The sequence below is a fragment of the Diceros bicornis genome, chromosome 17 (assembly GCF_020826845.1).
Source record: "Diceros bicornis minor isolate mBicDic1 chromosome 17, mDicBic1.mat.cur, whole genome shotgun sequence".
In the NCBI taxonomy this organism is placed as follows: domain Eukaryota; kingdom Metazoa; phylum Chordata; class Mammalia; order Perissodactyla; family Rhinocerotidae; genus Diceros; species Diceros bicornis.
In genome coordinates this window covers 54,185,045-54,257,133 of record NC_080756.1, presented here as the reverse complement: position 1 = coordinate 54,257,133, position 72,089 = coordinate 54,185,045, and the positions used below count along the sequence as shown (strand labels likewise).

General features: G+C 36.4%; 1 protein-coding gene across 5 annotated transcripts; it reads right to left on the bottom strand.

The window, feature by feature from the left end:
- Positions 1–18,925: 18,925 nt before the first annotated feature.
- CD163 (CD163 molecule) lies at positions 18,926–53,692 on the bottom strand. 5 transcript variants are annotated; one of them, XR_009222596.1, is made up of 17 exons: positions 53,626–53,692; positions 43,297–43,383; positions 41,993–42,313; positions 38,983–39,303; positions 36,283–36,603; positions 35,292–35,612; positions 29,148–29,462; positions 28,735–29,049; positions 28,258–28,350; positions 27,862–28,176; positions 26,412–26,732; positions 25,381–25,689; positions 24,992–25,021; positions 24,677–24,784; positions 23,338–23,433; positions 22,454–22,515; positions 18,926–19,677 (listed from the first exon to the last, which is right to left on the bottom strand). XR_009222596.1 is itself a non-coding variant. In XM_058558883.1 (16 exons), exons 1-16 carry the CDS (start codon positions 53,681–53,683, stop codon positions 19,664–19,666), a joined length of 3,345 nt encoding a protein of 1,114 aa, XP_058414866.1. In that variant the 5' UTR covers positions 53,684–53,692; the 3' UTR covers positions 18,928–19,663. The 5 variants fall into 5 exon arrangements, 4 of the variants coding, with proteins under 4 accessions (XP_058414866.1, XP_058414864.1, XP_058414865.1 ...); XM_058558883.1 differs by lacking the exon at positions 22,454–22,515 and having other exon boundaries at positions 18,928–19,677; XM_058558881.1 differs by lacking the exons at positions 18,926–19,677; positions 22,454–22,515 and adding an exon at positions 22,524–22,597.
- Positions 53,693–72,089: the final 18,397 nt, after the last annotated feature.

Below are 72,089 nucleotides of genomic sequence, written 5' to 3'. Positions count from 1 at the left end.
AAATTATGACTATGGACTAGTATTTAGATTATATTTAAAAAATACATATATTTATAAAAATATACAAACTGAGCAAATGACTTGAACAGACACCTCACAGAAGGAAACAAAAGACCATTAATACGTGAAAAGATTTGAAACTCTTTAATATTTTGGAAACTGAAAACTAAGATGAGATGACATGGTATAGATTTATACTCTCTAGATTGGCAAAATAAAGAACTCTAAATATTTAAATGTTAGAGAGGATGTGGATCATTGCTGGTGAAATTCATCCGACTTGGAAAGGTTGAAGACATGGGCATCCTAGCATCTGGTAATTTCATTCCTACCTGCAGACCTTAGATAAACTCCTACAAATACACACCAGAGACATGTAGTACAAGAATATTTATACAAGCACATTTGTAATAGTAATAAACAATCCAAATGACTATTGACAGGATGACAGATAAATTCATTGGGAATTTTTATTTATACAAGAGAATATATTTTACATGATTGAAAACTAAATTAACTATAGGTATCGTAACAACAGTGATGAAGCTTAGAAATATAATATAGAAAGATAAAAGTAATCCCAGAACACTAAATGTAGTTTGTTACTTTATAAAGCTTAAAAACAAGCAAAACTAAACAACATATTAGTAAGCAAGGTAATAAGAAATGCACAATTCAGGATAGAAGTAGCCTCTGGAGGTGGTGGCTGATAGAGGGCAGAGAGGAGGAAAACAGGTAGAAAAAAGCAGTTGCTAAAGATCCAGTTTCCTGCTTGAATAGTGGGTTTTTGTGCATTTGGTACATTATGGTTAATAAATTGTATATATGTTATGGACATTTTTGTCTAATCAAATATTATATTAAGCAGAAAGGAATTTAGAGCATGTTAAAAAGCAAATAAATTAGTGGAAAATATTTGCAACATACATGACAAGAGGCATTACTATTTCCATAATATTTTAATGTTAAATAGATATATTAAAACTACATGAAAAAACTAAGCATTTATCTAAAATAAATAAGCATTTGAATACCATGAGTCAATCTCAAAAGCACTTAAAATGCTAATTTAAAACAATAGAGTACATTCAGGCTATAACTTTTGCATTAATTAAAGTCATAGAAAATATCAAAAATATATAAAAATTATAATTTCTGTATCAGATATATGGAATATAATATATTTGCAAGATTATTAAAATAATTAAAATATAAAACCTAATCAATTAACTTCAATAATTACTCGTAGGGTCTTATTTAAATCTATTTGAGTACTTCCAGGTGATGGAAACATATGGTCAATAAAACTTTATATCATAAGTGAATATGTGATATAATAAAAATGTTAAAGAACTATACAGGTACTAACCTGTAGTATAGTATAATACTAATTTCCTTTCAAATATTATATATTTATATAAAAATATACCACAAATTGGTATTTCAAATTCTGAGGTGTGTTTTTCTCTGGGTGTTAATATTACATATGTTTTATTTTGTTTAATTCTCCTGGATTTCTGTATTTTGCAAATTTTTATTAACTTTTTCTAATTGCAAAAGTACACTGTGTTTATACATCCATATTTTTTCAGTGAGACTTCTAAAATTATTTCATATGTTCTATTGACTTCAAAATAGTTATTTGGGTAGTGACTAGGGGAAAGGTGGCATGAGGGAGTGTAAGCCCAAAAGCAGTCATCCCCTAGAACTTACTAAAACAGCTGGTGAGAAGGCAGGAATTCAGGAGCAGGATGTAAATTGCCACAGTGGTTAAAAGATTCTGATGAAAGTAGCATCTTTCAAAATCTGTGGAAACAAAATATAGCAAGACGGAATCACATGCCTCTCTGAGAAATGTTAGATGGCTTCAGTGATTTAAACTCATAACAGAGTAGAAGCAGTCAAAGAATTATTCTTCCAACTGTCAAGAAAATGGCACAAAAACTTCTCTTATCCCAGGAAAATGTTGAGGATTAGATTCTGTTTTTGATAGAAAGCCACCAAATGGTTTGCATCAGAATATTTTAGCATGTGATGTTAAAAGTTTGCGTTCTGTGTCCAAATCTATTTTGAGGCTTTTTGGGATGGTTTAATTAGTATTTTGGGCTTGTTATTTTTCTTCTCAACTCTTTGGTCTACCTTCCCCCCAGATTTATCACCATATTTTTCCTCCTGACTTTGTCACCCCACTTTGTTCATTCATTTACTCATTTATTGAGTATGAGGTATGTACCAGATTCGATACCTTGTTACGGGAATAAAGGGATGAATAAGTACTCTTCCTGGCATTCTATTAAGTGGCTTCTGACTGGAATATACAAACAAACCAACATTTGTACTTCACTCTAATGATCACTGCTGATTGATGTCATGATTATTTACCAGAACTACCCACTTTTCTTGCATCTCACTATTTTTTGAAATTTAATAGCTGCCGTTTCTTTCTTCCTTCCTCCCTCCCTTCCTCCTTCCTTTCTCCCTCCTTCCTCCCTCTCCCTCCCTCTTTCCTCCCTCCTTCCATTGTTCCTTCCTTCCTTTCTTCGTTCCTTCCTTCCTTCCTCTCTCTCTGTCTCTCCCTCCTCTTTCTCTCTCTCTTTCTTTCTACAACTTTTTTGACAGGAATAAATTCAGGGGATCTAATGTACAGCATGGTGATTATTTAATAATACTGCACTAAGTACTTGAAAGTTGCTAAGAGAGTAGATCTTAAACATTATCACCACAAAAAAGAAATATTAATTATGTGACAGATTGGAGGTGTTAGCTAATGTTATGGTGGTAATCATTTTGCCATATATGATTGTATCAAATCAACACATTGTACACCTTAAACTTACACAATGTTATACGTCAATTATGTCTCAAAAAAGCATCTCACTATTTTATCTACAGACTCTTGTCATCTTCCTCACTTCTCTCTCCCTTTCCTATTTGTTCTCAGTTCTGCAACTAGTAAAGTGTATGTTAACGTGTGGGAAAAGAATGAATTGCAATAGGCAAAAGCGACATACAACTAAAGAGATCAAGAATTTATTCTGAGAGTAATTTGGAGACTTTAAAGAATTTAATCAGGATATGATAGATAAAATTAACATTTTAGAAAGTTTATTTTAAAAGTGGATGGGAGGATTAATTCATAGGGATTTACAGGGGTAGATGTAAATTTACAAGGGTAATATAAAACATGAGAGAATGTTTTAAAATAATATTTATTATCATGTTTACTTGAAGGATATAGAAAATCTGTAATTGTTGGAGAATTATTTTAAATAGTATTTTTATTAGTACTTATAAGAAGATGAAGTAAGAGTTAAACTGAATATACTTAATTTCAGATAATAAAAATGAAAACTCTAGGAGAGCACACAGAGGAGGACCAGTAGGAGAAAGGCCCAACCAGCTTCGGCTATGCAGGAGAAAGGATGAGAAGCACTCCGAGTGCTGAGCCCTAAACTGGAGTGGGACTGCTTTGGTGCACATCTTATTTTTCCAGATGATGCTTTGAGACTGAAACTGATCCCAAAGACTTCTCTAAGAACAAGTAACCCCAAACTGGATTCCTACAACAATCAATAATAACCAGCGAGAAGATATAATAATAATAACTATCATCAATCACATCCATCAGTGTCAGAAAAAGTACCCAAACCATTAGAAAACTCTCCCTATAGAACCAAAGATGGAGAAATAAAAGATGTGGAATGTACATCTAGTGCCCCAATATCCTTATTTTCCATCATTTTCCAAAATGATTATTAAGTTGGTCTTTCTTTTTCCTCTTGTTTTTTAGTTCCTAATTATAGGAATATTTAGTTCTGTCAAACCTCCTGGGTAAGTTTATCTTAGGAGGTCATTTTGCCTTGCCAATTTCCTCCAGAAAACTCCGAGTGGCCATCTGTAGAAGTGGTTAGAACATAAGTCAAGATGTAAGGAGGCTAGTTAGTAAGATCTGATACCAACACATGTAAAAACTGAAGAGAACCTGAACAAATAGAGTAGGAATGAACACTAGAGAAGAGAAACAATTATTAAAGTATCGTTGCCAGATCTTGTGGTCCTCTGTATAGCTAATGCCATCTTGCCAAATTCACAACTTTCATCTTCCTTGTTCATTTTTTTATTAGATACATGGCATACAGCATGTTAAACAAAATAATCCTTTAAGTAACACACACGAGTTATGAAGAACTGTAGTTCACTAAGTTGAACTTTGCTAGATATGAGCTAGCCATGGCTCGTAAACTATAGTAAGTCTGAAAAAGGAGTCTTTTGAAAAAAGAATCAGACAGTCTGCTGATTTTCTAGAAATTTGCTTCTTTTCAATCATAAGCAAAATAGTCAAAAAATATTAAATTGACTCGTGGTGATGGTGCACTGAGATGTGGCACAGAGACTGTGCCAACAGCAGTGTTGCATTTTCAGAACCTTAACACTATTTAAGCCTAGTCAGTCTCAGATACCGCAAAAAACCTTCTCCAGCCCCTTAATGCTTTGCCATTCTTTATTTCCACTAAATGTCTATGGAGTGTAAATTTAAAGGTTATCACTAATTTCAAATGTGCTCTGAAATATTTCTTAGCCATATTTTCCTTTCTCCATCCTTACTCTTTAAAGTCCATTAAAGACTTGTTCTTTGTCTTCTCATCATAATTTCTTTTTTATTTCTCTTCCTTACTAAAATTTAAGCAGGTAGATTTATATTTATAGCAGAAAGATCACGGGTTTTGACTAAGCTGGTCCTGGGTTTAAATTACGTTTTAGAATTTACTATGTGACCTTACATATATTAGTTAGTCTTTGTAAATATTTATTTTCTATCTAGCAAGGGGGACAATAATACCTACATCATAGATTACATGTGAGAATTAAATTGAAATGATATGAAGCATTTATTATAGTACCTGGCATTTGGTAACGATAAATATGTTTCTCATTTATACCTTTTTTGCATTTTCACAGCTTCATATCCTTGTATGACTTCTAATCTTCAGCCTTTATTATACACTTTCATTGACTTTATTAATAATTTTCCCTTTTCTTCTATTTCAGTTCTGCCTCCAATATTACTGCAACTCTAAGCTTCACAAAACTTCCAATATTTTTTATATTTCTCATTTTCTCTCTATTTTTGTTCTTACTGTATAATATTTATACCTCTCTGTTGACACGCATACTCCTACCATATCCACCCTCTCCCAAATGGCAGAGCAAAATAAAAGCAAACCCTTACCAATATGCCAAGAGTTTTGAGGAAGCATCATTACGAGACTATTTCTTCCTGAGTCTTAAGAAATAATTCCTGGATCCTCTTATGTATGGCTTCAGAGGTGTACTCATGATGTGAAAACAGATCTGTTCATTGAAAATAAGACCATAAAATTGGGTTACTGATACTTGAAAAGAGAAGTCATTATAAAAGCTGAGGTTTGTTTTTCCTTGTTACTTCCGTATCGTGTTAGGATATGGGACAACAAGGAAGTTAAAGAATCTGCCTGAAAACCCCCTCAGAAAAAGGAGAACCATAAACTCTCACCCCAAACTTTTAAAAAGATTCATATTTTCTGTTAAAAGATTTATATGGAATTTACTTAAAATATAAAATGTGTCACCAGGTTTGTCTACTTTAGCATACATATAACAACAGTCTATGTTAAAGGGCTCAGAGGGAAAATACATTACTCACAGCTGGATTTCCTGTGCAAGTTTTGCTGATGTCAACATGAGCGCAGATAAACACATATTTGAAAATATTATATAATCTATGAAGATGTTTAAAATGAAGTCCTGGGAAAACTAGTTCTATAATGTTAATGATAATATGAGAGAAAATACAGTTTAGTCATCAAATGAGTTTGGAAAATACCAATTTAAATGATTTAAAACATTTGATGGAAAACCAGAAATGGCTTCTCAGCTCACAGTTACTCTTCTATGTTCTAATGGGCCTCTAAGTCCTACCTTCCTTCTTTAGAAAAATTTCTTTGTCTCCTCCATGTTTGATATGTTAATAATTAGAGTTCACGTCTTCTTAACAGCCTATGTCCCCCTGATTACAGTACAGGTCCAAGAAAAAGCCAACAAGCCTATCAGAGTGCTTGTCAAGATTTTTCATACAATACTTCCATATGGAGTAGTGTTATTAATAAAAATGAAGCTAACATACAGAAATTAAAATCATGTAAGAAAATAAAGACTTTAGACAAATAACTTAGCCCTTATAAATGTCCATTGCTAAATTCAAAAACTTTATCATTCCTTGTCCCTTCCTTGTCAACCTAGATTTATGGCAGACCACATAACAAAGGTTAAATAAAATTACGCTGCAATTAACACCAAACATATTATTAAGAAATCTAATTAAATCTCAGGGCTTGCCAGGTATGAGCTAGCTGTGCCTGTGACATAGTCTCTTTCTTTCTTCTCACAGCAGAGGTAAATGCTTAAAGTTAGAAGCAGTCAGAAGAAAAACAGGGAGAACTTTTTCTAGGAAATCTTGAGATGAAACAAGTCATTGGAGAAACATAATTTACTATCCAGGACAAAGTCATATGATCAAGAGAATGGAGGATGCACGGGGAGGGTACTGAATCTTGGTCTGATACTTTGTTTCTCAACCACAACTTCTTGAAATTTTCAAAATACAGGGCAACTGGAAACATTTTCACTTCTTTCACATTTTATGCTGACACAATCCAGAGCAAACAGTTGCTGGTAAATGCTTGAACTTTGAACTCACAGAAGTGAGAACTAAAAACATAAAACAATGAAAACCTGATTGTTGCTATTCTTTAACAGAACCTGGCAGAACCTATTGCTATTCTTTGACCTGCCTCCACAACAAATTTGCTTCTGTTTTGGGCTTCTTCCATTTCCAGTCTCCAAAGTTATATACCTCAGACATTTGGTAGCAGATTCTAATCTAAATGTTTGAATTTCTTTCTTAGTTTTAGAATGGACAGGTACAATGAATGTGATAACCTTCTCTTCTGGGTGGTAGCTGGATATTCTCCTTCAAGATCTCTCATAAGGCTGTAATCAAGTTGTCTACTGGGTTTGTGGTTTCACTTGAAGACTTGACTGAAAGAGGATCTGCTTCCATAGTCAGAGTTATGGACTGAATTGTGTCCTCCCAAAATTTATAGGTTGAAACTCTAACCCCCAGTGTAACTGTATTTGGAGATAGGGCGTTTAGGGAGGTAATCAAGGTTAAATGAGGTTATAAGGGTGTGGCTCTGATCCAATAAAATTGGTGTCCTTATAAGAAGAGGAAGAGACACAAGAAAGCTCTCTATATTTTCACACACAGAGGAATAGCCATGTGAGGACACAGTGAGAAGATGGCTATCTGCAAGCCAGGAAGAGAGTTCTCATTCTACACCAATGTTCCCAGCACCTTGATCATGGACTTCTAGTTTTCTGAACTGTGAGAAAATAAATTTCAGTTGCTTAAATTACTCAATTTGTGGTATTTTGTTACAGAAGCCCAAGAATAATAACAGTCACTAATGAGGTTGTTGGCAGGATTCAGTTCCTCATGGGATGTTGTACTGAGGGACTCAGTTTCTTGCTAAGATAGATGGAGGCTGCATTCAATTCCCTGTCATATGGACCTCTCCACAGGGCAGAAAGAGTGTGAGGTCCTACAGCAAGAAAGAGAGTACTAGAAAGGTAGAATCACAGTCATTTATAACCTAATCTTGGAAGAGACATCTCAGCACTTTTGCCATATTCTATTAATTTGAAGAAAGCCACTAGGTCTAGCCCACATACAAGGGGAGGGGATTATGCAAGGCACGCATACTTGAAAATGTAATTGGGAACCATTTTGGAAGGAACCTACAACTGAGTGAAAGAAAATAGAGCGGGACATCCAAAAGCTATAGGACAATATACAACATTATAACATACTCATAACTGGAATACCAGGAGGAAAATGGTAACAGAATGGGGCAGAAGAAATATTTGAAGAAATTATGGTTGAGAATTAATGACAGACACCAAACTACAGGTTCAATATACTTAAAGAACATCAAGCAAGAAAAAATACACATACACATACACACACATACTCTACCTAGGTATGATATATTCACCTGAAAGAGACAGAGAGACAAAGAGAAAGTCGAAGTCAGCCAGAGGAAAAAAGACACAATACATAAGGGGGAAGAAAAATAATAACTACAGTAGACTTCTTGTGGAAATCGTGCATGCATGAAGACAACAACATCTATTAAGAGCTGAAAGAAAATAACCTGTCAACCCAGAATACTATGCACAGTGAAAATATATTTCAAAGTTAAAGGAGAATTAAAAAAAATTCTTCAAACAAAATTTGATAGAATTTATTACCAGCAGACCTACATTAGGCTTAATGACTTACTTCCAAAAAATAAAGTATAGAAAGAGGAGAATAATAACTACAGTGAAGAAATACCTCAATCAAATGATCAAGAGTTACATGCCCAGTGATGACATATGTATGTCATGTATTATCTGATATTTCATGATGAGCAGAGTACTTTACTTCTGTGATATTCTTCCCCAAACCCTACTACCCCAGTGTATTCATGAGAAAAACATCAGACAAACCCAAAATGAGGGACATTCTAATAACACCTGACCAATACTCCTCAGAACTGTCAAGGTCATGAGAAACAAGGAAAGACCAAGAAATTGTCATAGACCAGAGGAGACTAAGGAGATAGGACAACCAAAAGCAATGTGATATCCTGGATGAGATCTTGGAATATAAAAGAGAAATTATTCCATTGTGTACTACTCAGCCATAAGAAACATGAAATCCAGCCGTTTGTCACAACATGGATGGACATTGAGGGTATTATGCAAAGTGAAATAAGTCAGAGGAAGAGGGTCAAATACCATATGATCTCACTCATTAAGTAGTAGATAATAACAATAAACAAACACATAGAGACAAAGATTGGATTGATGGTTACTAGAGGGGAAGGGGGGAGGGAGGAGGGCAAAAGGGATAATTAGGCACATGTGTGTGGTGATGGATTGTAATTAGTATTTGGATGGTGAACATGAGAACATGATGTAATCCATGCAGAAATAGAAATACAATGATGTACACCTGAAATTTATACAATGTTATAAACCAATGTTACTGCAATAAACAAAAAATTTAAAAAATAAAAAATAAAATAAAATAAAAAATAGAAGGGAAATTAATGAAAAAACCGGCAAAATCCAAATAATATCTGGAGTGTATTTAATAGTGATTATATTAGTTTTCTAGGGCTGCCATAACAAAGTATCACAAACTTGATGTTTTAAAACAGTGGAAATTATTTTTTTACAATTCTGGAGGACAGAAGTTCTAAATCAAGATGTCAGCTGAGTTATGCTCCTTTCAAAGGCTCTAAAGATAGATCCTTCCTTACCTCTTCCTATCTTCTGCTGGTTGCCAGAAATCCTAGGCATTCCTTGGATTGTAGATTCATTACTTTAATTTCTGCCTCCATCTTCACATAGCATTCTCCCAGTGTATCTCTGTGTCCAAAATTCTCTCTTCTTACAAAGACACCAGTCATTGGATTAGGACCCACCCCAAACTACTATAACCTCATCTTAACTTGATTATCTTCAAAGATCCCATTTTCAAATGAAGTCACATTCAGATACAAGTGATTAAGACTTGAATATAGGACATGAGGGGACACAATGCAACCCAGAACAGTAATGTATCAGTGTTTGTTTTTTAGTTTTGATGTGTTCCATACTAATGTAAGATGATAACATTAGGAGAAATTAAAAATTGATGAGGAGCAAATGGGAACTCTCTTTACTGTGCTTTCTCTAAACTTAAAATTATTCTAAAATAAAAATGTTTATTTAAAAAAAAGAAATGAGAGAATGACGTCAGCATCATGGCAGAGTGAGTTGTTCCCTTTGTCTCTCCTCTAAGTTACAACCAGTTGGACATCTATTGACCAACAAAAGACTCTCTTCACGGCACACTAGAATGCCAGAAAGATCCATGCATCTATACATCTAAAATTGGGTGGACCGGACTTCCAGGAGGCTGTGGAATTAAGGGAACAACCCCTTCCCCCTCCTCTGGTAGTGGCAATCCAAAACATGGATCCTTACACTGGCACTGGCAGACATGGCATTCATGGCTTAGCCCTGCTCCCCCCTGAGTGGTGGCAGTTGGTGCACACGTCCTGAGGATTCAGGACACAGAGTAAAGCTGGTGACTCAGCTCCTTTTTCCTCCCTGTGCCAATGGTGCTGGCCTTTCTAGCAGTAGGAATAGTATCTAAAACACAGTTTTTGCTAGCTGGTGAGGGGCGCCCTGATCTGATGTTTCAAAGTGCACTGGCACGTGCCAGCAACCAGAGGCTGAGTGAGCATCAACAACACTCACTTGTGGTTTAGCCCCTGCCCACCTCCAGCAGTGGTGGATGGCACCTGCAACCTGAGGCTTCAGGAACCACGCAGAACCCATGACCCAGCCACCAGTAGTGGCACCCTGACACTGGCTCTACCAGCAGCAGGGGCTGCATACAAGACACTGAGACCTTGGCAGTGACAGTGACACTGGTGAACCCAGCGCCCCTGGCAGTGGTGATGCAGGCACCTGCAGAAAACCCAGAAACAGCAGGGCAGGTAGTGCACAGGGCAACAGGACCTGAGCCTGTGGAGAGCCTGCAGAGAGCCAGTCAAGAAACATAAGACCCAGGTGACCCCAGAAGCAACAGAAATGCTTGCAGTCTGGTGACCTTGGTGGCGACACCTGAGACTGTAGTGACATTGTAAGCAGCAATGCACCAGCAACCTCAGAGGCAAAAGCAGCATAAGGAGGGCACTGATGACCCCTCTAAGAGAGGCAATGGAGAGTGAAAGGTGCAAGCTCTCAATACAACCACAAGAAGCTCAGAACCAAAGTAACCAAAGCCTTACCCAAATAAGAAAGGTGTTTACTACAACAAATGCACCAGCAGAGGCTCAACTCATCAAGTATCATGAAGAATTACAATAACATGGCAGAACAAAAAGAAAACAACAACTTTCCAGAAACCAAACTTGAAGCCACATATTACAATCTAATTGACAGGGAATTCATAATAGCTGTCATGAAGAAACTCAATGAATTACAAGAAAACTCAGAAAGATAGTTCAGTGAGCTCAGGAATAAAATTAACAAACAGAAGGAGTACCTCACCAAAGAGATTGAAACTCTTAAAAAACAAAAAACCAAACAGAGTTTCTGGAGATGAAGAACACAATTAATGAGATGAAAAATAAAGTAGAAAGTGTTGAAAATAGAGCTGACCATATGCAAGAGAAATTTAGTGAGCTCAAAGATAGAGGTCTAGAAATGGTGGAAGAGGAGAGAGAACTAAGATTTTTTCAAAATATATGAATAAATTCTACAAGAAATGGCTGACTCAATTAGAAAAAGCAACATAAGGATAATAGGTATTCCAGAAGGAGAACAAAGGGAAAAAGGAGCAGAGAGCTTATTCAAAGAAATATTAGCTGAGAAGTTCCCAAACCTGGACAAGAAGCTGGATATACAAGTGCATGAAGCTAACAGAACTCCTAATTATCTGAATGCAAAAAGACCTTCTCCAAGGTATATAATATTAAAACTGTCAAAAGTTAATGACAAAGAAAGAATATTAAGAGTGGCCAGAGAGAAGAAAATAACTTACAAAGGAATCTTCATCAGACTATCATCAGATTTCTCAGTAGAAACTCTACAGGCTAGGAGAGATTGGAATGATATATTCAAAATATTGAAAGACAACTACAATCAGCCAAGAAACTCTATCTAGCAAAATTATCCTTCGGATATGAAGGTGAAATGAAAGCTTCCCCAGACAAACAAAAGCTTAGGGAGTTCATCATTACTAGACCTGCCTTACAAGAAAGGAACACTCCTACCTGAAAAAAAAAAGGGGGGGGAAAGATTTACAAGCATTGAGCAATGTGATAAATAGACAGACAGAATCAGAAAATTTTAACTCTATCTCAGAATAGGTTAGTAAACACTTAGTTATAACATAAAAGTTAAAGGGAAAGAAAGCATCAAAAATAACTATAACTACTTCAATTTGATTATAAACACAGCACAAATAAGGATAATTGGTGACAATAAGAACATAGAAGGGGAAGAGGAAGAGGAAGAGTATGGAACCTGCATAGGCTAATAGAGATAAGATGCTATCAGCAGAAAAAGGACAATCTCATCTATGAGATCTTTTATACAAACCTCATGGTACCCACAAAACAAAAAATCAGAGCAGAGTCACAAATCATAAATAAAGAGAAAACTGAGAAAAACACCATAGGAAACCACAAAACTGAAGTAGCAGACAGAAATACAAGCAAAAAGAAACAATGGAAATACAGAACAAACAGAAAACATAAGATAGAAAGACATATTAAGCCCTCATATATCAATAGTTGGTCTGAATGTAAATGAATTAAATTCACCAATTAAAAGACAGAACAGCTAGATGGATCAAAAAACAAAACCCAACAATATGCTGCCTTGAGGATACACATCTCAGTTCTAAAGACAAACATAGGCTCAGAGTGAAGGGATGGAAAACGATACTCCAAGAAAATGGCAACCAAAATAAATCAGGTGTGGCCATACTTATATCAGACAAAATACACTTCAAGCCACAAAAGATATCAAGAGACAACAATGGATATCATATAATGATAAAAGGGACATTCCACCAAGAAGACATAACACTTATTAATATATATGCACCAAACACAGGAGCACCAAAGTATATAAAGTAACTGTTAACTGACCTAAAGGGAGAAATTGACAACACAATAGTAGTAGGGGACCTTAACACCCCACTTACATCAATGGATAGATTATACAGACAGAAAGTCAACAAGGAAATGATAACCCTAAATGAAACATTAGAACCAGATGGATTTAATAGATATATATAGAATATTCCATCCAAAGTAGCAGAATATACATTCTTCTGAAGTGCACATAGAACATTCTCAAAGATAGACCATATGTTGGGAAACAAAACAAGCCTCAACAAATTTAAGAAGACTGAAATTGTATCAAGCTTCCCTTCTGACTACTATGCTATGAAACTAGAAATCAACTATGAGAATAAAGCTGGAAAAGTCACAAATATGTGGAGACTAAACAACATGCTACTGAACAATTAGTGGATCAGTGAAGAAATGAAAGGAGAAATCAAAAAATACCCAGAGACAAATGAAAATGAAAACACAACATACCAAAACTTATGGGATGCCGCAAAAGCAGTACTAAGAGGGAAGTTTATAGCAATACAGGCATACCTCAACAAACAAGAAAAATTACAAATAAACAATCTAACACTATACCCAAAAGAACAGAAAAAGAAGAACAAACAAAGCCCAAAGTCAGTAGAAGGAAGGAAATAATAAATCAGAGCAGAAATAAATGAAATAAAGACAAAAAAAAAAAAAAGGATTGATGAGATAAAAGATGATTCCTTGAAAAGATGAACAGAATTGACAAACCTGGGCTAGAATCACCAAGAAAAAAAGAAAGAAGTCTCAAATAAATAAAATCAGAAATGAAGAAGGAGAAATTACAATGGACAGTGCAGAAATACAAAGGATTATAAAAGAATACAAAAAGCTATACACCAACAAATTGTATAACCTAGAAGAAATGGATAAATTCTTAGAATCATACAACCTCCCAAACTGAATCAAGAGGAAACAGAGAATCTGAATAGACCAATCACAAGTAAAGAGACTGAAACAGTAATCAAAAACCTCCCAAAAAACAAAATCTCAGGACCAGACGGCTTCACTGGTGAATTCTACCAAACATTCAAAGACTATTAACACCTAACCTTCTCAAACTCTTCCAACAAATTGAAGTGGATGAGATGCTTCCTAGCTCATTTTACGAAGCCAACATTACCCTGATCCCAAAACCAGAAGAGGACAACACAAAAAAGGAGAATTACAGGCCAATATCACTGAAGAACAGGGATGCAAAAATTTTCAACGAAATATTAGCAAAGTGAATACAACAATACACTGAAAGGATCATACACCATGATCCAGTGGGATTCATTCCAGAGGTGCAGGGATGGTTCAACATCCACAAATCAATCAATGTAACACACCACATTAACAAAATGAAAAATAAAAATCCCATGATCATCTCAACAGTTGCAGAGAAAACATTTGACAAGACTCAACATTCATTTATGATAAAAACTCTGAATAAAATGGGTATAGAAGGAACGTACCTCAACATAATAAAGACCATTTATGACAAACCTACAGCCAACATCATACTTGATGAAAAATTGAAAGCTTTTCCTTAAGAAGAGGAACAAGACGAGAATGCCCACTCTTGCCACTCTTATTTAACACAGTATGGGAAGTCCTAGCCAGAGCAATTAGGCCAGAAAAAGAAATAAAAGGGATCTAAATTGGAAAGGAAGAAGTAAAACTGTCACTGTCACTATTTGAGAATGACCTGATTCTAAATATAGAAAACCCTAAAGAATCAATCAAAAAACTATTAGAAATAATTAATAAGTACAATACAATAAAGTTGCAGGATACCAAATCAACATACAAAAATCAGCTGCATTTCTGTACACTAACAACAAACTAGAAGAAAGAAAAATCAGGAATACAATTCCATGGACAATCACAACAAAGAATAAAATACCTAGGAATAAATTTAACCAAGGAGGTGAAGACTTATACACTGAAAACTATAAGACATTATTGAAAGAAATTGAAGACAGAAAGAAATGCAAAGATATTCTGTACTCATGGATTGGAAGGATAATCATAGTTAAAATGTCCATATTACCTAATGTAATCTACAGATTTAATACAATCCCAATCAGAATCCCAATGACATTCTTCACGGAAATAGAACAAAGAATCCAAAAACTTATACGGAACAACAAAAGGCCTCTGATAGCCAAAGCAATCCTAAGAAAAAAGAACAAAGCTTGAGGTATCATAATCCTTGACTTCAAAATATACTACAAAGCTGTAGTAACCAAAACAGCATGGTACTGGCAGAAAGACACACAGAGTAATGGAACAGAATTGAAAGCCCAGAAATAAACTCACACATATACAGACAGCTAATTTTCCACAAAGGAGCCAAGAACACACAATGGAGAAAGGAAAGTCTCTTCAATAAATGGTGCTAGGAAAACTGGACAGCCACATGCAAAAGAATGAAAGTAGAACATTATCTTATACTTTACACAAAAATTAACTGAAAATGGATTAAAGACTTGAATGTGAGACCTGAAACCATATAACTACTAGAAGAAAATATAGGCAGCATGCTCTTTGAAATCAGTCTTGGCAGTTTCTTTTTGAACACTATGTTTCCTCAGGCAAGAGAAACAAAAGAAAAAATAAACAAACGAGACTACATCAAACTAAAAGCTTCTGCACAGCAAACGAAACCATCAACAGAACGAAAGGCAACCCACCAAGTGGGAGAAAATATTTGCAAATCATGTGTCTGATAAGGAGTTAATTTACAAAATATATAAAGAACTCATATAACCCAACAACAACAAAATGAACAACCCAATCGAAAAATGGGTAGAGGATACGAACAGACATTTTTCCAAAGAAGATATACAGTTGGCCAACAGGCACATGAAAAGAAGTTGAACATCACTAATTATTAGAGAAATGCAAATCAAAACTATAATGAGATATCACCTTACACTCATCAGAATGGCTATAATTAACAAGATAAGAAATAACAAGGGTTGGAAAGGATGTGGAGAAAAGAGAACCCTCATACACTGCTGGTGGGAATGCAAACTGGTGCAGCCACTATGGAAAACAGTATGGAGACTTCTGCAATAATTAAAAATAGAAATACCATTTGATCCAGCTATTCCTCTTCTGGGTATTTATCCAAAGAACATGAAAACACCAATTTAAAAAGATATATGCACCCCTATGTTCACTGCAGAATTGTTCACAATAGCCAAAACTTGGAAGCAACCCAAGCGTACATCAACAGGTGAATGGATAAAGAAGATGTGGTATATATATATATACCATAGAATACTACTCAGCCACAAAAAAGACAAAATCATGCCATTTGCGACAATGTGGATGGATTTTGAGGGTATCAGTCAGACAGAGAAAGGCAAATACTGCATGATTTCACTCACGTGGAAGATAAAAAAACAAGCAAAAAAACAAACATATAGATTAGGAGAATAAATTGGTGATTACCAGTGGGGAAGGGGGTAAGGGGAAGGTAAAAGGGGTAAAGAGGCACATATGTATGGTGATGGATGGAAACTAGACCTTTGGTGGTGAATATGATGCAGTCTATACAGAAGCCAAAATACAATGACACTCACCTGAAATTTACACAATGTTATAAACCAATGTAACCTCAATAAAATAATTTTTAAAAAGTAAAAAAGGGAAATGAGAAATGTATCTTTGTGAAAGCTATGCTTATAAAATGTTTGAGGAAATATGCTGAAAACAGGCAAATGAGCAAGCTCTTCTACACCTGTGAATGCAAACACAATCTATAGGGAGGATTTATGATATTATTGCAAATCACAGAGACACGTATAACAAAAGTTTCTTGTCATAATACAATCCTTCTTTAGAAATCTTTCTCTGAGGTTTTTACAGTCCAGTGTGATCACAATATAAGTCAAGAATTTTTTAGGGTGGAGGAGAAGTTCTTTTTTCCTTCCTTATAATTTACATGGCATCATTATAGATGGTGCTGCAGAAATTTGGGGTAAACTACATCATGGCAAAGAAGAAGTGAGAAATTATAAAGCCAGAGATATAAAAAAATTTTTTGGTTTTAGAACTTTTCCTCCTAACTGGCAGACCTTTAGAGGAAAGTAGAAAAGATATGCAAATGTGGATGATAGGAATATTTACAGCCCTTTGGGCTCTCAATTTGTCAGACAACAATGGTACCACCCTGGTGGTAGGAAGAGCAGCAGGAAGGGAAGACTGTGGAGGAGGTGGTTAGGTGGGAGGACATGGCATTTACTTCTGATCTGAGAGGCTGAGAGCAGATTACAAAAGAGCATCCAGAGCTAGGAGGACCTCGGAAGGTCTGCAAGTCAGGCAGGAGAGGTCCTATTTATGGACTGAACTGGTGAGGTCATAGAGTCAATAGTAGCACCAAGCTGAAGGCATAGTCCTGTTTCATCCAGGTAATGTCAGCATCTGTATTTACGATTCACCCACCCCTCAGTAAATGCATTTGCCTATAGAGGCCAGGCAGGTAATGCAAATGCATGAAGTGGGCTGAGAGCGGATCTGGTAAAATGGCAAGCACGTGTCCTACTGATAGGAGGAAGGGGCTACTTAACTCCTGCTCACTGCTGTCATGTTGGAATGATGGCCCAATGTTTCCACATCTCCTAATTTTTCAAGAGAATCAGAAATTTAGATCGTATTAGCAATAACCCAGTTAAAAATTTGAAGAAATACAAAAAATCACAAACCATTTAGGAATAAATTAACAAAAAATGTTAGGACTGTTATATGACAACTTATGAGAGAAAGGGAGAGAAAGAGAGAGTGCGAGAATGAGAGGTATTGAGAGAGAGAGAGACGCTAATAGTGAACAGATGTATTGAGTTTTTATTGGCTGACAGAGGAGAGAATTCTGCAGTCATTGAAAGGAAAGTAATCCAAGAGTTAAGAGGGAAAAGGTAAATATATCCATTTCTAAAATACATCCTCTTCCAAAAAACATTATTTTTTAACTAGATGATTTAAGTGGCCAAGTGACATAGACATGAAAGATGAGAAAATTTGAGACTCTAGACAGAGATAGATTTGGAGCAGACACTGAGGCAAAAATTGATAGGACAATTTTGCTCATATAGATTTGTGTGTGTGTGTGTGTGTGTGTGTGTGTGTGTGAGGAAGATCAGCCCTGAGCTAACATCCGTGCCAATTCTCCTCTTTTTGTTGAAGACTGGCCCTGAGCTAATATCTATTGCCGATCCTCCTCCTTTTTTTTTCCCCCCCTTTTTCTCCCCAAAGCCCCAGTGGATAGTTGTATGCCATAGTTGCACATCCTTCTAGTTGCTGTATGTGGGACACCAACTCAGCATGGCCGGACAAGCGGTGCGTCGGTGTGCGCCTGGATCAGAACTGGGTCCGCCAGTAGCAGAGCACATGCACTTAACTGCTAAGCCACAGGGCAGGCCCCTGCTCATATAGATTTTATGAGTATGGTGAGGTGGTCCATACTCTATTCTTGCCCTTGTTTCATCAAAGTAAATTGATTCTCCGCAAACAGTAAAAGTATCACAAATTACCCTTAAGTGGGTATAAGATAATGAAAGTTGGAAATGTTTTGGTCCCATATAAACTGTATTTCATTTTGAAAGGCAATATTTATATAACATGATGGTTAAGAGCATGGCCTCTAGAGCCAGAGTACCTGGCTTCAAATTTCAGCTCTGTCACTTACTAGTTTTATGCCTTTAGCCAGGTCATTTAACTTCTCTGTCCTTTAGTTTTCCCAAATCTAAAGAAAGTATAAAATAGTATGTACTTGTCAGGTTATTGTGAGGATTAAGCTGTTAACTCATGTAAAACATTTAAAGCATTCTCTGGTGCATAGTAAATGCAACGTAGTAACTATTATTACGTGGAGTAGAGTTTTACCATCTAGCGGACATGTTGAGCAATAAAAGGAGAGGGGAGCACTACTACTAATACTCTCTCAAACAATGGTGGAAATTCTGAGTACCATCACAATTTTCATTTACCTTCTACTAATGTATTAATAAGGAGGTATTTTAACAATTGATGTCTGATACACAATTTTGGTAAAATAAATCTAAATGTAGGCAAAGACTCTATTTCATATTACAGAATATGATACTTTATCTTACTTCAAAATATTAACAAAATATAAAATATAGAATATGTCACTTTAAAATATGAACAAAAAGATTCATGTTAATTATCATATAGGTGGGGTTCCTAGGTGTGTATATTGTAATTGGAGATTTATATATATTTACACACATATATAATACCTGATATAATTGGGTGCACAGTACATGGCATATAGTTGGGTATTTAATGCACAGTAGCTGACAAACAGTAGGTGGTCAGTAAGTTTTGTTGAATGAAAGAATAAATGATTAGATAATTTTTGGTTAAAGAACCAATGAGAGTCACGCCTTTCAGAGATAACCATATATTATTAACAAACCATTCAATAATCATTAACTTTCCCTTTCTTAAGAAAACTAAAGGAAAAATAAATTTGTTTTTATTTGGTAATAAGAAGAAAACTATTATTTAAACCAAACTAGAAAAATATATATTATATGCAAATGAAAATATTATCAAATGAAAAGTCATCATATTATATTTTGGAAACCCTAAAGAAGTCAGAAAGCCCATTCACAAATTCATAAAATCAAGAACAAGTTTAAGACAAATTCAAATTAACAATATTTCTTTTTGTTTAACCCCCTTGAAAGTCTTATACACAGCTCTTAGTAGTCACATTCACTGTTTAATTTTTATAAATTCAGCAGTGGTCTTTGGAATACTAGGAGACAAAGGACTGTAGTCTTCAGTGAACGAGGTGGATTCTTGGTCCATTCAATAGTCCATTCTTCATCACAGTATCATAAAGGCTGAACTAAATCCATAAATAGAAAAAAATGTTATTTTCCTCTTCACATACACACACATAGAAGAACTACATTATAGAAGAATATAATGTATTACATTACATTATCACACAGACGCACTCACATATATTAAAAAGCATATTCCTTTCCTGAAAAGAAAACTTAAAGGCAATGATTTTTTTTTTTTTGATGAGGAAGACTGGCCCTGACCTAACATATGTTGCCAATCTTCCTCTTTTTTTGCTGAGGAAGATTGGCCCTGAGCTAACATCCGTGCCCATCTTCCTCTATTTTGTATGTGGGATGCTGCCACAGCATGGCTTTATGAGTGGTGCAGCGGTCTACGTCTAAGATTCGAACCTGTGAAACCTGGGCCGCTGAAGCAGAGTGTGCAAACTTAACCACTATGCCACCGGGCAGGCCCCATAAATGCAATGATGTTCAAACTTCAGTGTGCGTAAGATTTATTTCTATTCCATAGAACTACTGTGGTACCCAGAAATGTCACTTTTAAAAGCACCCTCATCTGATTCTGAAGCAGTGATTCAGCAGTGATTACTTTTCAAGGAAAAAGTAGTTTAAGCATAATTTATTACATCAGAATAATATTCATATATTTGAGATTATAAATCAAAAGTCATTCATAGTCCTCCTCAGTTTACAATGCTGTTAGAATTTTTAAATGTTTCTTTATACATATACACATATATAATTTTATAGATGTAAACACTATATTTAATTATATTCAATAACAGAGCACACAAATGGCATGATATCATTGCATTTTTGTGCATGATTTTTCTTTTTTACTTGGCTGCACCATAATTTTTCCAGCCACTACTCCACTGATTGGCATTCACTTTGTTTCCAGCTTTTTTTGCCACTACTAACAATGCTGCAAAAAGGAATCCTCATATGTATATATATATGTTCTTACATAGTAGTGGCTTTATCTGTATGGCAGAAATTCTCAGGGGTAGAATTGTCAGGTCAAAGAATCTGTGAAGACTTTAAAAAAAATTTTAATAGAAGTTTTCAGATTGCTTTCTCCAAAGGCTCCCATACCTCTCATTTCCGATAGCAATGTTTGAAATTACATTTTTCTCTGTATTCTCACCAGCAGTAAATATTGGTGCTGTTTTTAATTTTTGTCAGTCTGATTTATATAAAGCAATATATTACTGTTAATCATAATTTGAACTGCTAGACATACTGGTGAATTTGAGCATTTTTTGAATGTCTATAGTCGTGTGTTGCTTAACGACGTGGACACTTTCTGAGAAATGCGTCATTAGGCGATTTCATCGTTGTGCAAACATCACATAGACTTTACTTACACAAACCTAGATGGTATAGCCTACTACACACCTAGGCTATTTGGTACTAATCTTATGGGACCACCGTCATATATGTGGTCCATCATTGACTAAAATGTCTTTATGCAGCGCATGACCGTATTTGTCATTTGAAATTCATTTTGTGTGAATTGTCTTTTCATAGCTTTGCCCAATTATCCATTAGATGCTGTCTTTGTTTTAACAATTGATAATATATATAGATATATATATCATATACATATATCAGTCCTTTTCATGCTATATACAATTTATAAGAGCTCTATTTGTATATGTGTATATATATAATGTTAACACTTTATCTTTGTATACTTTCAAGAGTTCCAACTTTTATCCTTTGTCTCAATCTGTATTTCTCATATGTTATATATAATATTTCTATTAAAAAACATGCTTTTTCCACATATCATTTCTAAATGTATAGTACCCCCAAAATTGTATTTTTTAAAAATTGGAAAACGTGTCCACTAACTCATTTAACCATTTTTTCTTTTTGATGTGCGACTTAAATTTCTTGCTTTGTTTACTTTCTCTTCTTTTGTTATACACTTTCCTCATGAAAGCAAATTATAAAAGTCAAATCTGATCATATCTTGCCCCAGCTTAATCTTCCAAAGCCCACCACCTCCCCAACAGTCCGTAAAATAAAATGTGAGGGTGAAGTATAGCAGATAAGAACATTCACTATAGGGCTGTCTGCATCCTTTTCAGCTTAGATTCTCATCACTTACCCTGTCTCCACAAACCTCTGCATTATTGCCACCTATAGACTGAGATCTTTCATTAAACAATCACGTCTTTGTCAATAGAATCTTGTATCTCTGTATCTTCAATGCTCAGTACATCACCTGTCACCATAAATATGCTCAGTATATGCATTTGAGTGAAAAACTGCTTACTGTTCCCCAAAGGTGTGGTTATCTTCTATGCCCCCGTATTTTGAACATGCTGTGTCCTTTCTCTAGAATGGTCTTTCAGTCATCTGATGTTTAACTTGAACATCACATCTTCTTCACAATCTCCCCAAACTTTCTTCGGCAAATTTTCTGTATTCCCATAGTATTTTATACTATCTTTACCATAGCATGCATTATACAATTGTAGATACGCCTTATCTGTTTCCTAAAATGACCCCTATAATGTCTTTAAACGATTTATTCATATTTATTTACCCAGTTTCTCCTTAGCTCCATGATGTACCATTGTTATTGATTAGAATATATATGTAACTGGATAAGAGACATATTGATAAAAAGCTGTTATATATTCTGAATATGGATATACATAAATATACATAAACATATATACATATACAGGTAAATATATGTGTATATACATTCTTTCTTTCCTTCTAATACCAGAGGAATTCTCCATTTTCAAAAGGAATGTACCAGTTTTGAACAATAATGAATAAATTCTCCTTATTCACCTCACTGGGTAATAGATTCCCATTTTCCTTTTCAGTATACCTCAGTGTACCTCAATGGTCCTCTTTTTCATCCAGAAATAGGAAGAGATTAAGACACAGAAATTAGTCCAGTAGCATTAAAACCATCTGACTCATTGGGATTTTCTGAAAGGAAGAAAAGTTTTCTGGGAAATAAATCAGAACTTCCCTCAAGTGCCTTAGAAGCTCTTTGAACATTTAAAGACACTGTCCACAATTAGGAAGGCAAATAAATGACATTGAGGAGGCGTAGGAAGTCCGTCCCATGATTTAAATATGTTTTCCTGACATACTTGCAACAAATACCAAATTCCTTGGATTGAAGAAGTGAGGCAGGCCCATCTCAGAAGGTAAGGAATATTGAGAAGGCATGGAACTTTCACGGAGTAAGCAGATATTGGGATATTTCTTCCAACCCAGCAGAGTTATGCTACTGAGAGGCAGAATTAGTGCACTGGTGCTAAACTGAAGCCAAAGGACAACGAAAGAAGCATTATGTAATGGGAAATAAGGTAGCTGTGAATAGCTATTCTTTCTGTTGGGATAAAGATATAGAAAGTTTAAGCCGTTAGACTTTTAGAAAAAATATAATAAATACCGAGTTAGAGAAAGGAAAGTAGCAAGAAGTGTAAATGGAAAAAACTGTGAAAGAGATATGAAAAGCTAAATTACTTTTTAGAAGATTAATTTCTGTTTTAATAAAATGAAGTCCAAGTCATAATATTCTGCTGTATGGTTCTTTGTACCTCAGTGAAAAATAATCACAGGCCTCTTAGCCAGAGGTCTCCCCATGATTGCAATTTTTATGTTCTCTAAAAATAATTTTTAGTTTCATTTAGTACTATACCCTCAAAGAACTCACAGACCTGAGGAATTCAGCAGGTCCAGATCATCTGCCTTCAGGCAAGAATTCATCTCCCGATATTGAATTTGGTGGACAGAATTCTCTCCTCTTGAGGAAACTGAAAACAGAGGTCCTAGGTTAGGGATCAGCAGATCACAATAAAACTTCCCCTCCCTATGTGGGCTTTTTCCCAGTGGTGCAGAGATACCTAATCTTTATCCATGCTACTGTCTTGTTTCCATCCCATTCTGCTACCAAGATTTTCCCCTATAATGCCACATACACAAATGCAATAGGATGAAGCTAAACCTCCCCATTGCCATCATATAATAACCCAGTTTCTTCCCCCTAGGCAAGCCAGCAGTCTTCTCTAATTCATTGGAGCTTTGTCTAAAATTTCCCTAAAATCTATCCTCTCCCCTTCATTCTCCCTATGAAGTCCTTTTCATCTTTCATCTCAACTATTTCAAAATGCTATCTTGTCAATGATGAGATCCTCCTTTAACCCCTCATACATCCTGTTGCCTAACAGAACTTTCAAAGTGACATCTTGACTATTTCTCTCCCCCACATAATACTCTTTAACGACTATTAATCTTCTGACCAGAATACAGAACTATAAAATTTGTTCCTTCCCTCTTCTCCAGCCTTATCAGTAGATTCCCTCCTTGAACTCAACTTCTATTTTCCCTTAAGACAACAAATGTGCCATCCTTTAAGCTTCTCTCCACTTATACTTATTTTTCTCTTTCCCTATAAGACACCTTACCCAGTTCTTTCAACCTTATCTTCAAAATTTGTCTTAAAACCCTCCGAGAAGCCTCCGATACTCCTCTAGTTTTTTTAATTACTCTCTTCTCTGTGATGCTTTTGTTCCTTATTGTTATTAATGTATAACACTATATTGCAGTTTATTTTTTTACGTATATATCTCTTCTACTAGACTTGAAATTCCAGGAAGACAAAAACACTTGATTATCCATGTCTGTAATTTCAGAGCTTAGCATATTGCTTGACAGAACAGTAAAATTAGTAGTGACTATATAGTAAGGGCAAATAAACGTTTGGGCAATAAAGGAGTCATCCTAAATCATATACGCATATTCATTCTAAATTATCAATTGTATAACGTCACTATTAAATATGTAGATATAGTACAGGAATCATCATCAATACAACAAAGGACCCTTTTTTCCTCTGAAATCTTGTTTCCTTTTTTCTGAGAAACTGCTTAAACCTCTTCTAGGCTCCATCTTTCTGGCCATTTGATACTTGAGTTTAATACTTTTTGTTTTTGTTTTTTGTCCCAAGAACCTTCTTTTCCCATGGAAACGTTAGAGAGACCATAATTTGGCTCAGACCTGTAAGCCGCTGTCTCCGTCTTCGCTTCTGAGTCCACAGGAGAAGTGCGATGAGAAAGGCCAACAGAATTACCCCGAGAATCCCAAGTATAACAAGGAATGAGTGACCTAAGCGCAAGTAAATGTCACAAGATATGATAATGTCTTAGCCAAAAGACCCAGATCCCTAGTTATTATCCCTTTCTTAGGTCAGATACAAAATTACTGAAGTAAATTTCAAATCCTCAGAACTTCTTCTGACCCAAACTCTCTAAATGACAAGGATTCTAAATAATGCAGACAATTGGCCCCACGCTCATAAACCCCAAGATATACCTGTGGCATTTGATGATTCTTTTTCAGGTACTGTAAGAGAAAAGAGAAGGAGACTCAATTTTGGGAGTAATATATAGAACAAATATTTCTATTTTCTGTCTGAGCCTTCCATGCCTCTCAACCAAGTTAACTATTCTTTCCCACCTAAAACTAGTCCCCTAGTCTTTCTTCCTTCTGCACAGGGATGCATATAAGTTATACTCTTTTCCTCGGTGAAGGCCAGTGTATAACAACAAATGTTTTCATCATTCCTTCAGAGTGAAACATCATGATTCTCTCCCCACCAGATCCCTGTGTTGATACGGCCAGTCTTTACACAAGGCACTTCACTGCCCACCTCCTCTTTACTGCTGGAGATTTCAAGCTTAATCCAAGTTCCTGGCACTCACCTGAGCACCTCACAGCAGCATCTTCCTTGTGCCCACAGTCACTGTGCCCCCAGGATCGGGCAGGACAATCCCACAAAGAAGACTCATTCCCTGTGCACTTCACTTCATTGAGCCATATGGGCCCAGTCCCTTGACCAAACGCCGCCTCTTTTAGTGCCTCCAAAGCTGGGCCACATCCCAGCTGTCGACACACCACCTGAGCATCGTTAAAGTCCCAAGAGTCATCACACACTGTCCCCCAGGAACCTTCGTGCCAGATCTCCACACGTCCAGAACAAGTAGTGTTTCCTTCTTCAAGTCTTATCTTGTCTGAAAAATCAAAAATAACTAGGCAATTTCTGAGAAGATAAAAGTTTCTAAGAGGTCACAGGTCAAAAAAGAGATTTGAAACCCTTTTTTTAAATCTCTATTTTAAAATTTGCTTATTTAATTTGCATTTAAAAATATATATGTTAACAAAATTCATCTTTTATGAAAGCACATGTCTTTTCAGCGAACGGGGTATATTTCATCCTGGACATAAGAGCATTAGTGTTCATCAGGAAATACCAAATGAATAAAGTTAACATTTTATAATGTTAAGTTCTTTCAAATAGAAAAGAACTTGAGAGATTTCTAGGTATATAGAAATCTTTCAGTTTAAGAAGATGGAGAATGGGTAGTACTTAGGATTGATCTTTCTGACTGCTTCTCTCCTTATATTAGTGTAGCAAGATAATACTTGAAACAAAAATGGAAAAGGTAAGGTAGACCATTCAATAGTCAAACACTGAATCACATATTCTCTGCTCCTCATTTGTTCACAGAGAAAACAATTGAGGAAAACTTTCAAGAAGACCTCGAGAAGTACAACATTCTTTGGAAAAATGATCACTAATCCTGAATACATACTGGCTAAATTAAATAAAACCAATTACGCCATTCAGGTGAAATAGGTATTAACCAGAAGTTACGTATTCCAACTTAATGAGATCAGAAGATGATAGTGGAGTTACAGAATGGAATTTTCGTATAGGCCAACGGATACTCACTGTCACATGTGATCCAGATCTCCTCTGAGGGGCTGGCCATTCTCTGCTTCCATGGAGACGATGGGCACTGCCATAATGTATCAGGTCCTTTCGGACACTGAACATTGTCCACCCACATCTGCCTGGACGTTGTCTTGTGTAAAGATGCAGGGCTAATGGTCCCCTTGTCTGCACAGCCCAGCTGCCTGCATACCACCCCCACAGTGATGTCAGATATGTTACTCTTGCCAACGCTGCCCCAGGCTCCACTGTAAAAAACTTCCAGACGCCCTGCACAGGTCTCTCTGCTGTTTTCATTGATCAGTCTCAGAGACATGAACTCTGGGGTGAAATACAGAATTAGTAGTTTCATAACTTCTCTGAAGATTCAGAGGACTCTTTCCCTTTACCCTGAGGTGAGAATGGTTTTAAAAATAGGTACAATATGTCAATTACTAGTAATTCTTCAGTATGTTCTGGATGATTTAGTAGATGTTAGTGAAATATAGTATTTGTCCTATAAATATTTTATGGTCTTCTAGTCTTGAGTTTTGTACTTAGGGACCTCTTTAGGATGCCACCAATGATTCTAAATTGACTTTTAAATCTCAATCAAAGGCTCAGAGCCTTTTATCAATTACATACTTTGGATTTTTCTCCCTAAATTACTGTAATTGTAGCCTTAAGAAACTTATTCCATTCTTTTCTTTTTTGTGACTGTCCTTGATAGTTAAATTTTAGTGAGGTACTCAGACACTAAACCAATGTTTTGTTTATATTACTTTAAAACAAAATATTTCTGTTTTTGACACTTCACAGTTTTGCTGTGTATATCCTCTATCAGATTTATGTCATTAAATATGAATGATCTCAAAATCACTTTTATCATATAGAATTTTTCACTCCCTTAAGTTACTGAGTCATAATACTGTTTTCCTCAATATATTACAACTGAGTACATTTTTCTATTTCACAATAGTCTCTAAAGCTTGCCACGTATACAAAACAAGAGCTGTGGACTCTTATGGTAAGTTTTGCTCCTATGAGAAGTAAGGAGCCCAAGTAAAATTACATAGGCATGGTAATTATCTTTTTTTCTGTATAATGTAGCACTGAATGTATTTATTCTTGTCCCTTTTAATCTATTTCTTTATTAATAAAGTGATTATCACATGGTACACTGAACCCAATATCCAGCTCTATATATATTTATAAAAGAACTTCTCATTATTAGTTTTGTTGTCATTTTCATGATACACCAGCTCATTTCTGAATTTTTTTCTTTCTGATATTATACTACCTTGCACATGAGGTAGCACTAGTCCATCAAATCCACACTTCTGGGATCCTGACTTACAATACTTTCCTCTGTATCTGCTTTTCAGGCAATTCTCTGAGATTAACATCCCTCACTATCCTTTGCCCTGCCTTTCTTATGTAATAGTGACCAGAGGTTATATGCAGAACTTACCTGAGCAGATAACTCCTGCATCCTCCTTGTGCCTGCAATTGTGCCGTCCCCAGCCATGTGAAGGGCATTGCGAAATATGAGATTCTTTTCCATTACAGTCCACCTCGTCTAGCCAGATGGGCCCTGTTCCTTCCCCAAAATAAGCAGAACCAGTAGCATTAATGGCCACTCCACAGCCCAGCTGTCTACACACCACATGGGCATCACTCAGGTCCCAGCTGTCATCACAGATGGTGCCCCAGGAGCCCTCATGATAGATCTCTATTCTCCCGGCACAGCGACCGCCTCCATTTACCAGGCGAAGTTGACCGCTCCCTAGAAAAAGAAAATAAAGTATTAATAAAATACATTCCTAAGGATTGAGATGATTTTCCTATATTGGTCACTGATTCTTACCTATGCAGGCAACAGCACTTTCTTCTGAAATGGTAGAGCTTGTTGGGTCTGGAGATGATGAATTGCATGGAGATAGCGTATGACTCTGGTTTCCTGCAAACACCAAACTACTAGTCATACAAGATACAAAAAGTTAGGGTGAGGAAGAGGGGTGAGATGGAACATTAGCTAGATGAGCTGAAGACAAAGATAGCTTTAGAGAGAGAGGAAGGTGGATGGGTCAACCAGGCTGGGAACGAACCAGGTACTCTAAGAAGAGTTGGCACATGGTAAACACTAGGTAACTACAAGGTCCAAGAAAATTAAGCTTACTTTCCCTCTAAAAAGACAAATGAGGTTAATATTCTGGCACACTTCTCGTGATCCCATAAATAGATCATCATTTTTACTTTCGTTCTACATCTCTATAGGTACAGCTGCTCTTAAGGCACAACACCATGGGAGAGGCTCATCATTGGCTGCCCTTTATCCTCTTACCTGAGCAGATTACAGAGGCCACTTGCCCTGCAGAACATAGCGATGCACCCAGAACAGTTACAGGACAATCTCCCATGTGCTTCTCAGTCCCAGTGCAGTGAAACATGTGCCTCCAGACCTGACCACTTCCTTTCCCAAAATGTGCTCCTCCTTGGGTAGAAAGGGCAACTCCACATTTAAGCTGCTGGCAAAAAACATGGGCATCTTCCATGTCCCAGTGAGAATTGCAGAGGGATCCCCATGTCCCAAGAATCTTGAGCTCCACTCTTCCCTCACATGCAGACTTGCCATTCATCAAGCGGATTTCTGTGTATCCTGGAAGGAGATAGGGCTTTAAAAAAGATGTCTGTGACTACCTAACCCTATCATCTTCACAGTATGGGAACAAATTAAACATGTTCTTTGGGTCTCACTTGAGCAGACTACTCCAACGTCCCGGCTGTGGCTACAGGTCCCCTCTGGGCGGGGTGCTACCGGGCAGAGTGAAAGATGGGACTCGTGCCCCTCACACTGGAATTCTTCAGCCCAGATCTGTCCATTTCCTTCTCCAAAATGAGCTCCCCCCAGGATAGAGACGACTGTGCCACATTGTAATTCCCTGCACAGCACATGAGCAGCTTCCAGAGAGAAGTCAGAATCACAGATGGAGCCCCATGTGTCGCCATGTTTCACTTCAACACGACCAGAGCAGGGAATGTCCCCTCCAACCAGTCTGGGTTCCCTGTGGGCTGAAAGATAATAATATTTCAGTGAAAGGTAACGTGATTTCCAGATTTTCCTTCATGATGGGGGTTAGGAAGGGAGTGAAGAGTGAGAAAGGGAAGCCAGGGTGTTTAGTGATTTTCCACACTCATTCCTCTTGGATTTTCTGCCTAGAGTTGGGCATAGCAATTTATAGATCTCTCCATTCCTCATTGGACCAATTTATCTGAGAACCCTGGAACTTTGCCTCCTGGGACCAACCATCCCTGGAGGCATGATAACTCTTTGTTTTCAGTATTTTGCTTACACTAGTCATAACATTGAAGACCACAGATAACTTGTATCCACTCTCTCTTTTAGCCCTATACTCAATCCTCCAACCACTGCAATCCGCGGTCTGCTCCAACCTTTTCAAACGGTTCTATGTAAAGTTTTTCGATATATTTCCTGTTTCAAAATGAACATCAGACCTCTTCTTCCTTTTTATGTCTGTTACACTTGATACAGGAGACACTTCTTTCTCCTCTTTACCCCTTCTTGCCTGACAGTGCTTTATCATCTATTCCCTGACCAAGGTTCTATCCTCAACTTTCTCATCTTCTCAATGGACTTCTTCTCTTAACTGCCAATAAGTATGTTTTTATCTATACGTTTTTCTTTACATTTATATTCATAAACATATCTACTTGTACACCTGGAACTGAAGGTGTTCAAAATTGAATGAATTATTGTACTAGTAAGACCATTGTGTTCTTTATTCAATTAATGATATCCAGATCAAATTAGAATCACCTGAAATTGAAACACTTCTTTATCTCACCAGGAATAACGGCAATAATAATGATAGTAGTGAACATTAAGTGCGCACCTATTATATACATGGCATTTTGCTAAGTATTGAACAAGCATTACTTCATTTAATTCTCACAAATGCCTAAAGGGATAATTATTAATATCATTCTGATTTTACAGACAAGGAAATTGAAACATAGAGAAATGTAGTAATTTGCTAAGGTCACACGCATGTTAGTGAAGGACCAGGATTTGAAGCCCAGCAGTATATTCCAGCCTAGAATCTTGACCCTCACAATCATTGCACATGTGAAAAACCACCAATGTTTGTCCATATTTATTGCTACTGCTTTAATGTAATTTGTTATCATATGGCATGTAAACCTTTGCAATAGCTTTCTAAGTGGTCTTCTTGTTTCTAAGTCTTCTTTCCAATAAATCTGTGCCATGACCACAAATATATTATTAAATTTCAAATATTTTCACAATTTCTTTGTAGTTGAGGTAATTCAATGTTTCTTTATTGTTTATACAATAATTTATCCTTTAAACAAATATTATTAAGTACCTATAATGTTTTAGGCATTTGGGGAGGCTAAAAAGTCTGTCACAGAGTTCAGTCTATCAGTGAAGATAGATAATACTAATACTGCCAACAACGGTCATAACCACAGTAGCTAACATGTATTGATCACTTCCTGTGTAATTCCTGTGAGGTAGGTATTACTATTACCACCATTTTTCTTTTGAGGAAATTACAGCACAGAGAGCTTTGGTAGATTCCCCAATATCACCTATCTATTAAAACTAAGGAAAGATGATAAATGCTAATTTCTTAACATACTTTAAAATGCTCTATGATGTTACCTTAACAGCCTTAACTATCTATTACTCTACCAATCATACCTGATGCTCCAGCCTAAAGATGCCTGGGAATACTATGCTTTTTCATGCTTCTGTGCCTCTGCAGAAACTTTTCTCTCTGTTTTTAATATATTTCTCAGCCTTATGTACCTGGGAAAAGGCTACTTCTTTTCAAGGCTGCTCAATTTCTCATTAATTGCTCTTTCCCCCAAGAACACACAGTTTAGTAGAAGATATACGTGTTTAAAATAATGATGAGTCCAAAACTAGAAATATATGTTAGATATAAAACTAACAAATGAAGAAGTCATCAGTTCTGTTTGGGGCTTTGTAGGAAAACTATAGAGAACAGCATAAATCTGAACTGAGTTTTGAAAAAAAAAAAGATGAGAAATTTCTCAAGTAAATAATGTGGGAAATAGCATTTAAAGAATACAATTTCTTAGACCTCTTTCTGTCTGGTTTGTCTAAACTGCACATCAGAGATAAATTGTTTTATCTTTCTAGTCTTCCCACTTTATTGGGTTTTTCTGGCCATTTTCAGCCATAAAGCCTTGTGCTCTATAAAAGTCTAAGAATTTAAATAGGTTATGGAATTTGTGGTTTGAATTTGCCAGGCACAGAGACAGTATTTCCATAATTTTTTCCTGGAAATCTTCTGAAAGTATCAAGTAAGTCAAGAAACAAAATTACAAACTCTATTTCCAGCAAAACAAGGAGAGACCTAAAACCTAGGCCCCAAAATAAGTGAAAGAGCTTCCAAAAGCTACAGAAATATAGCAAAAGAGTTTACAAAAGAAGGCAAAGGGCACACATGACAAATAGCAAACAAAAATATAGTTCTGTAAAGAAAGGAGCCCACCTTAAGTTGCAAAGTTACACTATTTGGGATTTCTGTTATAGGCAGCTGAAGAGAATTCTAAATAATTCTGAATGTATTACCATAAGTGAGGTACTTTAGTAACAAAACTTAATTTTGGATGTGGTTAAGTGGAATTGGTGGGTAGAATATATTAATGACTCTGATATTTTTGGCTGGGAAGCTAATGAGTCTTGTTATTCATGGTAAGATAGCTGGACAAATGTCACCTTGAAAAGAAAACCGTGTGCTCACTAAAGCTGAAAAATTGGAGAACATTGGGAAAAGTATCAAAAACTGGAAAAAGAAATCATAATGTTGGCGTGACATGAAGCCTTCTTGCCACTTTTAGCGCTTACAAGCAAGAGAGAAGCTCAGACTAGAAGTAGCCAGACTGCAAGAAGAAACGGAAGGAAAAATACCAGTTTTGTAAGGGAGGCATGCTCTGCCTGCAGCTACTATATGCAGTTAATTATGAATCCTATAATTTGAAACTTGCAGGATTGAAAAAAAAAATACCCTAAGTGTCCTGTTCCCCAAATCGAGGTGGTGATAAAAGTGCAGCTTTAGCAGAAAATAAAATTGATGCTCTGTATACAAAGACAATGAGCCTACCTGCAAAGACAGGATTTAGGGCTTGTCTTTCCTCCCAAACTCATGGTTTCAAATGACTTTAGGGCAGTGGCCAATAAATTAAGAGGAAGGGGCTGGTCACAGCGTAGATCAAAGTATGTAAATATATTCTTCGACTGTGGTTACTTTCACATGGCATTCAATTAAAACAAATAGCCTAGAAACCTACTAAGCTTACAGAGAATTGTTTTGCTGACTTTGATGGCAGCTGACATCAGCCAATGATTACTCAACCCTTAGAGCCATCCAAGGGTCCCTACACCAATATCATCAGAAAGTGGGTCGTGAAAGGTGTGGGTATACGCTCCAAACTGAACTCAGGTGTGACTATGGAGAACAACTCACTACGAAGAACTGCCCTGAGAACAACACCTGGGCCCATGAAGGACAACAGACAGAGGACAATTTCTCAGAAGGTAGAACCTGGTCTATCAGATTGGCTTACCAAGGAATGAACTCATTTGCAGGGCAACTCATCATTCTCATCCAGTAGGATTTGATAATTACTGCAGAAAAACAACTCTAGGTGTTTCTTGGTAACCACAGAGCCACCAAAACAGCTTTAAACTGCTTATCTATTAGACTTATTTTAAATGAGAAAAAAATAAACTTTTTCTTCAACAATTCTTCGATTTTCTTTCAAATTCAGCTGAACTTAGTGTTAACTAATATAAAAGACGATTCATAGGAAAATATACAAACCTTTCTAAATTTAGAAGAAAATATCAGACATAGAAGTATGCCCAAACACATGCAAAGTCCCCAAAGAGGCCATATTAGTGAAAAATATTTTTAGTTGTAGCATAATACATGAGAATAAATATTATGTATACATAATAGGATAACATAATGACTAATATGACTAAGTCAAGGTCAACTATATCTCTCATCTCAAAAAGTAATTTAATCAGAGTGCTTTTTAAAATAAATCCCAATTCTATGATGAACACAAGTGATGCACCTAAAACAGAATGACTCATAGAGGTTGAAAATAAGAAAATAGAAAATAAATAAGCCATGGTAGTGATATTAGTATCAGACAAGTTTGATTCAGAATAAAAATCACTCAACTACAAAAAGATGGAAACTTTATAATACTAAAAAGAGCAATTCACAATGACCATGTAACAGTCACAGGAAGATCTACGTCCCAGATTCACACAGCATCATTTCAGCAATTATGCGATATAGCTACTGGCACACTCAGTGGAAAGCCTATAACCTCAAATATTTATATTAATAAATCAGGAAGAATCAAAATTAATTAAGCGTCCAACTCAAGAAGATAAGAGAAAAAAAGAAACCAAACTTTAGGCTTTCAGAAGTGAATTAATAGAAAGAAAAACAAATCTTAATGAATTAGAAAACAAAGATAGTATTAATCCTAAAAAATCCAAATGTTAGTTCTTTAAGGAAAAAAAAGCTAAGTTAATAGCTAATTTTATCTAATAAGTTAAAAACATAAATAAATGCACACAATAATAAATGATAAGAAGAGAAAGATCATGGATACAGAAGTAATTTCAGAAAGCTCTTTAAAGACTGATATGAAATTATGGTCAAGATATTTTACTAAGTAAATATTCAAGGTACAGAAGAGTTTATATAATATGCCACCATTTGGATAATAAATGGGGTGAAACCTGTATATGGATTTGTTTGTATTTTCTTGTATTTACGTGAAATATCTCTTGAAGAACATATAAATACTCCAACCACATAAGTTGTCTATGGGGAGTAGAACTGGATAGCTAGAAACAGTAATGGAGGAAGAGTTTACACTTTCATATTTTGAAGTTTAAACCATGTGAGTATATTGCCTAATCAAAAAATCTCTTTAAACAAAAAAAAAGAAGAAAGATTAAAAAGCAAATGTATATATAAAAACAATTGAAATTTATATCTTAAAAGACTGTCTTTTTTCAATCAGAGGATAATTTCTATGTAACCAGAGGTAGACACAATTTGTAATATCAGGGAATGAACCTAGGAGCACGCCTGGGTCAGGATGCGTCTAGGGCGGCCCGTTGGTTCGTGGACAGGCAGCACATGAGTTTCCACCCTATGACTAGCTCTCCGGATGGTTAATGGTCTTGCTGTTACATTTTTCTCTCTGTCTTCCTTTTCACCATACCAGTAGTTATGTCAATAGATTACCTTACCGTTGTTGAAAAGGCATCACTTTTCAACGAAGTTAGCATTTGTATAAGTACTATTAGCATAAAATACCAGAGATTATCCACAAACTAGCCAACTCACAGCTCACTTTTGAGCTTTTTAAAGGGGTTGTAGTGAAATACACAAAAATGTTCAGAAAGAAGAAATTTCTTTTGTAGTAAGATAGAGGGAGCCTAAGATTCAGTCATGCCAGTTTATCCAACAGTTATTTTTTAAATCATTTGGTCACATTCCCATGAAAGTCATATTTAAGTTTTACCTTAAAAATTTTAATCCTCCTTAATCTTTCACACTTCCACGTATTTAAAAATTACTCAAACATTAAAATGAGCTAAAAACAAACACCTATGTCCAAGGCACAAAATGAATTACAAATTTATCTGACACTCTCACAATGGAATAGATATTTTCTGTTTTTTTGAGAAAGATTTAGTCATAGGGATCAATGTTTCTCATCCATTTCGAGGATATTATTGGAAATTTATGCTCTTGGAATTCAACTTCTTAACACATTGCTTGAAAGTCTTACCTGAGCAGGTAATTTTGGCTTCTGCATAGGGATCACAGGTAAGTCCACCCCATTGCCAATTCTTGCAGTCCCAAAAAGAAGTTTCGTTTCCATCACAGCTGCCTGAAAATAGCCAAGTGTTTGTTGTCTTAATTTTGGAATAAATTTGATAGGATGTTTTGAGTGCAGATCCACATCCCAGCTGCCTGCAAACCACATCAGCTTCTTTCAGTCCCCAGCTTCTGTCACATACTTTCCCAAACAGTTTCTGAATTTCCACCTCCACTGCCCCAGCACAGCGGCTGCCTCCACCTATAAGTCTCAGTTCCAGATCTGATCCATCTGCAAAAGAAACATAAACTTAGGCCATGAATACATAAGGAAGTTAGGTCCCAAAGGATATTTTTTTTATCTTGCTCCTTCCCAGATACTGAGACACTGGAAATTATGGCTTACCCATATCCTGGCTTTTTTAACAGCCGGTGTGGACCATAAATTTGGTTATAAATGGGATTATAGTTTCAAGGGTTAATAAACTTTTGTTGTTGTTGTTTAAGAAAATTGGCCCTACGCTAACACCTGTGCCCATCTTCCTCTATTTTATATGTGGGATGCCTGCCCCAGCGTGGCTTGATGTGCAGTGTGTAGGTCCGCGCCCAGGATCTGAACCCCGGGAACCCTGGGCTGCCAAAGCGGAGAGCGCAAACTTAACCACTACACCCCCAGGCCAGCCCAGCCCTATAACATTTTGTCTCTCAGAGCTCCAAGTGGATTTAGAATTCGAAGTGTGGTCCCTAACAGCAATATGAAAAATTATTACAGAAAATAGAGTCAGACAACACTCCAAACTAGTCAAGTAAACAATGTGTTAAAAAGACCTCACAACTGTAAAAGAATTCCTAACAAGAATATGAATAGATATTTGTATCTCTCACACCTCATACCTATCCCTACTCCCAAAGACCGCAGGTCCTTCCCTCTCCATTTTTCTTTTTGTTTCGTTTTAACTTACCAGAACACATCACACCAGCATCTTCTTTGTGATTGCAATAATGCTTTCCCCATTCATTGTGTTTACACTTCCAGAGAGCAGATTCATGTCCTTGGCAGGCAACACTGTCAAGCCAAATGCGTCCAGTTCCCTCACTGGCATTAACTCGACCAATGGCAGTGACGTCAGTTGGACATCCCAGTTGCTTACATGCCACAGCAGCATCACTACTATCCCAGCCGTCATCACAAACTGTCCCCCATTCTCCTTGGAATTTCACTTCTAATCTTCCCGAACATTCAGTGACTCCATCCACCACTCTCAGGTTCAGATCTGCTCCTTCTGTAAGAGACAAACAAAACAAGTCAGTGATAAAGAAACAACAAGAAAACGGGGACCCTAAATAGCTGTACCTGAGAAGAGTTAAGGAAAAAATGGGCGATATAAGTAGACACAGAGAGAGCAGTAACATTCTACCACTTAAAATCAAAGATAGAGGGAGGAGAGGATCAGGCAAGAAGACAGGACTTTTCAGTAAGGAGAGCATGTGCTATAGGAAGAGTTCCTAACAGGAGGTTCAGGGGCTGAATTTTATCTAGAAATTTGCTTGTTTGACCACTGAGCTTTTGTTGTTAAATATATATTTCCGCGTGTTTAGGTGGTACCCACACACTCCAGTTTGCCTCAATACTCAACACACACTTTTGCCTCTGACTGCATTACCTATCTATACTACCTGGTTTGTATTATATACCTTGCCCCTTTGTGACCACTTCCTTAGTTTAAAAGCAAAGAAAAGAGAAAAGGGACCTCCCTATTACTATTTTCACCTTCCCTCAATCAGTATTCCTCAAAGAACAGAACTTGATTCTGAGTAATATCCTGTAATAAACAAATTGTTTTTTTCCTCTTGCAGTTTTAGTTTTTGTTGCTGTGATACTGTTTATCGTGATTCCTCAACATGTATAAAACACATGGAGAAGACAAGTGCTGATCGGGGACCTAGAAAGATTTTGATGGGTAAAGGAAAATGAAAGGTACATGCCATGTTTTTTCTACCCCAAATCCCTTTCACTTTCTTCAGCTAATGAAATCCATCTTTTCTGTAGGAATCCCATTCTTTGTGGTTCAGACTATCAATGGCCATGTTGTTCTACAAGAAAAAAGCCAACTCAAGAAACAGACAAAGAGCCAAAACTCTGATAACATTGTTTAAGTGCTTGAGTCCAGTGTGGGGGAAGAGGGAGAATCCCCCTCTGCTCTTTCCGTTAAGGTTCTTATGGCTGGCCAAATAATTAACAAGACAGGTTAGCAGGAGAAAATAATACCAAGTTTAATAACATGTATACATGGGAGAAACTAGGGACACTGAGTTTCTCAACGCAATAGCAGAAATTCTTGTCTTAAATACCATCTTCAGCTAAAGACAAAGGAAGATGTTGGGGGTGGGGGGAGTCAGTTACAGGAGATTACCACTAAAGCACAGTAAAAAAGGGTAAGGTTATTATGCAGATTTAAGGCCTCACCTTCCACATTGATAAGTTTCTAGAAATGAGGTCATACACCCTCTTCCCAATACAGAGAGGGAGATACCTTTACAAATGGAGATTTTCCCTTATAAATGTAAATGTTTGTTTGGCAGCTCCTTTCAGGGCCATCTAGAGAATGTGGCCAGAGAGATAGAATTTTTGATAAGATGGGCTTATTGGTGCCTTTCCTATTGTAACATCTATTTTACATTATATTACAGCCATCAGATAATAACTCCTTCCTGGAACAGATCTTCCATGTCAAATTCTTTAGGCAGTTAGTGGTGGAGGTCAAACGTCTGTCAGAGAAAACAATCAAGGTAAAGAGATATATTTCAGGGTGGACAAATCTTGATCTCCCACATGAGCCATGCATGAAGCTAACTGTACCTTCTGGATTTCCCAGTTTCTGAGTCACTATTGTCTTATTTTAAAGGTAGTTTGAATTGAGTTTCCTTCATTTGCAAAAAAAAAAAAAAAAAAAAACCTGGTAAATACAGGGACATTTTTACTCTAAGTATATTTTCCTAAATGTTCCATGGAGTCTGAGACATACTGGGTCTTCTTGAAACCAAGAACTCAAGCAGAAAAACGAGAGTAGCCTCCCTGCACATACAAATCCATAGTCCCCATCCCCCTAATCAAGCAGGGAACTTGAAATTTCGTCTCTAGACAGACATAGTGCTTCCTCGTACCATAGCACTAGCATAAATAAGGTTTCAACAGGAAACCAAAAATTTTTTTTAATCATTTGAGTCTGTGAATTTGAACTAATAGTTTGGGAAGGGGCGGATTAATGGGGCTAAAGAAGAGACTTTTGTAGGTGGAGGATAAGGGGAGTGATTTGCTTTTAAAACTCATCTAGAAAGCAAAATTTGCTAGTTAAGCTCTTTTTCTTTTTCTTTCTTTTTCTTTTTTTAGGGAAGGGACTGGACTATTCTCTAAACACCTCCTTCTATCCTCATGACTTGGACCTCAATTTCACTGTTCATCCTTCCTCCCTAACCTGTTTATCCTATTTCAGTTGAGGTAAAATCTCCACAGGTATCAGAACTGAAACCTGAAATTAGGTAATAGTAAAGTGATAAAGGAAGCAGACTTTATTATGTTTTTGATTTCAGCATTTTAAGATTCTGACCCCCTTTCTTTTGTCCTCTCATGGGGAACAGAGTGAACCCAGATCAGTCCTTACCTAAGCAAATCACTCCAACATCCTCAGCATGATCACAGTTATGCTTTCCCCATCCTTCGTGTTTGCAGTTCCAGAGAGCTGACTCAGTTCCATTGCATACAAGATCATCAAACCAGATTGGTCCAGAACCTTCTCCAAAATTAGCTGAACCAGAGAAACTGACAGCACTTCCACATTCAAGTTGTTTACAAACCACAGAAGCATGATCCAAGCTAAAGTTATCATCACATACTGTTCCCCATTGTCCTTGGAATTTGACCTCTATTCTTCCTGAACACCTGTGTCCTCCATTCCTCAGCCTCATCTCCAAACTGGATCCATCTAGAGCAGAGAAAAGACCAGAGTTTGCAAGCGTTATTCATTCTGAAGTGATTTTAGAAGATAAGATTCCTCCGGACACTTGAGATTTGATGCTGCCCTTAAAAATGGTGCCTCATTTTGGATGTTGTCCATCTTCACATATTGGAAAATTTTAATCGTTTAAAAACAAGCTAACAATTAGGACTTTCATCTACATCTACTTACCAAGGGAAATGTTTTACAGATTAAAATTTACTTTGTTTTGTTTCCTTTCATTACTAACACAAAGTAAACACTCTTTTACGTAGAAATAGATAAATTTGTCTCAAACTATTTAGTTTAAAAACTAGAGAAAAATAAAATTGGTGCATACAACAAAGCAGTAAAAATAACAAATTGGTCATTTGTTTAACATTTAATATCTTTATTTTAATCTTTATTACAGATAGTTAGGAGTATGAATAATTGCCTGAGGTTGAATTTGAAATTAGAAAACAGGAAAAAGCAAAAAATAAAAATGCATAAGTAGGCATAATAGTTTGCAAAAGCACCCTATGGTATATCAAATTATTAAAAGTTGAGGAAAAAACTCAGTCAAAATAATTCCTTTCTTAACAATTTCCTATTTGAATCAAAGATTTTTTATTCCCTCCCCAAAGCATCTGGCACCATTTTTAGCAAAGAACAACCTTTTCGTAAAGAAAATTCTCTCTATACCCCATCCCTTAAATTTTCTATGAGGACTAAAATATCTGAGAAAAGGAGATTTAGGATGAAATTTTGGGACACCCAAAAAACAAAAACTGTTTGTGGTTGAACAAAATGTTTAGAAGCTCTTTTTTGAAATAGTAATGCAATTTTAAAAGCTCAAAACTCCAGGCAAAGACTTCCACTTAAGATTTTTAATTATGAACAATAATAATAATAATAAGAGCTCACAATCAAAATATGCATATGCTGTTCCAAGTGTACCACATAAGCTGTCTTCTTAAGTCTTCACAACAGCATTAAGTATTATGTGTTATTACCACTATCCCTACTTCACAGATAAGCAAACTGAGGTTGAACAATTGGCACAGGATCAAACACCTAGAAAACAGTAGAGCCAGGATATGAGGGAAAAAAGCAGTCTAGCACTAGAGTCTATTCTCTTTACTATTATGCTATATTGCCCCAGTGCTTATGATAATAATAAAATCTCCCAAGAGGTTGAGGCTCTGAGGATTGAACATTAATCAGGGTGGAGAATCCCAGAAATGCTGACTCTGAAACCTCAAGAAACTAGTGAGTCCTGGAGTAGCTATGCATCCCTTCCTATTATTATGCACCAGTTAGAGCTTTAAGTGTATAAACTTCAAAAAGCAAGTTTTATCAACTCCATCCTTTGGTATAAAAAACAGAAAACAAGAGTTAAAAGTACAACACTCATGTCTTAGCTTCAAGAGTCAACTCTATACACAGCAATAATTATAGTAAGAGCCTGGCACGATTTATTGTGATTTTTAACTTTGCTGTCGTTTAATGTAGACGTTACTATTCTTATTCCCTATCTTTTCCTTCATAATGATTAACAATAAAAGACAGGAAGAAGAGGAAGAAGGAGGAGGAGGAGGAGGAGGAAGAAGAGGAAGAGAAGAAACAAGAGAACTGAGTTGTCAAGGTAATGAGAAGCAGTGAGCCATGAAGAAACGAATATTAATTTTTAACACCTATTACATACCAGACAGTGTACCAGTAGTTTTACACGTGTTATATTACTGAGTCCTCAGAAACTGAAGTTTAGAAAGATTTAACAACTTGCTCAAAATAATTGCATTAATGAGTGGTTAGGCTGGAATTTAGTCCAGCATTTTTCTAGATACTAGAAAATAAGGAGAAACTGCAGAATTGTTGAGATGAAAGGGAATTTTAGGAACACTTTAATAAATTCACTGTGTCCCTCCTATTATACCACAATGCTTAGCTAGAGATTAGTCCTGTCTAAAATCAGTCCTACGGAAGAGACGGTTTCTAAGAGAGAGGCTGGGAGGTGAGAGAGTTGCATAAAAGTCAATGAAATGACCAAGGAGAAATGGCAAGCCCGGGAATCAGAATTGGGTCAGAAACATGACTTTGGGATTTTTCAGCAGAAAGGTCTGACACATAACTTTCTGAGTTATGGTAAGATCTACTGAATTAAAACTTAAGAAATGTCTTATAAAATTAAAGCTACCATGTAAATGAAATGATTAGCATTGTACACTGGAAAAAACAATTATACTTTGCAAAACAGCCTTCCTCCAACAAAGACGGATTAGTGTTAGGAATATTTATTTCTTAATTCAGTAAGTTGATTATCAGTTAATGGACAAAAAGCTCATGATTTATGAGTCAATGTATGAAAGCAACATGTTACTGGGAAAGGGAACAAAGAATTAACCTAGATATCATGATATTTTTATGTAGGAATTGGAGCTTATAGTAGGATTACTAAATATAAAAGTGAAGCTAGTCACTTCCTCATTGATTGTTAGTGTTCAGAATCTCTTGATTTTTTTTTTTTTAATATAGACTTTGTCATGTGTTTTCTGGTCTTTCAGCAAGGGATTGGGTAATTTTATTTGTGGATTAAATTACTTACAGAAAACTGGCTCCTTTTCATTTTTAACCCATCTAAATATTTTTTCCCACAAAACATTTTATGTTGAGGCTTTGACTTAGCAAGTCTTACCTGAACAGGTTACTCCAGCATCCTGTTGGTGAGTGCAGTTATGCTTTCCCCATCCATCATGTTTGCAATCCCAGAGAGCTGATTCATTCCCTCGACAAGAAACATGATCCATCCAAATGCGTCCCGAGCCTGCACTAGAATTAGCCCATCCAGGGGCTTTGATAACAGTTGGACATCCTAGCTGCCTACAAATCACAGAGACCTCATCCATGTCCCAGCCATTATTACACACAGTTCCCCACTCCTCCTGGATTTTCACCTCCACTCTCCCAGTACACTTGTCTTTGCCAGCTGTTAGTCTCAGCTCCTTGTCTGTTCCTCCTGCAACAATGGGTAAAGGCAGCAATTGGTCAAGATCCAAAGAGCAAGCAGAGAATTATCATTCTTTAGACCACTTTATTTTTCAAAGAAATTTCAGAAACATTCCTAGACCCATCCATGGTTCAGTAGAAGAATGCTATTTCATAGGAATTCAAGTACAAACACCAGTATCACAGGCTTCAAAGTAAGTAATGACATAAAGCTGGCAAAGATAAGCAACACAATACTATATGATATCTCTATTTTATGGCTGGCATTCATCATAAAGTTTACTATTTAAATAAGATGTTACAAAATTTTATAAGGATGATGTACATAAGTTTCTCCAAAATCTTAAAGTCAATGGAAAGAAGGCAGGAGGTGAGGAAGAAAAGAGCAGTTATAAGAAATTTAACACACATTTCACACATATATGTAAAATACCATGAATTTTTTAAATACTAGTTGAAATCTAACTGAAACTTATCTACTTAAATGGAAATTGAGATGGAAATATTTTCTATTACCTTCTACCATAAAATAATCCCCTGTCCCCCCACCCTTCTCAAATATCTCAGCTACCGCCTGGTGATTATTTTAGCTAATTTAGGAACCTGTGTTCCCACTGATATTTATCTGGCCTCCTTCAATACATTTTTAGATAAATTATTGGTATTTGAATTTGTTAAAGTGTTCCTAAAATTCCCTTTCATCTTAATAATTCTTCAGTTTCTCCCTATTTTTTAGTTAGACATTATTTCAACTCTTTGAGTAAAATGCATTTTTTTTCCTGTAAGAGTTTACTTTTGAGGGAACTGTGCTGATATTTTGTTCATTTATTTTTGTCTCATGGTTAGGTTCTTATTTTATGCTTTTAATATCTAACCATTTGAAACCATGTAGCATGATTTTAGATGCTATTTAGCCCTCAGGAGAATTATTTGCTTTTCAATGATTCTTGTGTGAGTGGCTACGGCTGCAAGTATATTTGACAAAGTACTCACCAAGAGAACTGGTGATCAAACAGGCACTGAGAACTGAGACCACAGCAATAGGGAAGGAACTCAAGTGGACAAAACATCTGCTAAAGTCTGTGAAAAAAAGAAAGAGGACAAAAATATAGTCTTCCCAAAAAGAGACTTTGGAGAAGACAGGTTTCAGAGGTTTGAGATTCACAAAGAAGGTCAAACGAAGACAGAAATTCTTTCCTTCTAAATGGCAAGGTAGGCAGGGAAAAATTCATACCAGGAAAGTATAGTGAAATAGCTTTGAAAATGTTCGTTTTTATAGGCAACGTAGGGGTGAGTACGTAGAAGAAAGTAATGGAAGGAAAAAAATTGCAAGAGCAAAACTTAAAACCTGGAAGATTGAAAATGCATCAATGAAACTTAGAAATAGGCAGTTCTTCCTGCAGGCACAAAGCACTATTCAACTACTGATGGCCCTATCTCTGAGCCTACCTGATCCACACTGTTAGATGGTAAATTCCATGAGGGAATGGGTTATTCTATCGTGTTCACCATAGTTTTACTAGTACCTGATACGGCCAGCTAAATAGTAGGTGAACAAAACACTGATGGAATACACTGACAGTGTTTTTTTTGGAAAAACCCCAATATTGGATCCTATCTCCAGATATAGCAAAAAACACTCTTTAAAGCTATCACTTTCATTTCTCTTTCATACTCTAACCCAACACTAATTTAAAAGTAAAAATGCTATGGTAGCCACACAGGAGCACTCACTTCAGGATAAGTCACTGAACTGTGCACTTAGGACTTCTACTTTCATGTGGTATGTTATTCATCAGTAAAAAAGCTTGAAAAATTTAATAAAAAGTAAAGATGCTAAATGAGTTTAACATGTCCACATAAATCACAAAGTAGATTTCAACACACAGAGATGTTATTCTAAATTTCCTCTAGGTAATCAAATTTCAATTAATATTCATTCCTACATATTCTATCTTTCCTAACAACTATTGTTTTCATACTTAATACAGTTCAGTTAATTTCAGTTCCTTCCTTAATTTCATTTCAGCAGTTTTACAAAATTGCTGCCAAAACTAATTCTTATCTCACATTTTCAATTTTGAGTCTATGGCAGATAAAAGATACTGCCATATAAGCTTAATGCCCTCTTCCCATTTCTCGCTCTTCTGATGCCAATCACTATTAAATCAGATCCACTGAGTGTCAGAATAATGCTATACTCCATTAAAGGATAAATGAGAAGCTTTTACCAGCAGATCCAGAGTTTTCATGTAGCACCATTCTGAGTTTGTCCGTTCCAAAGTTTTATGATTCCTATATCTCGTTGTATTATTCCCTAGAAATGTTCTCCCAAAGAAGAGAACCACTAAGAATTCTAAAAATCATCTCACCTCCGGAAAAAAACAGAAAGGTTACGTAATGGAGGTGGAGTCAACCAAAAAAGGGAAGTCATTAAAAGAGTGAAGTTCCCTTTCATACTTATATTTTCTTCAATACGGGACATGAAACAACCAAAGGAGATTAGGAAATATTCACTATGGATTTACAAAAATTAAGGGGAAATATTTACTCATATATTGTTGTTGTTGAATTGAATATTTTAAATTTCTGCACTTTGCTTGGACTAATAGAAATAAAAATAACAATTGTTATGTAGTTAAATTATGTCAAAAACTAAAGTAAAATAGGCAAAACATAGTTAAATAATGTTTTATTGTATAACACTTTTAATATTATTTCCATAGTCAAATGTGTCTAATAAATAATTTTGTGTAGATTGTAGACAGCACTTGTATTTCTTTCTTAATGGCATGGAGAACAGCAATAAAGCTAGCCATGACTATTACAGATTCTATAAATGGTGAAATAAAAATTCACAAGACATAATTTTAGCTCTAAATACCTCAAATTCAAGCAAGAGAGATCCACAATGCAGCAATAATGAACTTAAGTTCAGCATAGGGTGAAAAATCAAGAAAGAAGTGGTCATGTCAACTGGGAGGCAGGAAGGGACAATCAGAAAACTCTTTTTTGTGAGAAGATGCTTAAATTTTGTCCTAAAATGTGAGAAGGACTTTGCCAAAATGAAAATAAATAAATAAATAAAGGGATTTAAAGCATAACAAGCAACACATACAAAAGAATATAGGCATGTAAAACCATGGAAATGTGATAGTTCATTATGGCATAAATATTGTTGGGTGTTAGTAGTGGGCCAGAATTGGGGAATTAAAGAAGCACTTTCAGTCTTCCAAGGAGACATTCACTATAATGCAGTCAACAATGGTGCACTGGCTTTCCATTTTTTGGACATACCAAATTTCTTATACACATTGTTCCTCACCACTGTCTTTCACTGAGCTAACTCTTACTCATATACATTTTATGTCTCAGTTAAACACCACTTCACCAGGAAAAATAACTCTAAACTTTAATTATTCCAGAAAATATACACTCATGGTAACTGGTACTTTGAAGATTGTAACTCATGCTTTTTATAATTATTTATTGTTTGTCTTAATATGCCAAGGATACAAACTGTGTCTTCTTTTTCAACAAGACACCCACCAGTCCCTACCAAATGGTAGGCACTCGATAATACCTATTTTTTGTTATTGTGGTAAATGTTGTGGATAATTTTGTTATTGTTGCAGAGGTAAACAAAGGCTACATGATAAAGAACATAATGTACCATGCTAAAGAATTTAAACTTTATATTATAGACAAGTAATAACATTAAATGATTTTAAAAATAGGAATATCGAGAAGATATTTTGTGTTTTACATGTCTTACCGTGGTGGCGATATTGAGGATGATTGGAGACAGGGGAGAAAATAGAAATGACAGCAAGAGTAAATGCAGAGAAAGTAGAATGCTATTCAAAAATCTACTGAAAGTATAAGAAAAGCCTAATTGAAAAAAAATAGCAGGGAAGTGGAAATAATAGACTAGTGCAAAATTATAAAGATAAAAACTGTAGGGAGCAAGAAATTTCTGCTTCCACTAAAGATGAAGAAAAAGAAAATGTATTTATTCTCCCATCTGAAACAGCTGAAAAGCAGACAAAATATGTGAAACAATCTACACATGCATATTTAGATAGATAGGGAGTGAGAGAGACAAGCACACTGGACATCTGCAGAGGGTTCCCTTTGAGTATTTAGTTGAGTACTGATCAGTACATGTATATGAGGAAACTGTCTGATCCTGGGGAAAGGATGATGAAAGGATTAGAGTTAACACTGCCCAGTACTTATACAGGACCAGGAAGAGAGACTTTTCCCTTCATCCAACATGTAAAAACCTACAATTCATGAGGAATTGGGTAGCGTATGCAGAATAGTCTTAGCACAGGGATGGGGAATAATTAGCCCTAGACTAAATGCTGCTCTGATCCCATTAACAAATCTTAAAGGCAAGCCCCAAAGTGTCAAATTGTTTCCTAGTAACATAATAGTATCCTAGACTAAAGCTTAAGAATGTTTAAAGGAATAAAAAAAAATTTTAAACCCAGCAAGGTTCAATTCAGAATGTCTGGAATTGAATAAAATATTACCTAATACAGAAAAAGTAGAAAAATTCAACTCACAATGAGGGGAAAAACTAATCAATTGAAATCAAACCAGAATGGATAATGCTGCTAGAATTTGCAGACTAGAACATTAAAACAATTATGATACTGGGACCAGCCTGGTAGCATAGTGGTTAAGTTCATGCACTCCACTTCTGCAGCTCAGGGTTCGCAGGTTTGGATCCCGGGCACAAACCTACACACTGCTCTTCAAGCTGTGCTGTGGCAGCATCCCACATACAAAATAGAGGAAGATGGGCACAGATGTTAGCTCAGGGACAATCTTCCTAACCAAAAACAAAAAAAAAAGGTTATGGTAAATATTTTCTGTATGGTCAAAAAGCTATGTAGAGGCAAGAAATATATTTAAGAAAAGACCCAAATTTGACTTCCAGAGATGAAAACTACAACAAATAATATTTTTAAAAAATACACTGAATGGGATTAATAGCAGATTAGACATTGCAGAAAAAAAGATTAGTAAATTTGAAGATATAGTACTAGAAACTGCCCAAAATGAAACATAGAGTGAGAAAAAAAATTAAAGAAAATAAAAAGAGCATCAGTGAGCTATGGGAGAACTTCAAGCAGCCTTATATATGTGTGATTAAAGTCTTCCAAAAAACAGTGGACATTTGAAGAAATAATGCTTAAAAATTTTCAAGCAGTGAAAATTATAAAGCCACAGATCCAAGAAGGTCAACAAACCTCATACACAAGAAACATGGATAACACTGTAATGGGCATATCACAATAAACTGTCCAAGTCCAGTGATAAAGAGAAAATTTTAAAAGCAGCCAGAGGAGAAAAAAGACTCTTACGTACAGAGGAACAAAGACAGCACAACAGATTTCTTGTCAGAAACATGCATGCAAGAAGACAGTGGAGCAACATTATTGAATACTGAAAGAAAAAGACACTTCCAACTTAAATTTCTTTAACCAGCAAAAATATCTTTCAAAAACTAAGAAGAAATAAAGATGTTTTTCACCTTTACAAGCTGAAATAATTCATCACCAGTAGATCCACGCCACAAGAAATGGTAAAGAAAGTCTTTCAGACAGAAAAAAATGATATTAGATGGAAATATAGATCAACACAAGGAGTGAAGAGCACCAGAAACAGTAACTACATAAGTAAATATATAATTTTTATCATTATTTAAGTATTTTTAAAAGCCAGTTGTTTAAACAAGAATAATAGCTATGTAGTGTGGAGTTTATAACATATGTAAAAGGAAAATGTATGACAATAGTAACACAAAGGGTGAGAAGACAAATGGAAGAGTATTGTTATAAAGTTTATGTACTATATGTAAAGTGGTGAAATGTCTTTTGAAGGTAGACTATGACGAGCTAACTACTATAAAACTAAAACAGCCACTAAAATAACAAAACAAAGAGTTACAGCTAATAAGCTAACAAAGTAAAGTGGAATTGTAAAAAATATTCACTTAATCCAAAAGAAGCCATAAAGAGATGAAAAAGGAACAAAGAATAGATGGAAAAAACAGAAAACAAAGAGCAAGGTAATAGATTTGGACCCAACTGTATCTATAATTACATTAAATGTAAGTAGTCTAAGCACACCCAATTAAAAGGCAGAAATTGGCAGACTGGATTGAAAAGTAAAATTCAACTGTATGATGCCTAAATAAAGACAAAAAATAGACTAAAAGTAAAAGGATAGAAAAAGATATGCCATGCTAACACCAATTAAAACAAAGCCATACTGGCCATATTAAAATCAGCAAAAGTGTGTGTGAGTTCCCTTCTCTCCACTTCCTCTCCAACACTTGTTTCCTGTCTTGTTGATTATAGCCATTCTGACGGGCGTAAGTGCAAACTGGTGCAGCCACTATGGGAAACAGTATGGAGACTCCTCAAAAAATTAAGGATAGAACTACGATACGATCCAGCTGGTCCACTGCTGGGTATTTATCCAAAGAATGTGAAAACACCAATGCATAAAGATACATGCACCCCTCTGTTCATTGCAGCGTTATTCACAATAGCCAAGACTTGGAAGCAACATAAGTGCCCATCACGGGTTTAATGGATAAAGAAGATATGGTATATATACACAATGGAATACTACTCAGCCATAAGAAACGATGAATTCCAGCCATTCATGACAACATGGATGGACATTAAGGGTATTATGCAAAGAGAAATAAGTCAGAGGAAGAAGGTGACATACCATATGATCTCACTCATTAAGTAGTAGATAATAACAACAACAGACAAACACATAGAGACAGAGATTGGATTGGTGGTTACCAGAGGGGAAGGGGGGAGGGAGGAGGGCGAAAGGGATAGGCACATGTTTGTGGTGATGGATTGTAATTAGTATTTGTGTGGTGAACATGAGAACATGATGTAATCCATGCAGAAATAGAAGTATAATGATGTACACCTGAAATTTATACAATGTTATAAACCAATGTTACCGCAATAAACAAATAAATAAATAAATAAATCAGCAAAAATGGATTTCAGAGCCAAAAATATTTCCAGGTGTAAAGAAAATCATTTCATGATGGTAAATGGTCCATTTATCAAGAGTATATATCAATCCTAAATGTTTATGAAATTAACATTGGAGCTTCAAAATCCCTGAAGCAAAAACTTATAGAACTGCAAAGAGAAATAGAAAATCCACAATTATAGTAGAAGATGTCAATGTCTCTCAATAATTGATAGAACAAATAGGCAGAAAATCAGTAAGAATACAGAATTGAACATTATCAACTTAACCTCATCAACATTTATAGAACACTTCATCCAATAACAACAGAACATACATTCTTTTCAAGTGTATACAGAACATTTCCTAAGACAGATAATATTTTTGAACATATAAAAATTCTCAACAAATTAAAAGTAATTCAAATCATACAAAATATCTTCTCTGATCACAATGAAATGAAATTAGAAATCAATAACAGAAATATCTCTGGAAAACTTCAAATATTTGGAAACTAAATAGCACACTTTTAATGATTCAATGGTCAAAGAAGAAATCAAAAGGAAATCAGAAAATATTTAAGAATGAATGAAAATGAAAATACAATGCATCAAAATTTGTGGAATGTTGCTATAACAGTCCTTAAGGGGGAATTTCTAGCACTAAACACTAGAAAAGAAGAAAGGTCTCAAATAAATAACATCAATTACTTTAAGAAACAAGAAAAAGAAGAGAAAATTCAACCCAAAGAAAGTAGAAGATAGGACATAATAAAGATCAAAGCAGGAATCAATAAAATAAAGAACAGAAAAATAGAGAAAACAAATGAAACCAGAAACTGGTTCTTTGAGACTACAAATAAAATGGATAAAACTAACGCCAGACTGATCAGAAAAAGAAAGACACAAATTGCCAATGTTAAGAATGGGAATCACTGTAAATTCTACACACTTAAAAGAATAATAAGGAAATATGAAAACTCTTTACCGATAAATAGATAATTATGTAAAAAGGACAAATTCCCTGAGAGACGAATTACAAAAGCTCACTTGTAAATATATATTATTGTTAATAAAAATCTTTCCACAATGAGAATTCCAAGCCCTATTGGCTTCACTGATAAATTCTAACAAATATTTAAGGGAAAAAAATACCAATTCTTAATAAACGTTTCTAGAAAATAAAGAGTTGTGATTACTTTCCAACATGAAGCCAATACATCTTGATATCAAAACAAAAAGAATACATTAAAAGGAAAGAAAATTACATATGGATATCTTTCACAAGTATATATGCAAAAAATCTAAACAAAATGTTAGCAAATGAAATCCAGCAATATATAAAGGATAATATGTCATGACCAAGCAGGGTTTATCCCAGGAATGTAAGGTTAGTTTAACACTCAAAAATCAATTAACATAGCTTGTTATATTAAAACACTTAGAAAAAATAATTCAATCAACTTGTTAGATGTAAAAAAGTCTTTCACAAGGGGCCGGCCCGGTGGCGCAAGCGGTTAAGTGCGCGCGCTCCGCTGCGGCGGCCCGGGGTTCGCTGGTTCGGATCCCGGGCGCGCACCGACGCACTGCTTGGTAAGCCATGCTGTGGCGGCGTCCCATATAAAGTGGAGGAAGATAGGCACAGATGTTAGCCCAGGGCCGTCTTCCTCAGCAAAAAAAAGAGGAGGATTGGCGGATGTTAGCTCAGGGCTGATCTCCTCACAAAAAAAAAAAAAAAAAAAAAAAAAAAAAAATGGTGGAAAAAAAAAAAAAAAGTCTTTCACAAAATAAAACTCTCAGCAAACTGGGTATGTAAAGGGCAGCTATGAAAAACTTTCAGCTAAAATCATACTTAACTTTGAATGCTTTCTTACTAAGATCAAGAGCAAGACAAGAATGTCCACTTTCACCATTTATATTTACCATTGTACTGGAGATACAATCCAGTGCAATTGGGCAAGAAAAAGAAATAAAAGGCATCTATATTGAAAAGGAAAAAAGCCAAACAGTCTTTATTTGCAGATGACATGATTGTCTGTGTAGGATATCTGATAGAATCTACAAAAAAAATATGAGAACTAATATTTAAGTTTAGCAAGGTTGCAGGATATTAGATCAACATACAAAAATCAAGTAACAAAAAAACCGAAATTGAAATTGAAAAGACAAATTCCATTTAATAGTATGAAAATTATATGTAATATTTAGGGATAAATCTGACCAAAAATGTGAAATTCCTATACACTCTAAACTACACAGTATTGCTGACAGAAATTAAAGACTTAAATAATTGGAGAGATATACTGTCTTTGGGTTAGAAAACATTATTGTTAAGATGTAAATGCTCCCCACATTGATTTATAAATTCAGTGCAACCAAGTCAATATGCCAGTAGACATTTTTTGATAGAAATTGCAAATTGATTTTAAAATTTAAATGGAAATGCAAAAGGTCTAGAATAGCCAAAACAAGTGTGAAAACAATGAACAAGTTGGAGGATCTACTTTATCATATTTCAAGACTTTTTTTATAAAGCTGCATAATATTATGAAGACAGTGTTGTATTAGCATAACCAGTACATATATGGATGACTGATGTTTGATAAAGAATATAATGTGTTTAACAACTGGCACTGGAACAATTGGCTATCCAAATGCAGTAAGATGAATTTCAATCCTTACATCATATGCAAAAGTTAACTCAAAATGGATCATAGACATAAATCTAAAACCTAAAACTACAAAACTTTATCAAAAAGCAGAGGAGAAAATCCTCATATGCTTAGATTAGGCAAAGATTTCCTAGATACAATGTCAAAAGCATGAGTCAGAAAACAACAATTTGATAAATTGGATATCATCAAAATTAAAAAGTTCTGCTCTTGAAAAGTCACAAAAGAATGAAAGACAAGCCACAGACTGGGAGAAAAGACTTGCAAATCATGTATCTGATAACACACTTGTATTCAAAATTTATAAAAAATTCTCAAAAATCAATAATAAGAAAGCAAGCAACCTTACTCAAAAAACAAGCAAGAAATTTGTACAGACACTTCTCCAAAGAGTGTACAGGATGGCAAATAAGCACACGGAAAGATTCTCAATATCATTAGTCCATAAGGAAATGCAAATTAGATCCACAATGAAATGCGATTACATACCCATTAGAACATCTAAAACTACAAAGGACTACACCACATGTTGAGAATGTTGAGGAACCGGAACTCTCATACAGTCTTAATGAGAATTTAAATGATGTAACCATTTTCAAAAGCAGTTTGGCAGGGTTTTTTAAACATTAAACAAACTGAAGTTTTTACTTAAGAAACATGGTAACATATCCATTTAATGACTTGTACATGAGTTTTTTGCCAGTTTTATTTGCAATAGACAAAAGCTGGCAACAAGCCAAATGTCCTTCAACTGGGGAATGGGCAAACAAGCAGTGGAATACTACCGAGCTTTAAAAATGAATGAACTACTGATACTTATTACAACAGGAATGAATCTTATACTTTGTGATTCTTTTTATAAAGAATTATGGAAAATGAAAACTAATGTACTGTGACTGGAGCAGTGGTTGCTCAGGGGTAGATTGGGAGGCATGGAAAGGAGGAATTACAATGGGGGGTAATTATGATAAAACTTTTGGGGAGTAATCGAAGTGTTCATTGTCTTGATGGTTTCATAGGTATACAAATATATCAAAACTAAAAAATTGAACACTGTGAATATGTGCAGCTTAGTGTATATCAACTATAATTCAATAAAACTGTTTAGAAAATCTTAGTGAAGGGAAGTCAAGATGGCGGTGTAGGCAGACTCTGAACTCTCCTCCTCCCACAGACACAGCCAATTTACAACTACTCCTGGAAAAATTACCCCTGAGACAGAACTGAAAACTGGATAAGAGGAACTCCTGCAATAACAGACAATCCTAACTGAGGTAGAAGAGGCAGAAACTCCCTTCTGGAGAGGAAAAACGTCGCCTTCACAAGCCGCAGTGCCTCACAGCCACCCGGGAGCAGCCCAAATGTACGCAGCCCTCCCTGGAGGCGTAGGGCCCTGAGCCGGGGAGCGCCCCCGCTGTGGGCATTTTGTGGACTCAGCACAATCGAGACGAGTAGCATAATATCTGACTTTGCCTGCTATCAGGCATTGCGGAATACCCGTGGAAAAGCTGGTTCACAAAGAAATTAAAACCAGCTCTTAAAGGGCCCATGCGCAAACTCACCCGTTTCAGAAAGCAAACTAAAATCACCAGAAAGAAAGGTGCACAGTGCTTTGGTGAAAAGAGACTCACCTGATAGGCCCTGAGTGCATCTAGGTGAGAGGTGAGACCTCTCCAGGGACTGGGACATTGGCAGTGGCCATTGTCGTGGCCTGGTGTGAGCGTGCTGACATAGACGCCATTGGAGTTCTCCCTGAGGCCTCCTAGCCCATGGTCTACCCCAGCCGCTAGAGAACCAATTTAATCCAGCTCTGACAGGGCAGGCAGCCCCCCTAGAGACTGGCCCCACCCAACAACAAGCCCTCAGGCAACTTGTGGGCCTGCATAGATTGGTGACTGGATTCTCTGCAGCCTGGCAACTGAGCCTACTTCAGTGAGGCAGGGCGTGCACAAGGAGTGGTTGGAGAGTGTGGGACAGTGGTGGAGTGTGTGGGGCTCCAGCCGTGGAGAGACTGGGCCAGCTTTGGGAGGTCGGGGAGAGCACAGGGCAGGACTGTGTTGACTGTGTGTGTGGACCTGTGGGCGGCAGGGCTTGTCAGCTGCAGAAGACTTGTGCTTCTCAAAGCACAAGGGGTTTGCACCACCTTCCAATGCCTGAAACAACGGGATGCTCCTGTGCCTGAAGCCAGCCCCACCCAGCTGCAATCCTCAGAGAGCTGACAAGAGACCTAAAGGCTGGAGGCTTATAGTAACTGTAAGCCCCAGAGCCTAACAACCTGCCATGCTGGGGGCCTACTCACTTAAAAGAAATACTGCAACACAAATGTGGTATTAGAACTTGCAGCCAACTGTGCTGGGGCTCCTCACACCAGATAAAGAGACTGAAGGGCCCACAACAACTACAAGCAGCTGAGCATTACAACATCTGGCCAGGAGCATAACTCGGCATCCCTCGGCACCTAGAGGGAGAGCAAACAGGCCACAACAGAAGGACACAAGTAGCCCATATAGGGGTCACCCCTGGAACATTGAGAACTGAGGGAAGCACACTACAGGCCTCCTAAGCCATCACTTACATAAGGTCACCTAACCAAGAGCAAGAGATGTAGCTGACCTACCTAATACATAGACACAAGCCCAGGGAAAGAGGCAAAATGAGGAGGCAAAGGAATACATTCCCAGTAAGGGAACAGGACAAAACCCAAGAAAAGGAACTAAGTGAAACAGAAATGAGCAACCTACCCGACAGAGAGTTCAAACAAAGAGTGTTAAGGATGCTCACTGATCTGGGGAGAAGAATAGATGAACTCAGTGAGAATGTCAACAAAGAAATGGAAGATATAAAAAAGAACCAATCAGAAATGAAGAATACAATACTGGAAATGAAAAATTTTCTAGAGGGACTCAAAAGCAGAGTAGAGGATACAGAAGAACGGATCTGCGAGCTGGACAAAAGACTAAAAGAAATTACCCAAGCTGAACAGGTAAAAGAGAAAAGAATTAAAAAGAGTGAGGACAGTCTAAGGGACATCTGGGACAACATCAAGTACACTAACAACCGTGTTATAGGTGTCCCGGAAGGAGAAGAGAGAGACAAAGAGGCAGAGAATCTATTTCAAGAAATAATAGATGAAAACTTCCCTAACCTAAGGAAGGAAACAGACATCCAGGTACAGGAAGCACAGAGAGCCCCAAACAACATAAACCCAAAGAGGCCCACACCAAGACACATCATAATCAAAATGTCCAGAATTAAAGATAAAGAGATAATTCTAAAAACCGCAAGAGAAAGTCAAGTTACATACAAAGGAAACCCCATAAGGCTATCAGCTGACTTCTCAGCAGAAACCTTATAGGCTATAAGAGAATGGCAGGATATATTTAAAGTGCTAAAAGGAAAAAACTTACAGCCAAGAATACTCTACCCAGCAAGGTTATCATGCAAAATGGAAGGAGAGATCAAAAATTTCCCAGACAAGCAAAAATTAAAGGAGTTTGTCACCAAGAAACCAGTGCTACAAGAAATGTTAAAGGGACTGATTTAGGGGGAAAAGAGAAGACCACCAATAGGAAAAATTATCTATTTCCATGATAAGAGGGTAATGGATACAAATGCACAAGGAAAAGATTAGATATGATATCAAAAACATAAAAGGAGGGAGGAGGGGAGGTAAAGAGTAGAGCTTTCAGACAGAGGTCAAACTAAAGAGACCATCAATTCTGTATAGAAGAAGAAAGGAACAGAGAAGGACTACTAAAACACTGAGAAAAAAAATTAAAAATGGCAGTAAGTACATACTTATCAATAGCTACTTTAAACGTCAATGGACTAAATGCTCCAATTAAAAGGCATAGGGTGGCTGATTGGATAAAAAAAACAAGACTCATATATACGTTGCATATAAGAGACACACTTCAGACCTAAAGACACTCACAAATTAAAAGTGAAGGGATGGAAAAAGATACTCCACGCAAAAGGCAATGAAAAGAAAGCTGTGGTAGCAGTACTCATATCAGACAAATAGACTTTAAAACAAAAACTATAAAAAGAGACAAAGAAGAGCATTACATAATGATCAAGGGAACAATCCAACAAGAGGATATAACACTTGTAAATATCTACGCACCCATTGTAGGTGCACCTAAATATATAAATCAATTATTAACAGACATAAAAACAGAAATAGACAGTAATACAATAATAGTAGGGGACTTTAACACTCCACTTACACCAACGGATAGATCATCCAAACAGATCAATAAGGAAACATTGGCCTTAAATGACACACTAGAACAGATGGACCTAGTAGATATATACAGAGCATTCCATACAAAAACTGAAGAATACACGTTCCTTTCAAATGCACATGGAACATTCTCCAGGATTGATCACATATTAGGCCACAAAACAAGTCTCCATAAATTTAAAAAGATTGAAATAATACCAACAATCTTTTCTGACCACAACGGTATGAAACTAGAAATCGACTATAGGAAGAAAATCAGAAAAGCCACAACTACGTGGAGATTAAACAAAATGCTACTGAACAATGACTGGGTCAATGAAGAAATCAAAGAAGAAATCAAAAAATACCTGGAGACAAATGAAAATGAAAATACAACATGCCAGAATTTATGGGATGCAGCAAAAGTGGTTCTAAGAGGGAAGTTTATAGCAATACAGGCCTATCTCAACAAACAAGAAAAACCTCAAATAAACAATCTAACAATGCACCTAAAGGAACTGGAAAAAGAAGAACAAACAAAGCCCAAAATCAGTAGAAGAAGGGAAATTATAAATTTCAGAGCAGAAATACATGAAATAGAGACCAAAAAAAATAGAAAAAATTAATAAAAACAAGAGCTGGTTTATTGAAAAGATCAAGAAAATTGACAAACCTTTAGCTAGACTCACCAAGAAAAAAAGAGAAGGCACAAATAAGTAAAATCAGAAAGGAAAGAGGAGAAATTACAACAGACACCCCAGAAATACAAAAGATTATAAGAGAATACTATGAAAAGCTATGTGCCAACCAGTTCTACAAACTGGAAGAAATGGATAAATTCTTAGAATCATACAACCTTCCAAAAGTGGATCAAGAAGAAGTAGAGAATTTGAATAAACCAATCACCAGTAAGGAGATAGAAACAGTAATCAAAAACCTCCCCAAAAATAAGAATCCAGGACCAGATGGCTTCCCTGGTGAATTCTACCAAACATTCAAAGAAGATTTAATACCTATCCTTCTCAAACTCTTCCAAAAAATTAAGAAGCAGGGAAGCTCCCTAACTCATTCTACGAAGCTGACATTACCCTGATACCAAAACGAGACAAGGACAACACAAAAAAAAAAAGAAAATTACAGGCCAATATCACTGATGAACATCGATGCAAAAATCCTCAACAAAATACTAGCAAATCGCATACAACAATACGTTAAAAAGATTATACATGATGATCAAGTGGGATTTATTCCAGGTATGCAGGGATGGTTTAACATTCGCAAATTAATCAAAGTGATACACCACATTCATAAAATGAAGAAAAAAAATCACATGATCATCTCAATAGATGCAGAGAATGCAGTTGACAAGATACGACATCCATTTATGATAAAAACTCTGAATAAAATGGAAATAGAAGGAAAGTATCTCAACATAATAAAGACCATATATGAGAAACCCACAGCTAATATCATCCTCAATGGTGAAAAACTGAAAGCTATTCCTCTAAGAACAGGAACCAGACAAGGATGCCCACTCTCACCACTCCTATTTAACATAGTACTGGAAGTCCTAGCCAGAGCAATCACGCAAGAGAAAGAAATAAAAGGGATCCAAATTGGAAAGGAAGAAGTCAAACTGTCACTATTTGCAGATGATATGATTTCATATATAGAAAACCCTAAAGAATCCACCAGAAAACTTTTAGAAGTAATAAACGAATATGGTAAAGTTGCAGGATACAAAATCAACATACAAAAATCAGTTGCATTTCTATACACTAACAACGAAGTAGCAGAAAGAGAAATTAAGAATACCATCCCATTTACAATTGCAACAAAAAGAATAAAATACCTAGGAATAAACTTAACCAAAGAGGTGAAACAGCTGTACACGGAAAACTATAAAACATTGCTGAAAGAAATTGAAGAAGACACAAAGAAATGGAAAGATATTCCGTGCTCTTGGATTGGAAGAATTAACATAGTTAAGATGTCCATACTTCCTAAAGCCATCTCTAGATTCAATGCAATCCCTATCAAAGTTCCAACAACATTTTTCACAGAATAGAACAAAGAATCCTAAAATTTATATGGAACAACAAAAGACCCCAAATAACTAAAGGAATCCTGAGAAAAAAGAACAAAGCTGGAGGTATCACTCTCCCTGATTTCAAAATATACTACAAAGCTATAGTAACCAAAACAGCATGGTACTGGCACAAAAACAGATGCACAGATCAATGGAATAGAATTGAAAGCCCAGAAATAAACCCACACATCTATGGACAGCTAATCTTTGACAAAGGAGTCAAGAACACTCAGTGGAGAAAAGAAAGTCTCTTCAACAAATGGTGTTGGGAAAACTGGATAGCCACATGCAAAAAAATGAAAGTAGACCCTTACCTTACACCATACACAAACAATAACTCCAAATGGATTAAAGACTTGAATGTAAGACCTGAAACTTCTAGAAGAAAACATAGGCAGTATGCTCTTCGACATCGGTCTTAGCAACATCTTTTCAAGCACCATGTCTGACCGGGCAAGAGAAACGACAGAAAAAATAAACAAATGGGACTACATCAAACTAAAATCTTCTGCACAGCAAAGGAAACCATCACCAAAATGAAAAGACAACCTAACAATTGGGAAAAGATATTTGCTAACCATACTTCTGATGAGGGCTTAATCTCCGAAATATATAAAGAACACATGCATCTCAACAACAAAAAAACTAACAACCCGATTAAAAAATGGGCAAAAGGGGGCCGGCCCGGTGGCGCAAGCGGTTAAGTGCGCGCGCTCCGCTGCGGCGGCCCAGGGTTCGCTGGTTCGGATCCCGGGCGCGCACCGACACACTGCTTGGTAAGCCATGCTGTGGCGGCGTCCCATATAAAGTGGAGGAGGATGGGCACCGATGTTAGCCCAGGGCCATCTTCCTCAGCAAAAAAAAAAAAAAAAGAGGAGGATTGGCGGATGTTAGCTCAGGGCTGATCTCCTCACAAAAAAAAAAAAAAAAAAAAAAAAAAAATGGGCAAAAGACCTGAACAGACATTTCTCCATACAAGATATACTGATGGCCAACAGGCACATGAAAAGATGTTCAAAATCATTAACAATCAGGGAAATGCAAATCAAAACTACCATGAGATATCACCTCACGCCCATCAGAATGGCTATAATTAACAAGACAGGAAACAACATGTGTTGGAGAGGATGTGGAGAGAAGGGAACTCTCATACACTGCTGGTGGGAGTGCAAACTGGTGCAGCCACTATGGAAAACATAGTGGAGATTCCTCAAAAAATCAAGGATAGAACTACCATATGATCCAGCTATTCCACTGCTGGGTATTTATCCAAAGAACTTGAAAACACAAGTGCATAAAGATACATGCACTCCTGTGTTCATTGCAGCATTATTCACAATAGCCAAGACTTGGAAGCAACCTAAGTGCCCATCAAGGGACGAATGGATAAAGAAGCTGTGGTATATATACACAATGGAATACTACTCAGCCATAAGAAACTAGAAATCCAGCCATTTGTGACAACATGGAGGGACATTGAGGGTATTATGCAAAGTGAAATAAGTCAGATGCAGAAGGTCAAATACCTTATGATTTCCTTCATTAACTAGTAGATAATAACAACAATAAACAAACACATAGGGACAGAGATTGGATTGGTGGTTACCAGAGGGGAAGGGGGGAGGGAGGAGGGCAAAAGGGATAATTCGGTACATGTGTGTGGTGATGGGTTGTAATTAGTATTTGGGTGGTGAACATGATGTAATCTATGCAGAAATAGAAGTATAATGATGTACACCTGAAATTTGTACAATATTATAAACCAATGCTACTGCAATATACAAAAAATTACAAAATAAAAAAAAATAGAAAATCTTAGTGAGCAATTATTGGTGGAGGATGAAGGAAAGGAAGAAGTCTAGCATCAGTCTCATTTTTCTGGTTTACAGCAATACATGGTGCAGGGCAAACTCTCCAATGAGAGCCAAGTTTGGGGGAATCTGACGGTGTCAAAAAATTTGAGTGGACCTGGAAGTCAGAAGATAGTTTGGTAGGAAATCTGTGACATTTTTATATGGGCCTATGCATAGCAAATGGAAGAGAAGGAAAAGGAATAGAGAAGGAGGGTGGTACCAGATTTTGGAAGTCATTTTGATTTTGGAACAGATTTGGGGTTGTTAGTAAAGTCATTGTGCTCATATTCCCATTGTATCGCTTCTCTAAATGAAGTTATTAGCTTTGTCAGAATTACCTCGTGTTTTTATAATGAAGCAAGTTTCTTTATTGCTCGGTTTAAAATATCTACATTCAAATTAAAATTTTATAGTATTATTATTTAAATCATGGGACAAATTTATATCTTTTCCTCACTCAGTCTTCCACCACCCAATGGTAGAGAATATCCATGTTCTTTTCCTAATTTGACTAAGAAATAATTTCTTTGTAATGCTGAGCAAACTCCAGCTCAACTTTTCCTTTTTTCAGGCTCTACCAATCACTCAATAAATAGTCACATTAATTGTCTAGTCTCCTGTTGTAGTTCATGGAGAATGGCCATCTAGACCTAGTTATCCTTTGTGATAGAGTGCCAGAATTCCCTTGGTTTCAAATTCTTTATTATTATTTTTCAGTCTTCTGAAAGGTTCTTCATCCCTCATATCTGATTTTTTCCCTCAAAATCTCAGAGTGCAATGTCTTATGACTCCTTTATGCTCTTGGCCTTAATTAACTCAATATTGCCCTTTTTTTCAGATTATTATCCCTTAATATTCTAGTTTGTTGAGTATAAACTTAAGCTACACATTTGCAAACTCATCATTTACATTGAACATATAAAATGTGGATGTTGGCATACTATGATACTTGCTTGTTGCATAGAAATAGTTCTTTGAAGGCTGCTTATTGACTAATAGTTTGCTTTGATTACATCATACTCTGCTTTCTTCCCCCCAATTCCAGTAATTGGGCTTCCGCTTTGTTTGTGCCTTGTGACAGTCTTTGTCATGTACCAATTCCAGTAATTTGTCTCTTACTTATGCTTCACTTACCATCTTGATTACCTCTCCAAATCAATGAGCACTTCAAGACTGGGGGTCCTGTCTTCCAACAGATATTTATGACACAGAAGCAAGATATTGTATTCATACTGTTTTACCACAAGCCATAGATTGCATATCTTTCTTCTTACTCCAACAATTGCTATGGCTAAGCTACCTAATATCACAATTTTATGGTTTACGACTGACCTAGATTACTCCCATATTGAGTATAAATTGTTTTTCTCTACCAAGTAACATTATAAATGCCCCTATACATTTATGGTTCCCCTGAAAATTATCATTTGGTTAGCTTTTCATTTGCTCTTTAAGCTAGTCAAACACAACCGCACTCTCTATACAGAACATCTATTGAATACACGTTATGAATAATTCCACACTGACTTTTCTCCTTGTTCTCAATCTTTTCTTACTCTTTCTCCACATCTCCTGTAATATAAACTCTTTGCTCTAAATCTTAACTGTGACCTTATCCCTGGTAGCTTAGATTTCATGTTGGTGCTTGACATCCTCAGCACCTGATATTTGAGTTTCCCAATGTTCTTCAGCATAGTCTTGTAATTCCTGCTTTTCCCTTTTAAGTGTTCTTTGTGAGGAAGCAGTTTATATTCACAATTTACTTTTTATTTCACCGAACTGAACTCAATACAATATGGTTTCTACTCCATATTTTATATTCTTGCATTTAATAAACAAATATATTTAAATGTCTACTCTAGTCAAGTTCTCTGTTAGTTTCTTGGAATACAGTAGGAATTAATTCATTCGAGCCTTCTAATCTCATTGAGCATACAGTCTAGGAGGAACAATAGACATAAACATAAGCAAATAAAGTGTTCTATGTAATATAGAGGGCAAGAACATAGCAAGTAGACTTAACCTCTTGCAACCAATTCTAGACGATTTGCAAGAAATCCAGGAGGAACTGTCCTTTAATTTGAGCCCTGAAGGATGAGTTAGATAGCAACAATGGGAGAGTAGAAGATTGCCCACGCAGAAAGGAAAGCACATTTAAATTCCAGGAAGTAAGAAATAGACTAGTGCATTGAAGGAGCTACAAACCCAGTATGGTTGCAACATAGAAACTGAGGATGAGATTGGCATTTGATGAGTTCTGAGGCAGGGAAGATATAGGTTTCACATAACACTTAAGGTCATGTTAAGAATTTTTCCTTAAGGTCATGAAGAAGATCCTGAGTGGTAGAAAACAAGTTAGTAATATGATCAAATCTCTGTTTTCAACAATTACTCTGGCTACATTATAAAAAGAGCTTGCAAAAGGGCAAAAGTAGATGTAATAATGCCAGGTAAGAGGCTCTAATAGTGTTCAGTAAGAAATGACATATGGTATGGATGACAGAATGTAGTGGTGGATTCATCAGTGTTTAATTATTCCTAGAAATAAATGACTGCCTGATTAAATAAATAAAAAAGGTGTGTACATGTACCAGTATGGTACAATGTGCCATAGCCTGAGGATTATCTTTGATTCATTTATGTCTATTTGAGATCCAAGGATAGAGGAAGAAGAGGGGCCCACCCCATGGCCTAGTGGTTCAGTTCAGTGCACTCCGCTTCAGTGTCCCAGGTTCAGTTCCCGGGGATGGACCTATACCACTTCTCAGTGGCCATGCCGTGGCAGCAACCCACATACAAAATAGAGGAAAATTGGCACAGATCTTAGCTCAGGGTGAATCTTCCTCAGCAAGGAAAAAAAAGAATAGTGGAAGAAGAAAACAAGTAGATGTGGGCAAAATACACTTGAGTAGTCTAAAACAGAGGTAAACTTTGATGATTGATAATGAGGGGATGAGAGAATTCAAGATTATGGATTGAACAACCACTAAGGTTATCATTAACCATGGTTAGGAACACTGGAGGAAGGGTAGATTTGAAATGAAAGGCAGTAAGTTAAAATTGGGCATGTGACATTTGAAGTCTCTTTGAGACATCCAAGATGAGGCAATGAGTAAACAATATATATACAATTAGGAATCGTGAAGGAGAAATCTGGACTGGAGGTGTAAGTTTGGGAGTATGTAGACAGCAGTTGAAGACACAGAAATCGAAGAGATTACTGACCATGAGAGTATGGGTAACGACGAACATCCAAGAAACTCCAATATAGAATGGTTGGTTGGGGAGAAAAAGTTTTCAAAAGAGAGAAAGAAGGAATGCTCACATATATATGAGAAAATCCTGGAGAGTGAGGCCCTATAGAAAAGAAAATATTAGAAACAAAAAGAGAGAATAGTCCATGTGTCAAATGATGTTGACAAATCAAATAAGATGAGGACAGAAAAGAGTTTTTTGGATTTGTGATGTAGAAGTCAACTGTGAATTTGGTAAGAAGAGTTTCAGTGAGGTGATTTATATATTTTTTTCTGTGAAATATGAGTTAAGTGACATAGCACAGATTGTGGTAGAGTGAGCTGAATGACAAACTGACGGCCTGGGTGAGAATCGAGATCATTATTTAAAATGGTTCCTATCTGCTCAGTTATGTCCTTTTTTCCAACAGTAATAATGGAATCACCGTGAACATGAGTTCCAGGGGAAAGAAACTAGCTAAGAAACAGAAGCAGAGTAAAATCCAGTTACAACGTCTCTCTGAGTCACCCACTCAGAACTTCCCCATCATTGTGTAACAATTCATCACTCTTACTAGTTCCAGAAGCAATTACACTGCAATCCTACCAAGAAAGAGCTACTTCCCATTCTTTCCAACTCATTTTTTTTTAACCAGACCACTGTGTAAATTACTTCTAGCCTCAGTGAAAACATTCTAAATTTTAGAAATACTGTAGATAAGTTCTTCTCTTAATTGGCTACTGCAATTTCCAGAAACAGATACAGTAAAAGTCGGGCTGAAAGGAGAGTCAAGGGTTAGTGATTTCAGAAAGAGGAATAATACGTATCTTGAAGGAACGTCAAAAAGTTCAATTTGTGTTGTCTTACAAATTAAAGACAAGGAAGGTAATTTTTAACTTAATTTATCATAAAACAAGTAAAGAAAGAAAAACAGCAACCTAGAGCAGAAGAAAATCCCTACATAGTTGTGATTACTTCAATCCACTCTTGCCATAGCTCATGGGTATATAGCTCTAATGGACCATCTAGAAACAAGAAAGGATTTACGGATTTTCTCAGAAGTAAGTAGAATCACCATGAACGTGAGTTTGAATTCTGGACCTATTAGTTTGAACTGATAAGAGGAAGAAGGAAAAGTGTGAGTCTTGCTATTCTGCTACACTACTTGGAAGATCATTCAAGTGACTTATATCTTAAAAAAATACCTTTTAAATCTATAGGCATATTTGAGGTTTATAGTTAGCTCCACAATCCTCTAAATCTTAGTTCTAAGTATGTGAGAAATGTTATATTTTAGAATTTTTGCCTGTTCACTTTTATTTTTAATTTAGAAAAACATTTCCTCAGATTTTTATTTGCTTTTCCTCTTATTTCATCCCCTTTCAAAAGTTATCAAATCAAACACGACTTTTACCTTCTAGTCACTTTTTACCAAAGCATTTCATACAACTTACTTTAGGTCTATGTAGAAGTTGATTTCAACAGTTTTTACTAGAATTACTTTCAGATATTGAAAACTTGACCTTTGGATGAGAAGATACTTATAAAATTTAACCATCTGGTTTAAATAATTTTTGAAATATGTGTCAAATTTTACCTTTTCATACATAAGAATAAAATATATATGTGCAGAAAGCAACTTGACCTAGGGAAAACTATATCTGAACTAGGAAATATAATGGGAGAAAAAACTTAATGAGCTGATTCTGAAATAAAATGCAAATATTATATCACAGAGTAATAATGTATGAGTCCATTAGTATCTGTTAATAATCTAACAGAAATTTCTTTACCAAATAAGTAGCTAATAGTGTGTAAAACTCTCAGAGAAGGTAAAGAAAAGCATAGTTCTAAAAAGGTAAAGATTTTGGAATGAAATACAGAGGAAGGTAGGACTGTGCCATTAAGGTCCATAAGGGAAATTACAAGGGATAGAAAATATCAATAGGCATGTAGAATATGAACCCCAGAGTAAAATTATCAAAAACAACATTTAGTTTTATGAAATAATTCACAAGATAAAGCTAAAATTACTCCACGTGTCACTAATATTTTTGAGCCTGGCACATAATATTAAACACTAAGTGAAAATACATTTACTGAATAAATGAGTAGAAGAATATATTTTAGTTTCAAAGTACTTTGTTTAAAAGATTTTCTTGCACAATCCTCCATTTGAGTCTTGTTCTAAGATAATGTCTGAATATACCATGAAGAAAATTTTCACTTAATGGCTCTATTAGTCCATTCATTCTATAACTTATTTAATGCAACTTACAGCATGCCAGAATGTGATAAGTGCAAGGAATAAAATAAATATGATCCTTGCTCTCAAATAATTTACTATCTAATTTAGAGCTTAGACAATTACAAAATCATAAGATTTATATAAAATCATATGAAAGCATTAAAAAATGGAGACTCTATTAACTCTGTTCTTGATACTCTACTTGGGAATTCTAAACAAATCCCAGTTGAATAATGTCAGATAATCATATTTTAAATAGTTATACAGGTAAATAAGTAATAAAATGAAAGAAAAATGGAAAATGTTTAAGTTGAGGATATTATCACATTAGAAGTTGCCCCCAGAGACCCTCCCAAATGGTGGAGTTTCACTGCATTTCCTAAAGCATCTTTTGAGTCAGATGCTTTGGCTTTTGCAGCTGGATTATTTCATGGCCAAGTTGCACACAATAATAAGTTCAATTTTCAATCCAGGCGTGTATGATTTAAAATTAAAAGAATAAAAACACAAGATATAAAATAGGTCATTTTTTTTTAAATTTTTTGTTTATTACAGTAACATTGGTTTGTAACATTGGTTTATAACATTGTATAAATTTCAGGTGTACATCATTATACTTCTATTTCTGCATAGATTACATCATGTTCACCACCCAAATACTAATTACAACCCATCACCACACACAAGTGCCGAATTATCCCTTTCGCCCTCCTCCCTCCCCCCTTCCCCTCTGGTAACCACCAATCCAATCTCTGTCTCTACGTGTTTGTTTATTGTTGTTATTATCTACTAGTTAATGAAGGAAATCATACGGTAAAAATAGGTCATTTTAAAGTTAGGTCTAGGAAATAGAGAAGGAATAAAAATGACTGAAGTCAAGGGAAATAGCAGGCTGACCAAATAAGAGAGACCGCTTAGGACATAGGACAGGGCAAGTGTTCCCTTGAGTATTTAAAACAGAAACCTAGGATATGAAGCAAGGGTGGAGTCCAGTTGTAGCCATCAGGCAAAAATGCAAGGAAGAGGGCACTTCCCCTGGTTTATCAAAATATGCTGGTGCTATACGTGTACAAGAAAGCAGAATTGCCAGTGTGACTGGGTTACAGAATAGTGTATCTGGAAGAGAAAACAGACATTGTCACTTATTTATGGTAAAAAGAATCTTTTTTCTTATTCTCTCTAAGGAAAAAAAGAGTGATAAGCTAGGTGACAACCAAATGTATTCCTCCTATTGAATTCTAAAACTGGTATGTGAGCTCTATGTTCATTCTTGTAAAACTGATTTATATTTTGTCAGCATAGAGATGAATGTTTTCATAAATGGATTTTTTAACGAGGATTGTAGTGTCCTTCCCTTTTTTAAAGCAGCTGTTTGTAAAAACCAGGAACATCACACTCAGTTACTTGCTGAAAACTTCACCTTTTATATCCAAAATAAGAATTGGTTACAAACTGTTCACAGCACAGACTTTTCTCCACGTGTTTACTATTAAATCCGTAAGTCCAAGATATTTAAGAATTCATTGGAAGGTAGAGATCCTAAGGAAATAAGTGGACAAGTATCCAAATAAAATATGCAGAGTTATTTAGAATAATGAAAATTTTGAAATAAGTATGTGTCCAATAAGCGGACAAAGTTGTCAAAATTTAGAACATCCATTCAATGAAATACTATACAGTTGTTAAAAATAATAATGTTACTTTCTATGTACTGACTTGGAAAAATCCATGCTATTTTATAAGTGAGAAAAGCAGGATACAGAATATTATAATATAATTTGATTACATTTTGCAAATATTTGTATTTGTACCCACACAACTATGCACATACTGAAAGTCCTGAAATAATCAAACAAAAATTGAATTGTACTTTATTTATGACTGATCTATATGGCATATTTCATTTTTATATTAAAAGTAAAGGAATATCTTTTTAAAACATCATGTGGCTCCCTGAGTACTTTAATTTATTTATCTATTCAATTACTTACTTAGGAAATATTTACTGAATACCCAGTAGATGCTAGTCTCTGGGACAGATGGTATAAATTCATAGATGAACAAGACACCATAAACAAGAAAATCAACAACTACAACAGAGTGTGACATAGGTTTTGATGGAAGTGTGTGTGGATACTTTGAGAGCATGGATAAGCATCTCCTAACTTGACATAAAGGGGGTCAAGAAACCTCTGTTTTAGGCTAAATCTGAAACTGCATCAATAGCAGTCATGCAGATAACGGAGGAAATATTTCAGTTATAGATATAACTAGTGCAAAGGCTTTGAGGAGTGTGAATATATGAAACACTTGGGAACTTGGAAGTTGCATGAATAAAAGTTATATAAAGATATGGAAGGATTTACATATGGAAGTTAAGAAAAAAGAACAAGCAAAGAGTCTTGACTTTGTATGGAAGATAACGGGGATTTAATGAAAGTGTTTAGTCACAGAACTATGGTTATATTTAAAAGATAGAAAGACAACTCAGAAAGGGAATGAAGAACAATGTGGAAAGCAGGACATGTATTCCAAGACAACATCTTCACACATCTAAAGTCAACTTTCCTTTTAATACTTAAATATCTATGATATGAACCTTTACCCTGTGGTCCTGCAAGGAATTCCATCCCCGTGCCTAAAATTTCTGAAACTCTTCAATGGATATTTACAGGTTTTGATTACTTCTCAGACTACCTCTCCTACCTCCTTTAGGATCACTTCTGTTCTTCTGTCCGTGTTTTGTCCTAATATTACTGTCAATAGTTCTTTTGTGTGTGTGTGTGAGGAAGATCTGCTCTGAGCTAACATCCACGCCAATCCTCCTCTTTTTGTTGAGGAAGACTGGCCCTGAGCTAACATCCGTGCCCATCTTCCTCTACTTTTATATGGGACACCTGCCACAGCATGGCTTGACAAGCAGTGCATGGGTGTGCGCCCGGGATCTGAATCCAGACCACCAGCAGTGGAGCGCACGCACTTAACTGCTATGCCATGGGGCCGGCCCCACTGTCAATAGTTCTTAATGAAGGTTTAAAGAAATCATAAGGAAAACAAAACAGAAAACTTAAAACTGAATATCAGATAGTGCTTGCCCTTGTGTCCATTAACCCTGGTCTGTCACAGGGTTCCCCCAGCATTCTGCCATGTTTCTGGAACTTGTTTCTCCTTAAATCAGAGGCCTCTCTCTAATATTACTTCTTTACCAGGTCCAGGGCTCCTAAGAGTAAGAAAAATAAAAATAATAATAATCCATCATTATTTAGCCAAATAATAATTGGTGGGGTTCAGGGCAGGCCTCCTCAAGATGCGCCACTCTGGTATGTGGATTATTTTGAGCTACAGTAAATCAAGGATCAGAAGACTTATGAAGAACATTTGACTTTCCCCCAAATTTCCTGAAAGAATTTAAGATAGAAGGGCCTGTCCCAGGAAGGAGCTATCACCACAGATAGTTCTAGGTGTGGTAGGCAGGAAGGCATCTAGCAAGGGCCATTTTATCAAAAGATATCTCTTGGGTCCCATTGTTTATAGATGGTCCAGCAAACATTTGCTTACCAAATATTAACTCTTTTCATCTTCCTGTAAATTGCCTTCTCCCCCTTTGAAGTCTCAGGCCTCTATCTCCCTTTCCTTGTCCGGAAAGACATATATACCCTATCTTACCTGACTGTCTTTGGAATTCTTCAGGCTTATGTGAATTCTCCGCGTACAAATATTAAATTTTGATTTTCTCCTGCTAACCTGCCTTACATCATTTTAATTATTTGACCAGTCATAAGAACTAGAAGGGGAAAGGGGAGGTGCAGAATTCTGCCTCTTTCCCACAGTTTTGCTGTAGACAGCAGAAGCCTCACTGGCTGGCAAGCTGCCTTCTCTGGCTGGAAGAACTGCTTTCTCCCTAGGACCACTGCAGATGAGGAGACCCTGGGTCACCTGACAAAGACCAGCGAGAGGTAAGATTTCTTACCATGTCAGCCTCCCAGAATCTCTAGCTGCAGGGTGCGGTGGAAGCAAGTGGTGAGAATTTTTTCTCTCTTTCTAAATTTAGATTGGTAGGAGGAAATATTTGGGAAATTAGTTTCTTGTGCTTTTTAGTGACTCTGGTAAATTTGGTAGAGTACTCTTGGCTTTACTGATCCTTTTCCTCCCAGAGATGGTCACTGTTTTTTTTTTCTTTTGTGTTGTATGTTAAGAAGGAAATACCATAGGGTAGGATGCAGGCATAGGCCCTATAAGCCTGTTGTCCAGGCTGGCCCCACAGGCTAGTGAGTTTACAGTCTCGCCAGATTGACTTCTATTTAGACAAACTTTGCTGTGGATTAATATGCATGTGAGGTAAAAGCTGTTGCTAGGGGATGTCTTGGAAGCCAAAAATGCTGCAGCGTTGCTGGGCACGGGTCCAGCAGTTGAGAGCCATTAGGGCATTTGCCACCTCAAGAAGACTCGCATGATAGGATAAATTGGTCATGGAACAGGGTAGACAACACAGGTCCCAACAACCTCATGCAACGTGGTACACTGTAAAACACACACAATCCCAACCCCGTTGCATATTCCTCTTACCTGTTAGTTTGGCTCCAAGAGAGCCAAGGAGTAGCTAAAGCTGTTAATGTGCATATAAGAGAAAAACTGGATGAGGTTTTTCCTTCCTTCTTGTTCTATGTCCTGAGAACTTGGCTTTTTGACCAGTGAGAATACTCTCTTTGGTCTCCACCATTGGGAAGGTGCATTTACCAGCGTGTACCTTGGTGGCCAGTCAAATAGACTGGTATTCTGACCACTCTTTGTCTGGCTGTGCCAAGCTCTCAGGAGAGTTTTTCATAAAGGGTTCATTCCATTAGGGCCTTTGTTGTTTCAACCTTCATTACTTGTTGGTGCTGGAAAAAATCCCATAACAGTCGCACCTGTCTGGTGTCACAGATTAGCAGGTCTGTGACTGAAGGTGTCCCATACTCTCATGGAAGACCAGAGATACTGTTTACACTACATCTTCTTTACCACCTGTGCAATGAAGGTCTTTACTTTCTCTGACTATCTTTGGGAGTGAACTTTTTGGATCATGGGGGCTACATCATCTGTACTCTTGCCAGGGATGCCTTTTGCATCCATGGTAAAGATTTATTCTAAGCCTGTAAAGTTATCTCCAGGTCTTTCCTTAAAAAGATTCATTGGGGGGCTGGCCTGGTGACATATTTGTTAAGTCAGCATACTCCGCATCAGTGGGCTGGGTTCACAGGTTGGGATCCCGGGCATGGACCTACACCACTCATCAAGCCATGCTGTGGCAGTGTGCCACATGCAAAATAGAGAAAGATCGGCACAGATGTTAGCACAGGGCCACTCTTCCTCAAGCAAAAAGAGGAAGATTGGTAACAGGTGTTGGCTTAGGGCCAATCTTCCTCACCAACCCCCCCCAAAAAAAGAAAAAAAAAGGCTCATTGGATTGAGTCACTGTTGGAATAAATATACAAATGGAGATCCTACTAGTCAATGGCCAGAAGTTGGATCTTTTGAATTGGAAAAATTTCTATATTTGAAAACTGTTTTAGAGAGCTCTCATCACAAACAGCTGCCTTATTGGCATTTATGGAAGATCAAATTGAAGAGAAAACCCAAAAAAATATAATGGTGGACCTTAGGGAATCTTTTAATAAAATGAAAGAATAGAAGTCAGACTTAGAACAAAGATTAAAAAGCAAATTTAATGAAAATTCTCCTTATCCTCCCTCCTATACTCCCCTATGTCCCAAACTCCCTGTCTCTGACTCCCCAGAAGATCTTTTGGATCTCTGGGCCCCTGGTTTAAACTCCCCCTCTCAAGACTTATCTCCTCAGCCAACTCATCAGCCAGTTCCCTTAGATCCTAAAACTCCAACTTCTCCAAACAGCATTCAGCTGCCTATTTTAACTTCTCTCTCTTTAGAAGACTTACAGGGAGCACTCAGGCCTGACCCCCAAGTGAGGGGCATACAGATTATTTGTGTAAATGCTGAAAGCCAGGAGGTGAATTTAATAGAAGCAGCCAGGAAAGGCAGGAAGGCTCACTTTGCTGTGCCTTATAACTCCTCCTACTCTCCAGGTTCTGTCATCAGGCTCTGCCAGCTTCAGGTATTCCTATGCAGTATCCTACCTCCACTGCAGAGAATTCATGTCCCTTGGACAGTGGCCGATCTATTAAATTATAAAACTCTCCTGCCTCCATTGCCAGAAGATCCTACTAAATTTAGAGAGGAATTAGAAAGGTTAGTGGCTATTCATAACCCCACACACAGAGATCTTAACTGGCTGCTAAGGGGCATTCTTCCAGCCCATGATTACACTGTAGTTATCAGCTAGGCCAGATGGCCCCATGGAGAAAACCATCCTCATAAAGGAAATAAATGGCCAGACCCTCTCCCAGGTCCTCCTGCAAATGACCAGGAAGTGGCACTGCTAGAGGCTGA

What these genes read in the sequence shown, in the direction of transcription:
- CD163 (XM_058558881.1), bottom strand. Translation starts at nt 53,683, where the DNA reads ATGTCCCAGTCCCTGGAGAGGTCTCACCTCTCACCTAGATGCACTCAG. An exon ending in TTTGATCACCAGTTCTCTTG is followed by an intron (nt 42,314 to 43,296) that starts GTGAGTACTTTG and finishes CCATTGTTGCAG; the next exon opens with GAGGAACAGACAAGGAGCTG. An exon ending in TGTTGGAGTGATTTGCTTAG is followed by an intron (nt 36,604 to 38,982) that starts GTAAGGACTGAT and finishes TGTCTCTTACAG; the next exon opens with AAGGAGCAGATCTGAACCTG.